Genomic DNA, 72,089 nt, shown 5'->3' with positions numbered 1-72,089 from the left:
CTGTTGCTACTATTAATACTATTATTATTACTACTATTGCTACTAGTATGATTATTATTTCTACTACTACTTCTACTAGTACTCACATAAAGAACATAACTTTTCTTTCAATTAGCTGCTACCTGTCTTTTTTTCATTATTAAATATCACCTCCACTGTGATCCTTAAAAATGTGAACCTATTGCACTTGCATTTTATCTTACTGTATTTTGAATAATGCATGCACAGGGTCTATATTACGGCACTGAAATACAGTAACAGTGAATACGAAAAAAATGATACATATTCAACAAAATCCATTTCTGAGATTTGCTGAATTCTTTCAGGGAAAAGATGCAGTTGGCCAGCTACACAATTTTGCCCTTTTCTCCACTGTAGTGCGATCTTCGAGTTGATATATTTAGTTGGGGGGGGGGGGGAACATGGGTGGTTTTTGTTTCAGGTAAAAATTAGTTTTGTTGCATTGCAAGGCAAGTATTTGTTTGCCCAACAAGTTTTCAGTGAATAGCGGAAATAGATTTCGCTGAATACTTGTCGGTCTTTTCGTATTTGCTGTTACGACGTTTCAGTGTCATAATATAGGCACCAATCACATGCTATTTTCCTGTATTTTAGCTCTACCTCAGTGTATGATAGACACTGATGATGATACAAAATATGCTGGATCTAAATTTTCAGTATCTTTGTATTATGACCTTCTGTTATTTTATTGTGTGGTGTTTTATAACTGTACTGAGCCTGAAATGTGTCCATCTGAGATCAGTGCTCTAACATGTTAACAAATTTAACTAAACATAAAATAAAATAAACAAAAATGGTGGCTTAAGTTAGGATTAAGTATAAATGGTGATATGAGGTAACAAATGGTGGGTTAATGGTGAGTTAAGTTTAAAAGGTGATATGAGGTAATCTAAAACCATATCTGAGTGAGTATTTAGTTAAGAGGCATGAAGAGGAATCAATTAAAGATAGCGTTAAAATAGTCTTCTAAACTGTGAGAGTTAATCTGGATAGTTTTTCCAATTCTTCAAGCCTGGATGAGTGTAAGACTTTGCAGGACATGGAGGTTTGGTAGAAGTTCTGAAAGTGAATGATTTGTATAGCTTCCTATGGGGAAATGAATGAGAAGTAGTGCATTTGGAACAAATATCAAACTCATAATTCGTTTACTGTTTGTCTTGCTTTTCGCTGCAGTTTTCAGGATGGACTCGATCCTGGGCCATTTTTTTTATATTTGTCTGAAAGAACAGACAGGGCCTAACCAGTGCAGAAACAATTATGTCTAAACTAGGGAGAGGGGAACTGAACTGGGTTCAGCTGTATCCTGTAGTGGAATGATGATTAAGGAAGCTAGCAGATCTGGCATTTTAATTTTGCATTTGGGAGAGGAATGATTTGGCACTTTTACATAAGTGACGACTGATTTCTTACTGCCTAGAGACCTTACATTGGAAAAGAAAGGATTTTCTGACATTTTAATAATTTGTTTGTGACAACAAGCAGACGATTAAGAAAGAATACTGTCACCATTATAGAGATGGAGAAGGTGATAAATTATATCAACAGAATGATTGGCTAAAAGACCCAAATATTGCTGATTCTGAGTCGAAGGCTATGGCATAATGTAGGCCTGACTAAGTGCTTTATTTAACTTGCATGCTGGCCTGCTGCTGCTGCAGGAGGTAAGAGGAGATAGTCATTTCAAAAATATATGCAATTATGCATAATTCAGGGATCAGGGTATGATAGGGGGCAATTGGACATGAGCAACTAACAGGGGCAAAGAGAAATGTGCCTCCATTCATACAAATGTTGACAATGTGGTCTAGTGGGTGTTAGAATAAAGGCAGGCTTTTGAGGTAAGGACTAGGCACTCCATATGCTCTTCTATAGTGCTTGGGTCCAGCCTAATTCAATCCCTTTTGAGGGCTGTATGATTTCATTGGAAGCTGATGCCTTCTAAGGTTGGGTTGTGGATAACACTTCTCCTTTGACCTTCCTTTCATCAATAATGACTTAAATTGATAAAGTAAATACTAAAATGTAAGTGGTGACTGAAATATGACTTGCAATTTAAATAATGAGATGGTCCAAATTTATGTTTATGAGAAATGAGGAATCTTTGCTCTCTAACTGGTTTCTGATTCAGTATGTTTATCAGCATCACAATGTTTTTAGTTTGAAAAGTAATTTTTCCTTTATGTGTTTATTCAGTTTTTTAATGACAATTTTTGTGTTTTAGTAAGAGGTAGATGGTGTTGGATATCAGAAGGATTTAACAATAAACACATCTTTGTGACTTGTTTGATAATACTGAAAATAATGAGAAGCCTAGGGATGAATACGTACATATAATCCCCTCAGCTTCCATGTCTTGTAATCTTCATGCAGCAGTCTGTATGATAAATATCCATATCATTATACAGTTCTAGCTTCAGTATGTTGTCATGTGACTCTTATATTAGCAAAATCTCAATTTAAACATTATGGATGCATTTCTTGCTTTAATGGAGCGATGTATATTTACCTTTTTTAAGTTCTGTAAGTCTTTTGGGTTTCTAATGCCATGACAGGGAATGACCCCATTCCTAAGTCAAAGTACGATTAATGTTCATGAAATTAGTATTGTTTCACTCTTTGATGTCAGCCAAAAGTGCTCTTCGCAGCACCCGCAGTGTGCCCGGTAATGACTCCTTCTGCAATTTGTATGGTGTTACATGAACTGGTAACATATCTAAATACGATTGTAATTTTTTTTTTATAAGACCCATTGCTCATACTACTATTGGAACTGTCTGGGTATCTTTCTTCCACATGGCTCTCATTTCTGTCTGCAGATCCACGTATTTTCTGACTTTGTGTCTCTCTGTACGCACAACACTGTAGTCACTGTTCGTGGTGATTTCAATGATAAATGTTACTTTTGTCTTTTTTTTCTTGGACCACTATATCCAGTTTTCTAGCATCTATCCTTTGAACTGTTGTTACTGGGTGATCCCATGTGATATAAACTTCACCATGTTCTATGATTCTTTCTGGCTCATGTTTCCAGTATTTTTCAGCCACTTTGATACCATGTTTGCACAATCTCCAGTGTAATAGTCTCGCCACATTATTATGCCTTTCAGTATACAGTCCCTCTGCCATTAGTGCATCGCAACCAGCAACAAGGTGTGTGACTGTTTCCAATTTGGTTTTACAAAACCTACATATGTCTGTTTCTCACACATGTTCAATGGACTTTGTAAACCAGCGTGTATGTAGCCCACTATCTTGGGCTGCCAATATTAACCTTTCATTTCTTGGTTTGAATTTGCCTCTCCTTAACCATTCTTGTGTTCGTTCTTGATCAACATGAGGCTGTTCCAGAAGTTTTCTATGCTTGCAACTATATTTATGTTTGTTCCACATTTCTTGCTTTCTCATCTGGTCTTTCACCTTATATTCTTTCTTTTGTTTTTTTTTTGGCACATTCAGTTGCTGCCTGGTTTTTATCTACTTCTGGTTTGATTTCCATTCCTACTTGATGTCGATGTGCTTCTGCTAAATTAAGCAGAGACGTCATCTTAGATTTATTCTCCTCATGTTTCAAAACTTTCACTACATTTGGATCTTGTGAGGTCAGTAGGTATGTGTGGAGTCCCATGATTGCAGATCTTTACATGTAATCAATTTCAAGGAGGTCCATCCCTCCTTCGGAACAGGAAGTATATAATCTTAGTATACACTGATTTTTATAAATCACTTGGTGAACATGAAGCATCCTTCTTGTTTTAATATCCAATCTATACAACACTTTTTGGGACCAGTGAATCACTCCTAAACTATAAGCTAAGTCAGGAAGAGCAAATGTATTTATAGCTTGGATCTTGTTCCTAGATGTCATTGCTGTTCTCGGGATTAATTTAAATCTTCTAAAGTATTCCTTACTGAGTTTTATTCACATTTGTTCATGTTTTATTGCTGATCCTTCATCAGTTCCTTAAGTATTTATATACTCTCTCTTACTCACGTTCTTTTATATCACATTCTTGTCCCAAACTGATGTTTTCCTGGTGCTGCAGTTTTCCTTTTTTAAAGGTTGCATTTGCACATTTAGCAAGACCAAATGACATTCCAATATCATCTGAAAAAGTTTTGACAACCTGCAGCTGTGCTTTCAATTCCTCATCTGATGAGCTATACAGTTATAAATCGACAAAGAGAAGCTGAAAAGTCATTAGACTTTGTTGTTTTCTAGAAGCCAAATTGTAGCCATGGCATTAGCTGTTAAGTAAACAGCTTAATGGATTAATGGCAAGGCAAAATAGCAATGGTGACAGAGAGTCACCCTGGAATATTACCTTTTCTGTGGGGAGCATGTCATGTCATGTCATGTAATGTCATGTAATGTCACTGAAGTTAATTTTGGAAAATGCATAAAGAGTGAATGCTGTTCACCAAAATTGCTTTCACTGACAGTTGAGTTTCCTTTTTCTCCACTGTCATGTGATCTTTGAGTTAGTATGTATAAGTTGGGGTATGAGAGTGTTCCCAAACATGGGCAGTGTAGGGGGGCTTGCCACCTTGCAAAAACAAAATTGTCAAGTTATTCAGTGAATGCAGTTTTGGCAAGCAGTTTTAATTTTTTTTTCCATTCAACGAAATTACCTTCAATGACTCAATAGGAATCATCTTCTGTGCATTCCATAGTGGCTGAGGAGATGCAGTCCTTTACTTAATGTTTTATATACATTAATATTTAAATCTATAACCTGAATCTGTGGATCAGAGGGAGGGAGCCCTAACAGCAACCCAGCTGACCAGAGTTTAATTAGCAGCCCAGGCAATCAAGAAAACAGGCAGGGAAAATGAGGGCTGAAGAGCCCTATCCACTTATCTCAATAGAGTTGGAGGAATTTACACAGTGATTCATAGACCACTTGTGCCAGTGTGATTTCTCTGGTGGAGACTGGAAAGAACACCGTCCATGAACAAGGATAAGGACACATCTGCTTACTGGTAATGCCCCTTGCAGAAGTGAGGGGGTATAAGTATAATCAGACCATTGCATGCCCCTTCCCATTTGATCTAAACATGCATACAGGATGCAAGAGCATAACAAAAAAAAGCTGGTAAACCATCCCTAATGGCTGCCTAAATAACAGCCTCTCCAAGCTAATACTCACATCCAGTAAAGGCAAATGAATGGACCAACTAGCTGTGAGGGTCTGGTGATCAGCAGACAATGAGGGCAAGAAAAAAAACTTGAAAAATAAAACATTCAGAGCCATAAAAAAGGTTCTGTAACACACCTAATAAAATATACATTTTACATGTATTGACACCATATGCTACTGAACATTTGATTGTAATTGCTGGAGTGACAGGTTTTAAGTAGCATGCAAAGCATTACATTTATAAATATATCATGAGGAATTGAAACCACTCAGCCTTTGCTTCATCTTATTCTAAGTAAAATAATATCTGAAGTCTACTTTTCCTGTTTTTCCTGCAGAAGTAATACTTAAAGACATGATCAGCAAAATAAGAATATGAGGAAGTGGAAAAGAAGAAGAAAACAAACCCATTCATTCACATACACATACACACACACACACACACACACACACACACACACACACACACACACACACATACACACACATAGAACTACACACACAAACCCATTCATTCACATACACACATAGAACTACACACACAAACCCATTCATTCACATACACACACACACATACACACACATAGAACTACACACACAAACCCATTCATTCACATACACACACACACACACACACACACACACACACACACACACACACACACACACACACACACACACACACACATAGAACTACACACACAAACCCATTCATTCACATACACACACATAGAACTACACACACAAACCCATTCATTCACATACACATACACACATACACACACATAGAACTACACACACAAACCCATTCATTCACATACACACATACACACACATAGAACTACACACACAAACCCATTCATTCACATACACACATACACACACATAGAACTACACACACAAACCCATTCATTCACATACACACATACACACACATAAGACTACACACAAAACCCATTCAGTCACATAAACACACAGACATACACACACATAGAACTACACACACAAAGCCATTCATTCACATACACACACACACACACACACACACACACATAGAACTACACACACAAACCCATTCATTCACATACACATACACACACATAGAACTACACACACAAACCCATTCATTCACATATACACACACACACACATACACACACATAGAACCGCACACACAACCCCATTCATTCACATACACATACGCACACATAGAACTACACACACAAACCCATTCATTAACATACACATACAGATACACACATACACTCACATAGAACTACACACACAAACCCATTCATTCACACACACACACACACACACACACACACACACACACACACACACACACACACACACAGAGAACTACACACACAAGCCCATTCATTCACATACACACATAGAACTACACACAGAAACCGATTCATTCACATACACACACACACATACGCACACAGAACTACACACACACACACACACACACACACACACACACACACACATACACACACACACACACACACACATAGAACTACACACACAAGCTCATTCATTAACATGCACACACATAGAACCACACACAGGGGACTTCACTGCATTGTCAAACTTCATTTCATAACTTATGTACAGCTCCTTCACATACACATACACACATACACACACATAGAGCCACAAACAGGAGGACGGCACTGCATTCTCAGACTTCATTTCATGACTTATGTACAGCTCATTCACATACACATACACACACATAGAACCACACACAGGAAGACTTCACTGCATTGTCAAACTTCATTTCATAACTTATGAGCAGATCATTCACATACATATACACACATACACACACATAGAACCACACACAGGAGGACTTCCCGGCATTGTCAAACTTCACTTCATAACTTATGTACAGCTCATACACATGCACACATACACACACATAGAACCACACACAGGAGGACTTCACTGCATTGTCAAACTTCACTTCATAACTTATGTACAGCTCATTCACATACACATACACACATACACACACATAGAACTATACACAGGAGGGTTTCACTGCATTGTCAAACTTCATTTCATAACTTATGTACAGCTGGTTGAATGCATAGAAGCAAAACAGTAAGTTCTCAAATTTAAAAAAAATGCAGTTCAAAAGAGATTTAAATTAAAACATGTCCTACATCCAAATGGTAATGACATGGAGTGTATAACATACTGCATTGGTTGTTTTATGGAAATAGTCTGAATTTTGACTCAGCATTGTAAAATACTGTAGCACATTCCTGTCACTTTTTGATTCAAATAATCCAAATGGTTAACTTTTTGATTCGTCTAAGTGAAGTAACAGTACTGAAGAAGTCTTAATGAACTACGGGTAGTGATTTTGTAGAGAAAGGTATCATCACCATGTAGGTGAATAAATAAATAAGTTGACTTGTTCAGATGCCTCCCCCCCATATGTATGCAAACATTCACCAAGATATTTGTAATAGTAAAAATAAGGGAGAAATATATTTTTTAGAATGTATTACTACGTAAATACCGGCTCTAATGTATTACTATGTAAATACTGGCTCTATACGATAGACACTGCTGATGTGATTACCTGAACTCTTGGAGAAAAGGGAAAAGGAGTTGGTGATGGATGAATAACTATAGAATCCTAAAGATTTGACACTAATCTATGCAATTAGTAGAAAGCTGTTAATCTTCTTCTTCTTTCGACTTTTCCCAGTTAGGGGTCACCACAGTGGATCACCTGTCCGCTCATGATTGGCAGTGGAGTTTTACAGTGTCAAGTTGCCAGCCTGGCAGCCAACCGATGTAAAAATAACTTTGAAAGTATGTCATCAACCCTAAATGGCAGTCACTGAGGATACAATTTTGAAGTTTAGTTACAAGAAACAGTGTGCTTACAATGGGCTAAACATCTCTTTAAATGTGCGGATAAAGTTAGTATGCCAACTGCAGAAAAACAAAGGATTATTAAATAGTGAGTGTTTGTATTAAGAAAGGACTATTGCGCTTATTTGTTTTGCATACTGACATATTCTAAACTTATTTATTTTACAGTTGCTGTGTTTCAATAGCAATATTTCTGAAAACTGCAATCACTGGTTTGTTATTAACCACTAATATAGATGATGTCTATCTATATTTGAAAGCATAACAAAAATCACATTACTTTTTGCTCTGCAAAACAAAGTTTCATTTCTGCAATAGTTTCTACTCTAAATGTTGGGGATGGTAACAATTTATATAACTTCATAGTACACGTTATTATACCGTTATCAAAATTATTTATAAGATGTAGCTTTAAGGCCACTAAACCATTGCATTTTTATCTTGTCCAAGTGTCATCACATGAAATTATATGTATGATTAATATTTGCCAGGAAGGTAGACATGGATTTCAGTTTCAAAATGATTGTTGAGAAGTTGTGAAGTAGAAAATAATATACCCACCATAGATAATGCCTTCTACAGAGAGTGCTTGCAGGATTTCAGAAAGAAAGTCTATAGAATGTGTCAGCACATTGTGAAACTGTAGTAGAAATTATATGAAATAATCAACATAGCAAGCATCCTTTATTAATTAGCTGTACAGAGTGTACTATTGAAGCAAAACCTTAACATTGTGTTTGAGTCATTTGGCCACATTCTCAGATAGATTTCATGCTGCCTAGCACAGGCAGTTTAGAGACTAACTAATCTGCTCTATTGTTCGTCATGTCATTATCAAACAATTTACTTTTGTCATTGCAACTCAGGGTAATCACAGATGACTTTGTATAGCATGCTGATGCTTTGTTCAGTCTTAACCATGCCAGTAGAATAATTGAGTTTTCCAACTGGGACTCAATGGGCAAGGAAGCCACAAAGCAGGACACATGACACAGAAGTCTACATATTCTACAGATTTACAAAACAATAAATGCAAGGCCAGTAGACCACATCATAGGAAAGGTACATAATGCACAGTGAAGCATATTGTATAATAATGAAGATACACAGTGCTATGAGCACTAGATCAGCACTATATGCTAATGGAAGAGCAGAACATAATCTACCCTACAGCTATATAAAACCATAAACAATATGTCACCACTATATGTCATAAGAAGGACACAATATACTGAACAGAACACACTCTGTACTCTGCAGAAAAAAGCACAAAGCCACAGGCATGTGATCCTAATGGCAAGAAACATAAACTAGAGTTGACTGGGTGATTTACAAACACATAAAACAATTTGTGCTGGACCAGCACATAGCACGACATACTGTGTAGTCTACAGACGTGTTATGTGAGGGACACACAGTCTGCAACAGGACACACAGCAGGGCATAATGTGAGACCTACAGACATGCAGCATCATGCTGTGAGGAAAGGTTAGTTTATTTTTGCTTTTTTGTATTAGGTGTTGCTTTATTGCCGCCTTCTATTTTGTATATTGTGATTTATTTTCTTTACATGGCGTTTTAATTGTATCCTACTTTTTATTGCATATTTAAACCAGGAAAGAGACCCCAGCTGTGTCACTTGTGAGTCACACAGAAATTAAGTTGTTCCTCACCCTTTCACCCTGGTGTTATGTTTTTAAACTCAGCTGTCTTTCTAGATGACTGCCCCTTATGTTAATTTGACCACATATCTCCTTCCCTCTCCCCTTTCACTGGTTCTTGCGAGTAAGCACAAAATTATCATTTTGTAAAATTACTTCACTTCATCTATTTAAATGTATTGGCCATTCCACTGTATTCCATAGAACCAGAATACAAGCCCACTCTCTTCCAATTTATCTTGCTCTTTTAAAATTAGTGACTCTCCACCTACATAGCAAAATTTTAAGTTACCCCATGTTTGATATCTAACTGCTTAGTTCACAGATAAACTTTGCAACATCCACTCCAAGACCACCTATTATTGGAGAGCCCACATTCTGCCTCTCAGTAATCATACTGGGATTGCTACTTCTATTTTGCTTCAGGTGAGAGAAGGACCATAGGGACATTATTTCTTGGAGCCTGATGATCACTGGAAAGCCTATTAACTGCCAGCTTGGAATTTCTGGTTATATTTTGCTCCTGGTGAGAGAAGAAGCAGAGTGCATTGATTTCTGACTGCTTCAGGTTGGGCAGTAAGTCTTTGTGTTTGTCCTTCCTGATTGGTCTGGTTACTATTTAAGGTATCTACCAGGAAAAGGCTATAACAAACCTACAGACCCTTGCATTATCTGGGACAAGACTACGGATCACCAAATGTGCTGTGGCCTGCTTCTCATCTTGAGAATGATGCTAATGTTTTGCTTCTGTTGAGAGAAGAAGCAAAGGAGCATTGTATCCCAGCAGAGTGAAGCTGTGGTGAGACCAGTGCTAGTAGTAGCCAGACAGTAGCCATTCAGGCAACTCCTCTATTTTCATTATTCTTGACAAGCTAATTATTTATTTTCAGCAAGTACATCTTGATTTGCTTCTAACTTCAGAATATCTGCCAAAATACTTTATCCATAAATTGTCAGGGTCTACTTATTAGTTTCCCCTCAAGTGTTTGGCAGTGCCCCATATAGAAGCAGACACCTTGAGTTGACATTTTTCCTGTAAAAGCACCATTGATATTTCATGAATACCTCAATGCACACAGGACAACTAGTTTGAAGTGACAAGCACTGTCCCCAGAGCTATAAACTGGATACTCCTGACATTACATTATATGTTCACTCCAACTGTCTAATCAATAAAAAAGGGTCTGTTGACATGTATATGAAATTTCCCCACTATCTCTGTTACCAGCTAGGTGGAGATGGGCATCCTGAGGCAATGTAGAAACTGAATCATGTTTACTGACAACCAGTTAATTCTTAAACAAATTGATATGGTATGTGAGAGCTGTAGTTACATAAAACTGCTGGAGGAAAAATTCTCATATAATAGCACTCCTAATGTCAAAAAGGTTGTCAGTAGTACACAAGTGAGATCCATCACACACAATTCAAAGCAGACACATAGATCCACATATGCTCAGGCACTTAAATGGAACTTTCCTAAACCCCAAAATGCTCTTAGATGAGTTACACATAAAAATTAACCTCACCAGCTTTAAATGTACTCTTCCAGAACAATGCCAACATTAACACATACAGCTACATTTCATGGAGCCTCTACTTCTAAGTCCATAAGGCAAGCCTTCACACAGTTCAACATTCTGGTCATGGGAGACCCCATTGTAAGATACACTGATGTCACTCTCACCAGGCTGAGTAAAAAGAAAGTCACAGTCAGTTGCTTATCAGGAGCCAGGATCCACCACATTTTGCGCACATCGAGGTCATTAGACCACAAGTACCAGTATGACTCAGTCATAGTCCATGTAGGTGCAAATTACTTGAGACACACCTCCCTTCACTATATGAAGAGAGACATGATGGAGCTCTTGGAATATGTGTCCCAGGCTGGTATAAGTCTAGCACTGAGCAGCATTTTGTCTTCTCTAAGGATGATGTCACAACACAAATGAAAGATGACTGACTTTAATAAGTGGCTTAGTTTCTGGTGTCATTTTAAGGGGATGCAATATTTGTCAGCATGGAAGGTGATGGTCAACACACCATGCTGCTTTGCCAGGAATGGTCTACACCTCTTCCCTCTAGCCTTTCAAATATTAGCTAAAACATTTTCCTCCCCTATAGTGCCTTTTTAGGCAATGCCAAGCTGAAAGTACTTCTGGCTTGGCCAACAGAAACCAAGACCATCTAAAGGTGTTACTGCTCAATGCTAGGAATCTAAACAAAACACTCCACTCCCTAGAAGCTCTCTTCACCCTAAAGAATGCTGATGTGTCTGTGGTCACTGAGGTATGGTTTAAAGCCATGGAGAGCACACCAGCAATGTACCATTATGTCTTCCACATACTTAGACCAGCACAGACAGGGACTAAACATGGAGGTGTCTAGATTTACATCAGAAATAAATATACCTCAGAGGTGGTCAAACAGGACAATGCACTTGAGGTTCTCCATATTCAAATCACCATAGACAAAATCCAGTACCACATCCTTGCAAGCTAACAGGTCCCCTCTATGACTCAGGAAACCCACACCATGTATTTCAGCTTATTGGAAACAGTCGCCATCCAACCAATATCATATTCATGGGCAATTTTAATTAACCCACTATTAACTGGGGGTCATATACAACACCAAATGTACAGGCACAGAGATTACTTGATTTTCTAAACACAAGCTCCCTGGACCAGATTTTCAATACACCAACCAGGGGTGCTACCATTCTGGACCTAGTCTTCACTAATATGGGAGAGTGCTGCAGACTCCCCAGTGTAATGTATTCTCTGGTAAGGTAAGACCACAAACTGGTCTTCTTTGAAGTAAAAATAAAACATGGTACCCAGCTAACTGTGGAATATTCAGGAACTACTCTAAGACTAACTTCCTAATAACCTGGTAAAATTTTAAGGCCCCATAAACCCTGGCAACACTGCTGCCTACAAGGAATTGTTCATAGAAACCTTATACAGGCATGTTAATAGCTGATAAAGAGACTGCTGAACCCACCAGGAAGAAGTACAGAATTAACTCAAAAAACAAGCCACCCTGGTGGAATCATCTCATCAATAGGCTGTATAACAGAAGGAAGAAAATCATGGCAAAAATTAGGAGGTACATCACCCAGCAAGATAAAAAAAACTCAAATCAAAATAAGCAAATGACTCAGAGGCAAAAAAAGTATACCAAAGGCAAATTTGAGGACAATTTGGCCTTCCAGGCCAAGGACAACCACCAGGCAGTCTTTAGCTATGTCCACAACCTCAAAGGCAATACACAGTTGTGTGCAGAGCTGATTGTTAATGGAGCCATCTATACTGGGCCAGAAGATATAGCAAACCTATTGGCTGACAAATTCAGCTCTAAATGTACCCCTCTCTCTCCATCAACCTTCCCTCAGGAAATACCATCAAATATAACTCCCCCTGCAATCACTAGGGAACAGGTCCTTAATGGTGTCTCTAAGGCCAAGAACACTGCATCAATGGGCCCAGACAATGTCCCAGGATACTTTCTAAACAGCATAAAACATGAACTATCAGGCCCTCTGGAATTTCTATTTAACTGTAGCCTCCAAATAGGCTTCATGCCTCATGAATGTAAAACAGTAACAGTCAACCCTCTGCACAAAGGTGAGACATCTAGAGACCCTGGAAACTACAGACCCATAAGTCTCACTGGTCTCATATGCAAAGCCACGGAAAGAATGATCTTGAAAATGATCAATAATGTCATAGGAAACCTCCAGACACCGAACTCAACCCAATATGGTTTCACCAAGAGCAGATCATGCCTTCTCAAGCTCAGGTATTGTTAACAAACTAAAAAGGTTAGGTACAAACCCTTATGTCAACCAGTGGATAGCCAGCTGGCTCATTGACAGGACCTGGGAAGGTATAATTGTGGAGTCCACCTCTACAAGGAGACTAGTCAGTGATGATTTCCAGATGGATTGATTGAGCTTTTGCTTCTTTTGCTTTAGTCAAGGTCTAAGTCAAGTTCAAGTGTCTGGCTGACTGAATTTGCAAATGATTGCAAATAACAAGCTGTCATTGAATCCTCCACTGACAGAAATATTCTGCAGGAAGAGCTGACACAGACAAACAACTAGTGTCAGAGCCGTAGGCTAAAATTAATGCCAATAATGCATTTCAGTATTCTTTAGGAAGTCATCAACCTCTGGTAACTATCTTAGTGGCAGCGCACCCATAAAAGTTGACCCACTAATCAGGGACTTGGGGAGACACATAGACAGTAATTCTATGTTCTGCAAATTATAAACAAAGGTATGGCATCTAAGTCCAAGGAAGTAATTGTTCCACTGTATTTGACATTTATCAGATCTGTCATCAAGTACAATGCCCCATTTGGTATGTACCTAAACCAGGCATATCCAACAACTGGAGCATCCACAGAGGTTCCTCACTAAAAGAATACAGGGTGGTGTGAGTAAAATGTGCTATGCAGACCTCCTCAAGGCCCTATCCCTGTATTCTGTCTCCTTCAGAATGTTGAGAGGAGATCTATGCCTGACATTGTCAGACTCCACCCTGATGGACCTTCTGCATATCCGCAGAACAAACTGCACCAGAATTACCCTGTCTATAGACTTAAATCTTGCCTATGATATAAATAGGACCTGCTGGAGAGGCAAGTATGTATCCCAAAAACTGCCCCTCTCTGGAACAGGCTCACCATCCATGTGAAGCAGAGATCCTCGCTAACGCAATTCAAGTTTAACTTAGATATTTGAGTGGGTAACAGGAAATGTATCCCTGGTTGGGTACCTATGTCTCTAATGGACATAGTCAGCTTGTAAATGTTTCATGTCCCAAGCTCCTGCTTATACTTATCAAGGGTACCAAAACTTGTCAGATATTTGAGAAGCATGGTTAGGCGTAGAAAGGTCCTTGTGGTCATTAGCCTAGGGAATACCTATGACCCTATGTAGCTGTGAGTATGAGGGCTGCACTTCAGGTTATATGAGGAGTATACAGCACACAGTAGAGTACACTGTGTAATCTACAGGTACACAGCATCATAAACATGAGGACAGTACTACATGTTATACAAGGGGCACATAGCAGGGCACACTGTGTAACCTACAGACATACAGCATCAGAGACATGAAGACAGCACTACATGTTATACAAGGGGCACACAGCAGGGTACACTATGTAACCTACAGACACACAGCATCATAGACATGAAGACAGCACTATATGTTTTACAAGGGTCAGACAGCACACAGCAGGGAATACTGTGAGCTCCACAGTATCATGTGCATGAGGACAGAACTACATGTTCTATGAGGGGTACAATGCAGGGCACACAGTGTAATCTACAGACATACAGCATCATGAGCATGAGGACAGAAGTACATGTTATACAAGGGGCACACAGCAGGGCACACTGTGCGACCTACAGACGTAGCATCATGAGGTTGAGAACAGAACAAGATGTTATCCAAGGGGAACACATCGCAAAGAAGGGCACACTGTGTACTCTACTGCATCTTGAACATGAGAAGAGGACTGTATGTTATAAAAGGGGCACGCATCACACATCACACAACAGGTAATATGCCAACTAATAAGCTGTTTACAAGTGGGTTCCAAAATCACACCATCATTTGCCAATTTCATTATGTGCAGCAATTCATTTTTCACACATTTACTTTTTTGGAGATATATTGTGATTTTTTTCCTTACATCAGTTTCTGATATTTATGGAATAACCTTAACAGTAGTACTGCCTATCTAATGTTCACATTAAGTGATATTGGTGATGCAGTTCATTTTTAGATCTAGCTATCTCTTTGGATAAATTCAGTAAGTGTTTTCAGAGTAACATCTTTAGGAAAAAGACTTTTCTAAATAATTATTTACATTTTAGTCATCAGCATCATTATCATATGAAGTGGAATGTATTCAGACAGCAATTTATTAGACTGAGTAGAGTAGTTAGCAATAATGATAACTTTTTAGATGAAGTGTTGACTTTAAAGCAATTATTTCTAAACAGTGGGTATTTTATTGATAAATTACACAAGATTATAATTAGTCAGTTTTAAAGTAATTTTAATTCAGGATTTTAAAAAAGATTAAATTAACTTTGACCAATAGGAATTCTATGTGTAAAGATGTCCCCTTTCCCGATGTACATAAAAATGCATAGATATGCAGCTTATCAAAAAATTAGACTTTCTCCTTTTATTGTATTTGTGTCTCTTCCTACTTTATTAATTTATTTTGCTGTTGCTGCTTGTTCTTAAAAGTGATCAATTGCACTTATTCTGCTGCATTTATTACTGCTTGTTAGTAGCTTGATTAAATTGTAATTGTTATTCTAAGCCTCTTAGTTTTGGTTTAAGGATGTCGGCTTCAGGCCAGTCATTTTATATTTAGTTTTGTGGTCTACACTCTTGTGAGAGGAGAGGGTAGCCTTTGCCCTTCAGAGCTGGGAATTGCTTGGTGAAGGCTTATTGTGTGTTTGCTCCAATTTAAGCACGTGGGTTCCAAACCAGTTATTTTACATTAGGAAGATTTGTGGTCTAAACTCTTGTAGCAGGACAGGCTACCCTACACCCTTCTAAGCTGGGAATTGTTGGACAAAGGCTCATTGTGTGTGTTATTCTGAAAGTGTCTTAGTTCTGGTATAAGCATTTGGGCTCCAAACCCAAACCTATTGTGCCTGTTGCTCTAAGTGTCTTTCTTCCAGTTGGGAGCCAGTTATTTGACATTAGGAAGTGTTGTGGTCTAAACTCTTGTGGCAGAAGGTGATAGTCTACACACTTCTAAGCTGGGAATTCCTGGTTGAAGGCTCATTGTATCTGTTATTCTGAAAGTGTCTTATTTCTAGTTTAAGCACTTGTGATCCAAACCAGTTATTTTACGTTAGGAGAGTTGAGGTCTAGACACTTGTGGCAGAACAGTGTGGCCTACACCATTTTAAACTGGGAATTGCCCTGTTATTCTAAGTGTCTTTATTTGTGTTTAAGCACCTGGGTCCAAACCAGTTACTTTACATTAGGAAGATTTGTGGTCTAAACTCTTGTGGCTGGAGAGAATAGCCTACACCCTTCTAAGGTGGAAATTGCTGGTTGAAGGACTATTGTGTGTGTTATTCTGAAGTGCCTTAGTTCTGACTTAAGCACTTGGGCTCCAAAACTAGTAATTCTCAGTAGGGCGGTTTGTGGTCTAGACACTAGTGGAGGGAGAGTGTGTCCTACACCCTTCAAAGCTGGGAATTGCTGGTGAATTGCTGATTTACTTAAGCTGTTTTTTTTGCAGTTGTGATTGTGATTTTATACTCTTTGAATTTTTAGTACTTCTGAATTTTATAGCATATATCATATTCAGACTTGCTGAATCTAGACTGTTTCGTATCACTTGAACATTAAAACCAGCTTTTCAATGAAATACCAAAAGATCTGAGGCATCCATTGCTTCCAACTAACTATAAGTACCTGTTTTTGCTCCTATATTGCATTTTTCATTTGTATTTACATTCTGCTGTCTGAATTGTCTGAACTGTTTTTGCCACATTTTACTGTGTACTGTACTAGTTCAGCTGTAGCATAGCTTAGTTCCAGGTTTGCTGCTTCTGGGTCTGTTTTGTAATTTCTGAGCATTAAATTTAAGCCATCCTTGTTGGTGAAGATCCTTCTCCTTCCTTGTGGGAGGAGAGTGCTGTCTGAGTCCCATCTAATCTGGTGTGACTAAACTAGAGATCAGGGAGAGCATCCTTATTGGCTAGTTTGAGTTAAAAGGGTTATTTTATGTTTTATTTAAGCCCCTCATGTATGCTTGTTTGCATGTAGCACACCATTTTGCGCTGCCAATTAGCAGTGGTTAGCGCTGGTGGTTATAGACGCAATTATTTTGCTTGTTATATTTTCCCTTAGAACTTTGCTTGTGGTCCTCCACATTTTTTTTCTGGTCCTGCTCTACTGTCAGGTGGAACACTAAGTCTAGCGTCAGATGTACCAGCACACCTCTCATCCACTAGCTGTTCCTAAGTGTGACCTCTTTTCCTAACCATATTCATTTACCTAACATTACATATGGACAATTTCCCACAGTTTCTCCAGCCAGCTTGGTCAACATGGGCATCCTGAGGCAGTGTAACAACTGCCTCATTTTCACCAACAACCCTCTACTCCTAGACCACACAAACACAAATGTGAGAGATGCAGCTATATTAAGAAACATGAGTCCATGTTCTCTCACACACCAGTCAGTACATATGACACTGAGTGGGTTGTCAACATGCAAACCTCACCTACTACTCCACTCAAACATATATCATACATGCCTACATATGTGGAGGTCCTCTTCAGAAACATACCTAAACCAGAGACCTCCCAAACACAAACACAAGCATGTCACACATAATATTTCCTCTACAGTACACAATACACATAATAGCTCATGCACCAGTGTCTCACCTGTCAAGCCCTAAGGCAAAACACAAAACCAAACAAATTAGTCATAGGTGATTCCATTGTGAGACACACAGATGTCCCTCTTACCAGGCTGGATAAGGAAAAAGTCATGGTCAGCTGTCTGTCAGGTGCTAGGATCTGCCATATCACACATGCACTCAGGTCTCTCAACAACAGGTACTGCTATTACTCCATCATAGTCTATGTTGATGTGAATGACTTGAGATGTACCTCTCTGGAGTATATGAAGAGAGACATGACTGAACTCGCAGATTATGTGTCTCAGGCAGGTATGTCCCTAGCTTTAAGCAACATTTACCTTCAGGTAGGATGATATCTCACTGCAAACAGAAAATGATTGACTTCAATAATTGGCTTAGTTACTAATGTCCTTCTAAAAGGATCCAGTATCTGTCAGCCTGGGATGACATGATTGAAAGACATCAGTGGTTTGCTAGAGATGGTGTTCATCTGTCTCTCCAGGGATTTTGTCTACAAGCTAAGGCTCCTGCCACCCTGCATAGTGTATTTTTTAGGTAGTGTCTCAAGGACAAAATTCCTGATGTAAAAACTCCATCTAAAAACAACCTTAGGGTTATGCTGCTAAGTGTTAGGAGTTTTAACATGAAACTGCACTCACTGGGTGCAGTCCTCACCTTTGAAGTTGCAGACATTTGTACAATCACGAAGACCTGGTACAAGGCTGTGGAGAGTGCCCCAGCCATATCAGGTTACACTTCCTTCCACATGTTCAGACCACAAACTGAAGGCATGAAAACTAAAGGAGGTGGTGTATCAATATTCATTAAAGATAAATACACCTCCAGATTGGCTAAGCAGTATGATTCCCTGGAGATACTTCAGGTGCAATTAACTGTTGGTAGGACACCTATTTGAGTCATTACCAGCTACAGGACCCCCTCCATGAATCAAGACACCCATTCTACCTATTTGTTTCTACTTGAGTCTATCAAGATACATCCAAACACCTTGGTTTTGGTTGACTTTAACTACCCATCCATTGACTGGGTAAATTACTCGTGCTTAAACTCAATTGCCCAAATGTTCCTTGACTTCATTAACTCCAATGCTCTGGACCAGATGGTTGACACCCCCACAAGGGGTACCAACATCCTGGATTTGGTGATTACCAGTATGGGGGACCACTGTAGCACCCCCACTGTGAGGTGTTCCCTGGTGAGATCTGACCACAAATCAATATCATTCTAAGTAACTCTTACACCTGACTTCCCCAGCAGCAACTAAACTAAAAACTTCTCCAAAGCAGATTATAACCTCTTACAGGATGGTATAAATAGCTTCATTGCACCCCAACCCAATGGAATTGACAACATTGATGACTGGATGGGAGAAAGGAAAGTCACCCCAGGGATCACGTCAGTCGCCCTGCTAGACAGGAGTACAGGGAAGTAAATCGTGTGGGATGAAATAGCCAGAGAATTGTTATGGCTACCCTTTTATAAGCTCTAGGGCCGATAGCCCAGTACCAACCTATGAACCTATATGCTGAGTTCTAAACCAATGCTTTACACAAACACCTGTATAACTGCATTGACTCAGCCATACCTGATATGACCAAAACAAGCTCCTCAAGGAGGAGCAAACCTGCCTGGTGGACAACTGCTATTAATAGGTTTTACAATAAGATGAAGAAATTGCTGTTTAAGAGTAAGAGGGAGTGAGCCCTAAACTGGAAACACTCCCTCCTCAGGTTAAACAAGCAAATAAGACTTTTTGTGAAGTCCTCCACAGCAAATTATGAATCCAAATTAGCTTCCTTAACTAAGGACAACCATAAGGCATTCTTTAGTTACATCTGTAACCTAAAAGGAAAGGCCCAGATTTGTGCTGAACTGGTAGTTAATGATAGCACATAAACTGGAGCCTGTGGACATAGCTAACCTGCTGGCAGACTTTCTTTGAAAACTTCACCCCCTTGTTCCTGTCACATGTACCCCATGACATCCCTCCTGCCTGTCCCCTACCTTGTATCTCTAAAGAGCAGGTCATAAACACCCTCTCTAAGGTCAAAAACACAGCATCTATGGGAAATGATAACATCCCAGGCTGCATTCTACATGGGCTCCAACAAGAATTAGCAACACCATTGGGTACTCTTTTCAATCATAGTCTAAGCACCAGCGTCATCCCTGCTGAATGGAAAACAGCCACCATTATTACCCTGTACAATGTTGTTGCTTCCACTGACCCCTGAAACTATAGACCTATTAGCCTGACTAGCCTTATCTTCAAGGCCATGAAGCGAATCATCATGACCTCATCAACAAAGATGTAAGAAATTTCTAACCACTTGACCCTACTCAGTTTAGATTTGTCAAAGGGAGATCATGCCTGTTAAACCTGGTGGACTTCTTCGAGACAGTCACTGAGGCCCTGAATGAGGGGAAATCTATGCATACAACTGACCTAGACTTATTCAAGGCTTTTGACAGTATTCCCCACTTAGGCATCATTGAAAAACTCACCCAGCTAGGTATCAACCTTTATATCATTAGATGGGTTGCTAACTGGCTCACTGATAGAACACATATAGTCAAAATAGGGAAGTCCACCTCCAACAACAGACCTGTAACCAGTGGTGTTCCACAGGGATCAGTCCTGGGACCTCTACTGTTTGGAATTATTTTACAGAAGTACAAGCAAAAACTAAAGGTCTGTGGCTGACAAAGCTTGCTGATGACTGTAAATTGGGAGTGGTCATAGAATCTCCAAATTATGTTAACATCCTACAAGAGGGTCTTACACAAACAAATGATTGATGCCAAAGTCATGACCTTAAATTTAAATAAAAAATGTATTATCATCATCTCTTTCAGTAAGAACAATATTCCTGCTAACCACCACATCAATAGCAACACCCTAAGTATGCACTCAGTAGTGAGAGACCTGGGAACATGGATTGACAGCAATCTTACCTCTGACCATCATGTGTCCATTGTGGTAAGAAGGGTATTCTATATTGCTCATCTCATAAGTAAGGAAATTGCTTCCAGAAAAAAGAATTGATAACCTCCGTGTACTCTTCCCTCATCAGGCCAATAACTGAGTACAATGCTCCTTTTGGTATGTAACTTTCCAAGCACCTGCAGCAATTGGAGAAATCACAAAAGGTTCCTCACAAGGAAAATACAAGGTCTTCATCATCTGTCCTATATGGATCTTCTGAAATCAATGTCACTTTATTTTGTTTCATACAGACTACTCAGAGGTGATTTCCACCTTACATATAAAGCAGTCTCTGACCCTGCTTTATTGAAAATGCTGCATATTCACAAGTCAAATGGTACATGGGTTACTCACTCTAAATACTTTAAACTGGCATGTGACATTAATAGAAACTGCTAGAGGGGCAAGTTTGTCTCCCAGAGGTTACCACACCTTTGGAACAGACTCCCATTTCATGTCAAACAGAGCATCTCCTTGGCCCTCTTCAAATACAATCTGGTTAATTGGATGGGTAACCAGAAATTCACCCCGGGGGCTCCCATCTGTGTCCCTCTTGGGCATGGGCATTAGGTGCTGATTGTGGAAAGAATGATAGACTTTTGCTAGGCTTGTAAAGGCCCTAGGGCCATTAGCCTAGTAACTTCTTATGATGCTATGATCCTATATTAAAATATTTTAAGTAACAATTGGAAAATAATTAGTAATCAAAAGTCATTCACTGTAATAGGTGAGGAACTTAAGTTCACCTATAAAAGGAACTATTCCCCTTGTAAAGTACACTTTGTCATCATCATTATGGTGTACTTCTACTGTCCTGTAGTTTTCTGAAGAAGTCTGTATAACTGGGGAAGAAAACACAGTTGTTTCAAGAGCATTCATGTGGATTTTTTTTGGATTCTATGTGATTTGACCATGTTTACATTAAAGGATTTGGCTCTGGGGTCCTGTCCCATCTGTAGTGTTACTTTTAGAGTTTTTAGGTTGTACTTTGAATACTCTATTCCTCATTTTGCGGATTTTGTGGTTCACCTAGAAAAGACCATTTAATTTTTAAAAAGCTCATTGAAAGGAAATGTTTTAGTACTGACAGTTCTTCTAAAGGAACTTATGGTACATATCCTTATCATTATCATTATAGTAAATATTGTAGATTCATAAATGTAGGGTACAGTGCAGTTTTAAAGCACAATGGAGTAAAAATCAATGTGAAATGTAGTTATTCCTATATATCTGAGAGTGTGGTTTATTTGGCCACTTGCACTACTGGTGAAAGCTTCTAGTTGGGTAAAACCACTGAAATGCACTTAGGAGAATGTATGAACATATTAATCATTAAAATAAAGATATTAGCAATGCATTAGCTAAGTACACCTTAATTTGCAAAATTTTAAGATGTTTTTGTTCTTTGTCATTTACCAAGTAAAACATAATTTATTGGAGATTGTAATAATAATAATAATAATAATAATAATACACTTAAAAGTAAAGAAGTCAAATGATAGATTGTTTTAGCTGCAGATAAGCTGCCAGGACTGAATGAGTTATTAAAATAAAATGTGTTTTAAAAGCACAAGCAATTTAATTGTACCTATTTAATTATTTTTAAAAATAGTAAATTATTTTTATATTGGCATTTGTAAACATTCAGATACATGCTTGTTATTTAATATGGTTTAATTTAGTTTTGCAATGTCAGGTGATATGTTCTGTTGAGTCATGTGGATTATTGTTAGGTGTTTAACAGAGTGGCATAGTGGAGATGATGAGTGCTGATATAGCTCTCTTGGAATATTATAGATTCATAGGTTGGTACTAGGTTATCTGCTCGATGGCATTTATAAGCCTAGCCAGAATGTGTTGGCTTTCACCGCCCCCTTAGATTAGTTCCCTGTGCCTCTGTCCAGCAGAGCCACTGAAGTGATCCCCGAGGTAAACTTTCTGTTTCCCATCCACTTGTCAAGGTTTCTTTTGAAGAGTGTTAGCTAGGAGCTCTGCCTAATGTAGATTGGGATCTTGTTCCAAAGCATGGGAAGTCTCTTTAGGTGGAGCATGTCCATCAATTCTGGGTTGGACATGGCCTTGTATGACAGGCAGAGATCACGTCTGAGTAAGCGGTATGCAACTGAGTACAACTGGAGTTTCTTCAGTTGAGCTGCATAGGGCATTTGTTTGAGGCCAGTGATCCTCTTGGTGAGGTACTTCTGTGGTCTTTCCAGCTGTTGCAGGTGACTTGTAAGGTACATCCCAAATGGGGCGTTGTACTCTATGATGGGTCTGATGAGTGATGAGTAGAGGGGCACAATGACCTCTTTTGATCTGGATGCAAACCCTTTTGTGATTAGGTGGGCCACGTAGAAGGATTTTTTAACCACTTTGGCATTGTAATTATCAAAGGTAAGATTACTATCTACTTCGGTCCCCAGATCCCTTATTACGTCTTCCGTTTTTAGGGGACTACCACCTATGTGACAATCTGTGGGTACTTTGTTTTTCCAAAGGGGATGACTATGCACTTTTTGGCATTTAGCTTGAGACCATGATTTTGACACCAGGTATCTGTCTCAGTGACACCCTTTTGGAGGATGTCTGCATCAGCTGGAGAGTCAATTATAGCCCCTAGTTTGCAGTCGTCTGCAAACTTGGTCAGCCATATTCCTCCAGGTCTATATCAAAACATCGAAGTATTAAAACTTCAAATATTCTGATAACGAACACTATTCAGCGAACGCTAAGAATAGCAAAGCTGCAGAACAGAAAATTCTTTCCTCGGGAAAGAATTCGGTTGGCCGTTTCTGTGGCTTCGCTATTCCTAGTGCTGTGGTGGAAGGTTACGGGTTGGGTTCAGGTAAGTGTGCAATTGTTTGTATGTTAGGGTTAGGGGCGGGTTAAGTGAGTTAGAGTTAGGATGCAGTTTAGGTGTGTGTGCGATAGTGACAGACTTTAGGGTTAGGGACGGTTTAAGTGAGTTAGGGTTAGGGCGCAGGTTAGGTGAGTGTGTGATAGTGATGGATCTTAGGGTTAGGGTTTGGGTTAAGGTAAGTGTGTCGATAGTAGTGTATGTTTAGTTTAGTGTAGCGTTAGATGTAGGAATTTAGGTGTATGTGTGTGGTTGCTGTTTGTTTGATGTGCTTGTGTTGTGTGTATGTGTTTCAGAGCAGCAAATTTTTTCCATAGGAAAAAATTTGCTGTTCTGAGTTTCCGATATTTTAGTGTTTAGATGTTTTGGGGCCGATGAAATAGTGTTTGCTATTTTCATCTTTTGATAATGTGATATAAACACTAGTCCTCCTGTGCTTGCCTGTACCTCTGAGAAGTACATGCTGGAACATGATGGGTCCTAGGACTGAGCTCTGGGGAACTCCACTTGTAACCGGTTTAGAGTCAGACCTAGCTCCCGCAACTCTCACCATGTGGGTTATGTCCATGAACCAGTTGGCAACCCATCTTGTGACGTAGGGTTTTATGTTCAGGCTGGTGAGTTTGTCTATAATACCAGAATGGGGAATGGTGTTGAAGGCCTTAGCGATGTCTAGGTAGGCTGTTTGTACCACCTTTCCCTTGTCTATAGTCTTGGTAACTGTCTTAAAGAAGTCCACCAGGTTTAGGAGTTTTATTAAAGAAGAAAGCACCTAACTAGAGAAGTTTGACTCTGGCTTATTCCATTTTAGTTTCCTTTTGAAAGGCTATATCTCTGCCAAAATTTGAGGTTTGATTATAAAACACTCAGGTAATAACAATAACGAGATCTTCTGTAACAAATGCACCTAAGACTACAATTATAACCTCAGATCTTCCAGTGCAGCATACCTCTGAATCTGACCACACACCTTTAGCTGCATAAAAGCATGGTTTTGTTGTAATGACATTACAATGATATACTGACAACTGAGAAAAAAGTATTTATGCCATAATCCCAGTGAGTCTACTGAGCATAAATTCACCACAGCACCCAAAATGAAAACTGAGTATAATGCAAAATGTCAGGCAGTACCAGTAAAGGCAAGTAAACTAAAGCCACTGGGGATAATCTTTGAATGAATGGCTATATCTCTACTCCCTTAAGATTCCATTAGGAAACTCTCAAGTAATAATAATATGGATGTTCTCCTACAAAACATGCCCAAGGCTGTAATTCTAGCCTCAAAGTCTATAGTATAGCATACTTCTAAATGTTACCCCACAGCTTAAGTTGGTTGAAAGAGTTGCACTATAGAAATTACATGTTACAATGGAAAATGCCTATTTGCTGGTTAAATATAGAGGGGTTTTCTTCTGATATACTGACAGCTAAATAAAGTAAGCATATTGAGCAGAATGTTATCATAGCAGCCAAAATGAAAACTGAGTGTAATGCAAAATGTCACACCGTGGCAGTAGAAGCACATGAAATAAAGCTACTGGGGCTAGTCTTTGAAAGGCTACATCTTTGCATCTTTGAGATATCAATCCACAACTTTCAATGAATAATAATAAGGTAATCAGCTGAAAAACAAATCTAAGACTGCAATTCTATCCTCAGAGTGTTTAATGTAATATACCTCTGAAATTAATTCCAAAGCTTTGGTTCACTTAGAAGCATAACATTGGAGTTGTAGCCCATTACATATGAAAAATATATTTTTCTGGTAAAATATATAATTTTTAACATCTGATGTAATGACAGCTCAGTTAAATGCATTTAATCCATAAATGTACTCAGCATTCTGCATAGAAATTCTCCATAAATCCCACAATGAAAACCAAGCATTTAAGGCACATGAACAAAACCTCTTGTGCCTGCCCCGCAAGTTTACATGCCTGTTCCACTTTACAATATCAATACAACAATATTTATGTGATGGTAACAGAGTATTCTGCTATGAAGCATTGCTATGACTGTATTCTGACCTCAGGCCTTCCATAGCAGCATGCATCTGAATTTGACCCAAAGCTTTATTCAGTTGAAACAAGGCATTATAACCCTGGCATGTTGCAGATGAAAAAAAATATTTTAGGTAAAACATATAGTATTTTTAGTTCTGATTTATTGACAACTCAGTACAAAAAGTATTTTAGGCCATTATTGGTCTCATTGAAAAGAGAAAATGTTTACCATAGACCCCACAATGAAAGCAAAGTAGAATGCAAAATGTCATACTGTGGCAGGACTTGCCTTTGAAATGGTATATCTCTGTCCTTCTTTGAGATTTCATACAAATCTTTCATATAATAACATCATCCAAAAAAGATTCCTAGACAGGATGTGCCAACACTTTACTTAAACCAAAAACACACATTGACATCAAGAGATCATCGCATTTTTACTTTAACTTTGTTAATTGCTTTTGTTCCATCTTTGAAATAGGAAATTCATTAGAGTATTCACTTGGAAAGCAAAAGTAATATTTCAGTTCAAAACAAAGAGTTTCCACTGTAGCATATCTCTAAATTTGATCACACAGCTTGTAAACATGGCAAGACAGCCAAGACATGTTGCAAATGAATAAATATTTTCAGGTGAAATATAGTAGATTTGTATTTCTGTTGTACATTTGAACTCAATAAAAATGTTTTAGGCCACTATTTTCTCATCAAATTGTTAATTTGATGTTCACCACAAAGCAAACATGAAAACTGTGTATAATGCAATATGTCAGCCAATGGAAGTAAAGGCACATGGACAAAAGCTATTGAGGATAGCCTTTAACATACTTTAACATTGTTATCATTTAATATTTAGTTACAAAATGTTTGGGTAATAACATCAGGGTAGTTAGCTATGAAATATACCTAAAACTACAAAAAACTACAATTCTAACTTCTGAGCTTCTTTTGCAGCAAAATTTGACCACACAGCTTTGGCCACTCAAAAGCATGATAGTGTATACACAGCATATTACAAATGAAAAAAAAAAATTTTTTTTCTAGTAAAACATATAGGATTTTTCTTCTGACACAATGAGCGCTTAGTACACACAATTTCTTAGAATTTACTTTACCAGACTTTTGTACATAGTTCAAAAATAGTAAAACATAGCACCAGACTATGACATAAAAAGCCCAGTGAAACTTTATATAAGAGGTCATACATCAGCTCCCTGAAGGCAGTCCACAATAAATAATTTTCAGACATTTAATAATTAATAGCATACAAAACACACATATATTGTCACAGTAGAATGTTTGCCTTATAAAATGCTTCAGAAGCTTTCACTGTGAAGGAATCATGTTGCTCTAGGACATATACTTTGCACTAACAAATTATTCAAAAGCAGTCTTGTGGGGCTATTTGGCTTTTATATATTTCTTGTTTACAAATAAAAATTGACACCCATAGTATGTATATTTATTATGTCTCATTGAGTAGAAAACAAAAACCATAATGGCCACAGAAGCACATTCCAACTTGCTAGCATTGCTCACATACTCTAATCCCCCACAAAAGCGCTTTTTCTTGTACAAACTGATCCAAATGTCCTTGGGGAAGGTATATCAGACCAAATATATGCATCAGTATAGGAAGAGCAAGCTGATTACAGCTTGTATTTTATGCCCGGATGGCATAGAAGTTTTCAATATTTGCTTTAGTCTTTGAAAATGTATCTCACTAAACATGTTTCTCATTTTTTAATACTTTACAATTGACCCTTCATCATTTCCCTGGTATTTGTATACTCCCTCACGTTCAAGTTATTTTGTAGCTCAAAAACAGCAGACAATTATGAAGTGCAACAGAAAACTCTATATACATCCACGGATCTTTAGCAGACGTTGACCTTCACAAAGGAATGTGCAGGTATAATCCAGTATAACTTTAACAAAAAACTGGTGCACACAAACAAACACAAACATGTTTTCCCATAAGATTCGTCAAGTAAGTTTACAGAACAATTACTCCCCCTTCATTTAAAGTTATGAATTTTTCACCTGTCACCTGATTTTTCATTAAAGCATTATAGTAAATAAATTAAACAAACGTATCAACAATAAATAACACAAACTATGTATTATTTACATTATAAAATCCATATTAGGCCAAGATGAGAGCAACAACTGGTAAAAACTATGTGACTGAATACTTTTCTCTGACAGAAAGTGCAATCACAAAATTGAAATTTGAAGATACTTGTTAGCTATTATTTTCATTAATAGCCATAGAAATGATTATACTTCAAGTTCTTCAAAAGCTGTAGTTTTCTTCTGTCAGAATTTCATCTGTTTGGTTAAGAGAGAAGAGACTTCGACATGAGTCACTTAAAAAACCAAACTCAGGATTCTTGCATTAAAAACAACATCCAGTCAATACTATTTAGTATACAGGATGTTTTACTTAAAATAGACAAACTGGATACAAAACTAGAAAGTTTCAAAGAAGAGACCAGAAAAATAATGGAGCATGTTGAAATTCTTATGAAACAGCATGGGGCACAAATCAGCAGTATGGAAGAGACTTTGAATAACCATGAAGGCAGAATATCTGAAGGTGAATCTCAGACTGAATTTATTTTAAAACAAAATAACTGGCACATAGCAAAACTCAATGACTTAGAACATAGACTGAGATGAAATATTGGAATTTATGGTATAGCTGAAAAGTATGAGCGAGACAATATAATAAACGTCTTAACTACCTGGCTTCATAAAACATTAAATCTACCTGAAGCTTTATCATTTGGAAGTGAAAGAGCACATAGATCCCTGAGACCACATTCTAAGGAGGAAAACTCATCAACAGGCTCAATTATAGTTAAGTTCTCATCAAGCTTAAAAATTATCAAATATTAAAAACAGCATGGTCAGCCCACCTATTAAAATAGTGAACACAGAGTCAGATTTGACAATGACTATTTTAGCAAAGTCATGAGTAAAAGAAAATCTTGATTACCACTAATTAAAAAAAAAGAACAATATTAAATTTACTTTGGTGTTTCCTGCAAAAAATAAATTCCTTTCTGAAGAAGTAAAACTATTTAACATGCTGAAGGATGCATCCACTTTTGTTAACAGCAATAAAATCCTTACTAATATTGAAGAAATTGAGTAGAACAGTATATCCCTGAAGAGACAGAGTAAGCTGAATTCTTGGAAACCCACTTCCAAAACTAAAAAGCCTAAAAACAAGTGACTCTTTATCCAATTACAGGATTATTATTATCTGAAACAATAGATTTGCCTTTTAAGTAAAATATTTGTACTGGACTTTAAACCTCAGAACATATGTAAGTATGTATTTATATTTTAAGCTAAAACTTGTTTTCATGATGAGGAATATAAATGGTTAGTTTTACTGTTTTACTATATTTACAGTGAAATACTTCATATATTTCATGAAACTAAACCTATAAGTCTGTTTCTAAATATTAAACAAATACATCCTGTAAGCAAATGTCATTAATTATAAGCAATAGAATTAGTAACTTTAACACTATATACATTAAGAATTTTATTTTATTTGTTCAACATTGCTTAGTATGTGTATTGCTGGGTTAACTGAATGCCAGATCTACATAATATGCTAATTAGAAGTGTTAAAATGCTGGTGATTTTGTTTCTGTGTTTCTGTGTAACACATTCCTTTTACGGGTCATTTATGACAGACATCTAGAAAGAAAGCTTGAGAACAAAAGAATTTTCCATCTCTTCAGATTGCAGGATTTTTCTGCCTTGAGCTGTCCTGAAGTAAATCTAGGTCAAAGTTCATCACTGATGCCAGTGAAAGAAGAAAAATAACTTTCTCAGCAAGATTTGATAAAGCCTACATGGTCCATTTATACCACGTGTGCATCACACAGCTGCATGCACATGGTAGCACACAATTTTGGATTCAGTAAGTGGCTCTACACATGCACATATGTGCAAACAAGGTAAACATTGCAGCATGCTAATTACAGCATAAGCAGCTGAATTGTATGCAAATAAACCAATCCAAGATGGAGGAGCTATTTGCCAAGCTATAAAGCAACAGTGTAGACTCAGTGCTGCTTTTCCCTGCAAATTCCAAAACCTATTGGAATACATCCATACAAAGGAGTCTACACACAAACAATGTTAGGGGCTACTGTTGCTTTAGTTCGTTTGTATGTGCAACAGCATGAAGCCTATGCTGCTACTGCTGCTGCTAATAGTACCATGACCAAGAAGTAGAAGAGTTTTCAGACCCCGGGTAACTTATCACAGCCAATATGATATAGAAATTGTAAAGCACTACAGGGTGGATAGGGACACACTACAGGAAGCCTCCAACCTCTGTTGTCCTCAACTCTGAGCCAGGGCAAACCAAGGAGAACTCATACCAGTAGAGACAGAGGTAAGTGTAACACTTAGAATCAGAGATACAGGTACTTTTCAGAGACCAACAGGGGACATACTGGGGGTGTCACAGGCATTAGCATCTAGGATCCTCCATCAATTCTTGAATACTATGCTCCATCATGCTAGTGATCACATATACTTCCCCTTTACTGCTGAGGATAGGGCCAGAAATATGCAGGAGTTCTACCCTGTAGCACACTACCCAGAGCTACTGGGTGCCATAGATTGCACACATGTAGAAATTAAAGCACCAGATAAGGAACAAGAAAGGGCTTCCATTCTATTAACTGCCAAGCTGTGTGTAATGCCAAGGGAATCATCTTGAACATGTGCGCTGGCAACCCTGTTAGTTACCATGACTAACATATCTGGCACACTTCCCAAATATATCAGATGTTTTCTAGGTGAGATATCCCACAGGGTCATTTACTTGGGATGCAGGTTACGCACTGGACCCATGGCTGATAACACCCATCATAAATACACACACACCTGCTGAAGAATGCCATAATGAGGCACACGCTCAAACCAGAAATATCATACAGAATGTGTTTGGACTGCTGATGTTCCAGTTCCAGTGCCTAGATACATCTGGGAGAGCCCTACAGTACAATCCATGGAGATGTACTGAAATATTCACAGTATGTGCCATGCTACACAACATCATCCTGAGAAAGCAGCTTCAGCAGGATCAACAAGGGGAAGTAGCATACACCCCACCACCAATGCTAAGGTCATCACAGCCAGACATAGGTGAGGAGTCATAGGGAGAACCAACACCTGCTGTGGGTGTAGGCAGATATAGTCATGCTCAATATGCCCATGCATTGGCTAAGAGACAATGCATAGCACACTCACTCACCACCTATGAGTCTAAAACCTTTCTGCTATGCACATACATATAGTAGCAGGGATGCCAGACAAGTCTCATAAACTTTACCTCCCTGTGTATTGGCTGTGTACTTCTTGCATATGACAGAGTCAACCCTGAACTAAAATTGTAGCAAGTGCTGGATTTACAAGGTAAGTGTTGAACCTGGAGCATATTGTGTAATAACATGAATGACTGGCATAACTTTGCATTTTGTTACTTGGTTGTGTAAGCAAGTAAAAGGTGGAAGATATGTACAGAAAATGACCTTAACATGTGACTGCAGAGAATTATTTGACTTATATGTGTCCATTATTAAGAAGTAGGCCTCAGGTATCAAAGATTCAGACAGTCATACCTCTCAAAACTAGTGATGGTCACTGCATGCCCTCAGTTTAGAACCACACATTTGTACTGGAAAATCATTAAAGATAGAAGTTAGAAAGTAATGATATGCATTGCAGTTTCAGACTTCAAAACCCTTACAAGATCATTCACAATAAAGTTGGAAAATGTTGATACTATCAACTGTCTAATTTTCTAAGATCAATATAAGGCAAAGATGCAATTACCAGTTCAACACCACAAATGCAGATATATTAAGCACTAAGTCAGCTATGCACCCTAAGCCTCACACACAAAGATTATGTATCCCTGAATCCAAAAGATATACAACAGGGATATTGCATAGTTATAATCACTTGCACAGGGTGTTGGGGGGCAGAAAGCCTAGGCTGACACAAAAGGTTGGTGAGTGTGTATGAGTAACAAGGGAAGCAGGAAGATATCTGGATGAACCAACAAATGGCCAGTGAGACAAAATGAGTTTTAAGCTGCATGGTTGAACCATGTAACGGTTGTGCATGGGTCTGTGAGAGCTCTACAGGTGAAACTGGTGTTTGAGTGTCTGCATCAACACAGCCAAGCTCTCTGCTAGCTCTACTTCTTTTATGCTAAACAAATCTTTGAAATACTAAAAGTGCTGTCAAATGAACTGTCCCTGAAACATGACTATAGATGTAACACAGAGAATTCCATTTTAAGTTATTGCCAACCATGTATATGTGTGAAATGCCCTCACAAACATACCCATGGCATCAGTACAGTCTAACTAATGCATACAGATAAAAGTGTAAAAATCTTTGCTAATCAAAATATTAAACCATTATTCAGATTTTTCTTAATTCCATTCCAGCAGATGTAATATGCAGCTGACAAAATGCAAGCATACCTTCTCAAGTTCAGTAATCCTCTGTGCAGATATATCCCAAAGTAGTAGCCTCTTTTCTGTGTTCTTCACATAAACAAGTCTCCTCACCTTCAGTTTCCCTAGCTACATGGTTGTCTTTTTGTGGTGTAAATTCAGGGCTGTCAACACAATGAATATGCAAATCAGGTGTGAACTCATTCGAACTGCTGATTCCCAAATACTTGCCTCCATGTATAAGATGTAAAAATAGTGCAGACACTCCCTCAGTGTTTATTTTTAATGGATTTCAACTGTGAATTATTACTGCTTGGGAGAAGGAAAACACAACAACACTGCAGAATTCGTTCCCTAGGAAAAAAATTGGTTATCTGTTGTTTCACTATTTTCAGCATTCGCTGAATAGGGGTCAATGTTAGACCATTCAAAATAATGAAATTTCGAAGTTCTAATATAGACCCATGATTCCTTACTATGTCTGAACAGCACTTATTCTGTGGCAAAGAAGGAAGGTCAATACTGTGAAAGAAAATGTTTTGGCCCTTATGGCTAGGTTTGAATCCCACACTATAAAAGTAAATTTTCCTCAGCTCAGTGTATAAAGACAAAAAAGTTAGGACATTACATTTATGCTCCCAGTGCATGTCAGCAAACTTAACTCTCTAACAGTTACCTTCCAAATACCAATATTTATTTCCAAAGGCTACCTCAGTACACACCCTTCAAACTAATGCCAACTGTTAAATTATTCTTCTGACTTCGATTATTTAATTCCTCCCTGCTTGGCACTGCTGCCATCTGCTTAACATTGTGCAATCATAGATGGCATCATTGCTCAGGCTTGAGCACTAACAGTAAATGTGATAACTGGAATTATCTGAAAAGCATTAGCTTCCCTTACTCTAGTTTGTCTGGTAGACATGGCTGGCATTGCAGAGGAAGGTCCCAAGTTTAGGGCACTGGGGTTGGGTGTCTAGAAGTCCTGGATATTTACTGGACTCCTGGTGAGGCACCACAGCCAAAGACTTCTGCAGGAGACTATTCTGGATCCCGTACAATTCTGAAGTATGAAATAGTTTGGTCTAGGTTGTATCCAGTGCTACTGGTATCCCACGGACTGGAGAGCGATGTATGCATCATTTTAATGACCCACACAGGAGAAAAAGGGATACTCTCAAATCATTGGTTGCAGGAATTTGAGACTGCAGACATCCCTCAAATGTGTAAGTATGACAATAAGAGAGTACTTGTAAGACTTAGAAAGCTAAATACAGACAGGACTGGTATGCATAAGGCTCTTCTGTTCTTTTCTGTTCTTTCTACAGCTCCCAGCAAACATGGATTCAATCAGCAGGCTCATTTTCCTCAACTGGAGAGACTGAGGGAAGCAAGTGGTATGTATGCAGCAGAAGAAAAGTGTTATTATAGCATTAAAAGTTAAAAATACATTTTTGGATCTTTTCTAGAGTTGCATCAAATTGATAATGCATATCCCAACTGTAAATGCAAGTATGCATGTATTAGTCTGTAGCACAAAAACATTATAAGAGTCCCATATTAGACTGATTCACAACTATACAATACTGTTATTTTCAATAATATTTACATTAAATTATAAACTCTATACCAGTGGCACAAATGCCCTGGTGTGAACTGTAATCTGTATAACAGGAACTTGAATATGTGCAATATATGCACATTTCAAGAATTACTTTCAGCAATCTGTAGTATAGTGTGTATCTATTAGGACATATACTTAAAGTCTTACGTCAGATAAAACAGTTGTATAACTGTGTTAATGCATTGCATGTCACATATGATGGTACTAATGTTATCTCTTTTTTCTCTCACCCCAACCCTTATCTATTTTTTTATTTTCTATTATGTTTCATCAAAATGTCTCCATGTCATCAATGTGTACCACATCACTAAATGCTACACACCACAGTGAGGTAAGCTAGTCCCAGTGGATCAGCCTGCCCCCCTCCACTGGCTCCAGCACTAATGCCCAGCATGTCTGGGAGCCAACCTTGCAGCACTACTTCTGCTGCTCCTGCACTACCAGTGCCCTCAGGTATTACTGCCCTGGAAGCTGGTGCAATGGTACCCTCTTGGATCAATGGTGGTGGTGGTAATTTCATCACCTGCAGTGAGTTGCCAGGGATGGTGCATATGGTCATGCATCACACCATTGGTGTACACCTACACTCGATGGAGAGATTGCTCTCCCTGATGGTCTGTAGGAGGATGAGATGACAAGCACTCCAGCCCCCAGTGGAGTAAGGGAACAGTGATGACAGTCTAGTGGGTGAGGACTCTATTCTCACTTTTTCCAAGATTGATGTCCATGAGCCTGTGTTGTTCCCTCCCTCACCCCAGTCATGGTGTCCCCAACTTGTTGTGCCCATTATCCATGTCTCTTGCCTTGTTTGTCTTGTCTGTTTCCATTTGCTTCCAAACCAATCCCAACTTATCTGACTCAGACATACCCGCATACCTTATCCAGCATTCCTTTCTTACTGAATTAAAAAAACTGGGCACCAGTCCAACAAAAAAAAAAATCATCCCATACATAGCTCTCCATTTTACACATGTGTCTTCTTGACAAACATGATTCGGTCCAATTGGCTCTACAACATGATTACATTGTTGTCACCCCTCTTTGTGGAGGTGACAGTCAAAATTCAGTTAATATTTTGCACACATTTTCAGTTTACACTGTTGAAGAAATTAATAACTATGGTTCTTTCCTCCCTCCCTCCTGCACATTTCTGCATTGCCTTCCCCTTGTTCTTCCACCTGCTTGCTCCCCATTTCACCACTTTTCTATCTACCCCATTTAACACCTATAATCTGGTGAAAAACAGAATCACACATAAAAATGCATTTGTAGCAGAAAAAGCATGGCTCCCTTCACTTTTGGGGCTCTATGTTTGCACAGAACTTTGCATTGTGCATCAATATGCAGACACAGTGAGCAGTAGTACAATGCTATGGTTATCTATGCACAAAGTTGTTTAACCACACTGCACTATGCCAACACACAGCAACATGTGTACTATAAAGAATTAATGTCATTGCATTATCACTGTTTATTTAAAAGTCTTTAAAAGTATTAGATACACCTAGATTTGAATCCAATATCATCTGGGCTCAAAACAAAATGTGTCAATACATTTACAACTGCTGCCATAGAGTCAGTTAAGCAGTAGGTGTGTTTCAAAGACTCAGTACTATCTCTCAGACTTTTCACAATGGCGATCATGTTTGTGCATTGCTTAACTATGTGCAAACATGGAAAATATTGAAAAAGTGTATCTCACATGTGCAAACACTTTGGCAATCATCAGTAAAACCCACAGCTTGCTGCTCTATGGAAAAGTAAATATTATTATGTATTACTGCTGTTTACTGTCCATTTCCTGTCTATGACATGAAATTATATGTGGAAGCATAACAAATTGAAGGCCTCTATCTAACATGTCACATATTTACAATACAGCAACATGTTGCCTCCTCTCAATGCTTTTTCCACACATATATCGCCTACACTACAGACATTAATATCAAATGCATGTGATATGCAATGCACATCGATCTGCTAATTTGCAGAACTCAAACTACTGACTGATAATCATAAAAAAGCCTTATCTGCAACACTAGTGAAAGGATCAGCATGGACCTTATCCACAGAGGCATAGGAGACCTTCAACACACTTGACCCAAGCTATTTTGGTTTTGTCAACTGTAGATCTTGCTTATTAAACATTGTAGATGTTTTTTTATAATGACCCCAAAGACCTGGATGAAGGATAACAGAACATACTCCTATGATGATTTAATTAAGGTCTTTGACACTATCTCCCATTCAGGTATCACAGAGAGAATCAGCCATCTGGGGATTATTCATACATTACTAGATGGATAGACAACTGGCTCACTGACCGAATGGATATTGTCACAGTTGGGGCTACACCTACACCATTAGACCACTTACCAGTGGAATATGACAAAGATCTGTGTTGGGCCCTCAACTGTTTGGAAACTATTTCTCTGAAGTCCAGGCAGAGGTAGATGGCCTGTGGCTTACCAAGTTTGCAGATGACTGTCAACTGGACACAGTCATATAGAGTCCCCCAACTATGTTAACATATTACAGAAGGGGCTGACACAGCAAATGATTAGTGTCAAACTCAGACTTAATCTTAAAGCAAAAAATGCCTCATTGTCTCCTTTGGCAATGAAGGTGCATGCTAATTATGATATACATAGCACCCCTCTAAGTATTAAAACAGTATTGCAAGACTTAGGAACACATCCTGATAGCAATCAACACTTCAATCACTGTGTCCATAGTGATGAGACACAGTCTACATTGTGCACTTCATAAGAAAGGCCATCACTTCCAAGACCAGGGAGGCCATCACTCTGCTCTACTCTACACTTATCAGACCACTAAGTGAGTACAATGCTCCTTTCTGTCTGCACCTCATCAGACACCTGCAGTAAATGAGGAAAACATAGTGGTTTGTAACTGAGATAATCCATGACTTCTAAAACATGACAAACAAGGAAAGAGTGAAAACCTGTCACTGTACTCAGTATCATGCAGGCTGCTGACAGGTGACTATTCTTGGCATACAGAGCAGTCTCAGACCCTGCCTCATGGGAAATGGTGGTCATCTGCTCTGCAAATCAAATGAAACAAGAATAAATAACTTAATCCAGGGATCTCAACCTAGCCTGTGATATAATCAGAACATGCTGGAGAGACATATATTGCTCCCAGTGATTGCCACTCATCTATAATAGGCTCCCACTACATGTGAAGCAGTGCTTCTCAATGACCCTATTCAAGCTCAACCTTGACAACTGGATGGGTGATTGTAAATTCACCCCTGGGGTGGCACCTATGTCCCTCATGTGCAGGGCCAGTCAGTTATGATCACAAAATCTCTCTGCTAACAATGACCATCTAACTATGCTCAGTATGGGTACTTGTGTTTTTACGTGGCAAGGCTTCTAAATACCCAAGGGCCATTAGGGTAGTAACCTCCTATGAATCTATGAAGCTATGAACTTATGTAGGCCTACCAATATCTTTTCTCCAACATGCCCTGCTGATGTCATCCACTATAATTTGGCCTACAGTCTTGTAAAAGTCAGACTTGTGATGTGGCAGTTGCATAAAGTACTGAGTTATGTAGTTTGTGTACTTTGGATAGGTAGGGGTTCCTTGCTCAATGCAGTCAACTGTGTGTGTGTGTGTGTGTGTGTGTGTGTGTGTGTGTGTGTGTGTGTGTGTGTGTGTGTGTGTGTGTGTGTGTGTGTGTGTGTTTATTTTGAAGAGCAGTTACCACACCAATCTCATGGATTTACATCATTTTGATAGTTGCACATACCTACACATCCATTTCATGCAGGCCTCCCAACATTTTCTCTCCAACATGCCCCGCTGATGTCATGCACCAAAAGTTGATCTGCAGTCATGTAAAAGTCAGACTTGTGCTGAGGAGTTTGCATAAAGTACTAAATTTTGTCAGCATGTTCTGTTTATAGTGGTGACAGGGTTAAGGTCCCTAGAGAGCTCTCAGAGGAGTTAAGGATTTTTTTATTAGCATGAGCATGTCCAATGGCTTGGGTTTGACATAGCTTTGTAGATGGAGGCAGCTTCTAGTCCCCTGATATATGCTGGGAGTAAAGCTGCTTAATTTGAGAGGCGGTGCATGCATGGCATATGTTTGGGAGCCAGTAATCTTCTTTGGTGAGGTATTTCTGTAGTTCCAGTTGTTGTAGATGTCTTGTGAGTACAATACCAAAGGGGTTGTATGCTCTAATTGGTCTAATGGTGATGATGAGTATAGAGGGAACTGGCCTTTTTTTTTATGAGATCCTTTCCTTTGTGATGAGATGAGCCGTAGAGAAGGATTTCCTGACCCTGTGGCAATGTGATTATCAAGGGAGAGACTACTGTCCATGTGATTTTAAAGGTCTTTCTTATGCACATTTTTTTGGTATTAAGTAGACACAGCTATTCATAGTGTTCTGAAGTACAGAAGGTTTTACCAAAGGGGGACTTTTTGGCATTGAGGCATTGCTTCCTTTGCCACTTTGTTGACACCAGTATCGGGAGGCATTAGAGGCCCTTTTGTTTTGATCGTTTGTCGTTAGGGTTTAGATTAGTCATCTATGGCTTTGGTGACTGCTTCAAAGAAGTCAATCAGGTTTAGGAGACATGATCTGCATTTACAAATCCAAACTGTGTGTAGGGTCAGAGTTACCAATGTCTGTTATGAGTTGAAGCCTGGTAATGCAGGGTGCTCTCTGGAGCTTTGAACCATGTCTCTGTCTGCACAGATGATCAATGTTTCCCATTTTTTAGGGAGTGAGGTGAGTGAGTGCATTTTTGAGGTTTAGACTCTAGCATTGAGTAGCGTACCCTCAGATTTTGCTTGCTTGTACCTGATTTACAGTGGTGAATTTGTCATTTGAAACCTTGCCTAAAAAGGCACACTAGGGGGTGCAAGAGTCTTATCCAGTATCCGAATACTTATGGTGACAGGTGCAGGCCATCTCTGGCAAAGCATCGTGGGTCCCACATCATGTCGTCCCAGGCAGACAAATCCCGGATCCAGAATGACACCAGAAGCCAATTGTTAGTCAAAAAGTGTTGTCCTTGTACTTGTGCTGTGATCTGGGTGATGGTGGATGCAGATGCTACTCCAGGGTCATACCTGGCTCCTCCATGTCTCTTTTCATGTAGTCCAGGGAGGTACGTCATTCATCATTCACACCATGGACAGTGCTTACAATGAGTTCTGAACAAGTGCTGAGATCAAAAGAAAACAGATTTGAGTGCTGAAACTAGAAAACTGGTTAGTCTGTGTACTTAAATAGGTAGGGGTTCTGTGCTCACTGCAGTCATGTGTGTGTGTGTGTGTGTGTGTGTGTGTGTGTGTGTGTGTGTGTGTGTGTGTGTGTGTGTGTGTGTGTTTGTCTAGCCTGAACAGCAGAAGTGCGTATCCTACAGTTACTGCTCCAATCCCATGGACTTACAACCTTTTTATAGTTTCACATACCTACACCTCCATTTCATGCAGGTCTCCCAAAATATTCTCTCCAGCATGCCCTACTAATGTCATTCACTATAAGTTGACCTGCAGTCTTGTAAAAATGAGACTTGTGCTGTGGTGCTTGCTTAAAGTACTGAGTTCTGTAGTTTGCGTACCTTAGATAAGTAGAGGTTCTGTTCTCACTGCAGTCATCTGTGTGTGTGTGTGTGTGTGTGTGTGTGTGTGTGTGTGTGTGTGTGTGTGTGTGTGTGTGTGTGTGTGTGTGTGTCTAGCCCAAAGAGCAGAAGTATGTATCCTACAGTTACCACTCCAATCCCATGGATTGATAGTATTTTGATAGTTGCACATGCCTACACATCCATTTCATGCTGGCCTCCCAACGTCTTCTCTCCAATGTGCTCTGCTGATGTCATCCTCTATAAGCTGACCTGTGGGGTTACAAAAGTCAGACTTGTGTGTGGTGCTTTCATAAACTATTGAGTTCTGTAGTCTGTGTACTTAGGCATGAGTTCTGTTCTCACTGCAGTCAACTGGAATTGTGTGTATCTGTATTTTGCTTGACAGCATAGAGAGCCTTTTATACCAGCATGTGGGCACTGTTATTACCATATTTTCCACAACAGCCACTGCTGATGTCATCAGCTATAAAGTGTTGTCTGAGACACTCCAAGTCAAACTTGAGCTGAGGCACCTGCCTTAAGTATTTTTTTTAGTTAGTTAGTTATTGACATTTGTTAACAAGGTTATTCCAGCTGGGTAAGAAACCCATTTTCAGAGGAGACCCGAGGAGAAAAACTCCAGTTACAGACAATTAAACAATACATAAAATGTAAAGCCCATGATACAGAAATAACTAAGGTGCATCAGGTTGGAGATATATACATAATAGTAAAATATTTTTTTGTTAGGATATGTACAACAATACAGCTTTCAAAGCCATCTATACAAGTAATGAAGTGGTGGAGAAGTATGTGTGATGCAGTATTTCAGAAAAACTACATGTGTAAGGTGTAAGAAGTGAAACTGCATGTGTGAGGTAGAAAGGTATAGGAGGAGGTGGGGTATGATTCCTAAAGAGAGGAGGGTTAATGGAAAGGAATGTAGGATAGAGTAAGGGGTGAAAGTGTAGTGGAGTTAGGTAAGGTCATGACAGGTACAATTCTTGGTGTTTAGAATGTGGATTCTCAGTTCTTTTTTAAAGTGTATATGGTGGGTAATGGAGTGGTTGAGTGTTGGAAGCTTATTCCAAGCTTGGACAACTGAGGATTTATATAGTAGTTTACCAACAGTTTTCTTAGGATGGTAAATCTCTAGGAGTTGCTGGTTTGAGGTGTGGAGGGTACGAGTGAGAGTATAAGAGGTACTAGGGAGGAGACAGCAGGGTAGGATGATGGTTTGTATAGTGTGGGAGTTTGATTTGAAATTATGATAGTAGGAGTTGTAGTGGAAGTTCTAACTATTGGAGAGAGTTGAGTACAAATCAATGGTGTGAGTTATAAGGAGAGTTTGTGACAAATCTTGCTATTTTGTGGTATATTTATTGGGGTTTGGTCAGGGTTATGGACTGAATGTTAATTAGGACTGGGGTGGTGTAGAGAAGGGAAAGGAGGAGAAATGCCTGAGCCAGGGAGAGTCTAGAATTAGAGGTTAGGAATTTTCTGTGATAAAACATGCCCTGTTTCTGGTGGGTTTCTTTATACTTTGAAAGATGTGTAAGTTAAATCTAACTTCATCATCTATGATGGCACCAAGGAGCTTTGTGTGGGAATCTGGTTTTATGTTGGTGTTATTGGCGGATGTGATGACAAAGGAGGATTTATGGTGGGAGAGAGAATGAGGGAGTAAAAGCAAGAGTTTGTTTTTTGGGAGTTTAGGATGAATTGGTTATCAAATAGCCACTTTTCTATTGATAGAAATGCTTATTCCGTAAGAGTATTGAGGTCAGAGATATTGGTGGAAGTGGAGATGAGAGTGGAGATGTCAGTGTATTGAATTCGGGCAGATTGTTTTCAGGATGTATGAAGGTCATTTATGAAAATGTTGAACAGAAGGGTCCCAAGATAGAGCCTTGGGGTACACCAATTGTGACAGGAAGATAGGGAGAGCAGGAGGAGAGCCATCAGATGGCTTGTTGCTTCTGGGAGAGGTAGCTAGAGAAAAAGGTTAGGGCAGTAGCAGATAGATTGAGGTTGGTGAGTTTAGATAGAAGAATAGGGTGAGAGACAATGTTGAAAGCTTTGAACAGGTCAAGGAAAAGACAGGATATGAGTTGGTTGTTATCACAGGCCTCAGCGACAGTATGTGTAAATGACAGGAGGGCAGTAGCTGTGCTGTGGTTAGGCCGGAAGTCATGTTGAGTGGGTGTGAGAAGGTTTTCCTGGAGGAGATAGTTAAGAAGCTGTGTATGAATACATTTTTCAAGTATTTTTAAGAGAGGGGAGAGGTTGGCAATTGGTTGGAAGTTATATGGGTCAGTTTAGTTCCCTCCTTTGTGCAGTAGGATAGTAAAGAAATATTTCCTAATGGCTGGTACTGTTGCTTCCTGAATAGATCTATTGATTAACAGGGATACTGGATAGAGTATGAATTTGGCAGCTAATTTGAGGAAGGTAGATGGGAGATTGTCAGAGGAGGGTGAACATGGTTTAAGCTTCAGAAGAAGTGATTTATTGTAGGAAGTAGGAACATGTTGAAAGGTGAAGAGGTTGTTTTTCAGATGATTGGGAGGGGTTGCAGGGTTGTTTGTGTTGGAGTTAGAGGGTGTAAGTTTCTGGACTGTGTCAATGAAGTGTCTATTGAGGAGGGTAGCAGTTTCCAGAGAGGTGTTATTTGGGTAAGGGGAGAGGTTTGAAGGGCAAACTGGACACAGAATTTTATTTAGGGTAGTCCAGAATGTACGTGGATTGGATTTACTATTAATTTGGGGAGAGTTATAGTAGGATTTCTTATCTTTATTGATACATTTTTGATGAGATTCCAAAGTTCTTTTTAGTTTTGCAATGGGGAGGAGTCTTTGGTTTTAGTCCAGGCTTTCCAAACCCTGTCATGTTTATGCATGAGTGATCTTGTGTCTTTAGTTAGCCAGGGGGCAAAGTTAGATTTGATACTAATTTTCCAGGGAGTGGCAAGGGAGTTTAGGGTGTCTAGGAAAATTTGATTAAATTTAAGAACTGCTTCATTGAAAGGGATGTGTTTAAGGATGGACCAGTCAGTACTAGACAGAATTGAATTGAATTGAATCGGGTGGTGTTGAAGTTGGATAATTTATGACAGTCTCTGGATGAGTGTGTTTTGTGTAGTTGAGTAGAGTGTTGTAGAATGGTGGTAGGAAGATGGTCACTTATGGAGTTTGGCGAGGTAGCTGGACTGTGGTAAATGTCAGGTGAGTTAGTGCATATCCAATCAATAGTAGAGTCAGAGGAAGAAGCATTGTGCAGGTGGGTGGGGGAAGTTGTCAGTTGGTAGAAACCCTGTAGGTTGATAAGTTGTGGAGAGTCACTTGCCATTTTGGACCAGTTAACATTGACATCACCCATGATGAGGGTTTCATATGGTATACTATGGGAGAACCAGGATAAGATAGATTCCAGATTTGTAATATACTTCCCTGGGGAAATGTATATGGAGGCAATGACAAATTTCTTGTGAGGGTTAAGACAGAAATTTAGGATTATTAGTTCAGCTGGGTGGAAGGCTGGAATGGGGATGGTGATAGATGACAGGTTCAGACTATCAGAGTAAAGGATGGTGATGCCACCTCCCTTTTTAGAGATTCTATCATAGTGGTAGATATTGAAACCAGATGGGAGTATTTCATTATTTGAGATGTGTGGTTTTAGCCAGGTTTCATATAAGGTTAAGATGTGAAGGGAGGTATGGGCTATCCAGGTATGAAGCTCAGTAATTTTGTTAGTGAGGCTTTGGATATTTAGGGAATAGATAGCTAGGTGTTTGTGAGATGAAGTCTGGTAATATTGGAGATGGGGAGTGTGTGACAGATGTAAAGAGGGGGAGGTAGAGGAAGGTTTGTGGAGTGAATGGCTATGGGTAAGGGAGATGGGTCCAGGACTGGGGTGGATGTTGCCAGCTAGAAGTATATTACTAGGAAAAGAAGAAAGAGGATATAGGAATATGAGTTGGTAGTGTACTTTTGGTTTGGATTTACAAGAGAGATGGGAGAGCTGTAATATAGTTCATAGGTTCATAGGTTCATACTAGGCTATCTGCCCGAGGGCATTTATAAGCCTAGCCCATAGTTTTGTGGCTTACGCCACCCCTTTAGTTTGGAGAAACTATGCCCATTATTTTGTTGTGCCTCTGTCTAGCAGTGACACTGAGGTAATCCCTGGGGTATATCTGCAATCTCCCATCCATTGGTCAAGATTCCTCTTGAACAAGGCCAGCGAGGTGCTCTGTCTCACATATACCAGGATTTTGTTCCACAGCATAGGGAGTCTTTGGGTGATGAATCTATCCCTCCAGCACGTCCTATTACTAACCGTGTCGAGGTTTAAGTCTCCCGCCCTTGTGGCTCTGAGGGATCTAGATTTTTTGAGGTGAAGCATGTTCATCAAATCTGGGTTTGACATGGCCTTGTATGTCAGGCACAGGTCACCTCTGAGCAAGCGGTTACTGAATAGAGCTGGAGTTCTTTCAGTCGGGCAGCATAAGACAGATTTTTGAGACCCTTTATCCTTTTGGTGAGGAACTTTTGTGGCCTCTCCAGCTGCTGCAAGTGTCGGGTCAGATACATTCTGCATGGGGCATTGTACTCAATCATTGGTCTGATGAGTGATGAGTATAGGGAGACTATGACCTCCCTTGATCTAGATGTGAATCCCTTCATGATCAGGTGGGCAATGTAGAAGGTCTTCCTAACTACTTTAGCAATATGAGTGTCGAATGAAAGGCTACTGTCAACCTGGGTCCCCAGGTCCCTGATAACTTCTTCTGTGCTCAGTGGATTGCCACCTATATGGTAGCTAGGCGTAACCTTGTTTTTCCCGAAGGGTATGACTATGCATTTCTTGGCATTTAACTTTAGGCCATGGCTCTGGCACCAGTTATCCGTTTCTGTGAGACCCTTCTGAAGGATATCTGTGTCAGATGTGTTTTCCAGTTTGCAGTCATCTGCAAACTTTGTCAGCCATAACCCTCCTGTGTTTGCTTGTACTTTGGAAAAGTAGATGCCAAACAAGAGTGGGCCCAGGACTGAGCCCTGTGGGACACCACTTGTGACAGGCTTTGAGTCTGACATGGCGCCAGCAACTCTGACCCTGTGGGTTCTGTCACTCAGCCAGTTTGCAACCCATCTTGTGATGTATGGGTTTACATTTAAGCTAATGAGTTTTTCAATGATACCCGAGTGGGTATTGTATCAGGCCTTTGCCAGGTCGAGGTAGGCTGTATGGACTGCCTTTCCCTCATCAATGGCCTTGGTGACTGTTTCAAAGTCAACCAAGTTTAAAAGGCATGATCTGCCTTTGACAAAGCCAAACTGGGTTGGATCCAAAGTCTGCAAATTCTATGTCTTTATTTATGAGATCCATTATGATCCTCTCCATGGCTTTGCAGATATGGCTTGTCAAGCTAATGGGACAGTAATTTCCAGGGTCGGTGGAGGCACCGCCGTGGGACCACAGTCACTGTGCCTCCCGTATCCGGAGGTGAGACTAAGATTAAACAGCTGTCCTAACTGCGGGTTTAATTCCTCGTTGAGTTCGTGGAGCACACAGCCGGGGACACCATCAGGTCCCATGGATGCTGTGTTTCTTGCCTTGTACAGAGCAGTTCTCACCTGGGCGTTAGAGATGTTTGGGGGCTACAATCGTTTGGTATAGATATCTCTCCTTTTGGGGAGTTTGCACTGAACCTGTCAGCCAGTATGTTGGCAATGTCTGTAGGATCAGTAATCTTCACATCATTTTGAACTAATTCTGAGCATATCTGGGAGTTTCCTCCCAGGTTTCTAACATAGCTAAAGAAGGCCTTATGATTGTCTTTTGAGTCCTTAGCTATTTTTCTCTCAAAATTTGCTTTGGACGATTTTATGAGAGCTCTTAGCTTTTTACTTATAGTGATCAAAGGTGTCTTACCTTTTAAGGATTTTGCTCTATCTTGTAGTAGCTTCCTCCTTTTGTTGTAGAGTTTGTTTATGGCTGGGGTCCACCAGACTGGACGTTTGCCTTTGGTACAAAGAGTCTTTGTTTTGCTTGGGATTGCCTGATCCATGCAGTCCAGCAGGAGCTGGTAGAAGGCATTTGTAAGTGATTCAGCGGCTTGAGTAATGTTTACCGGCTCGGGGCCTTAAAGGAGACCACACTAGTCTTTAGAAGTGTGAAGTCGCCGAGAAGTTCTTTACTGTGGTCTTTTTTATTTCAGGTGGGGGCGGGATGAGGACCTCCAGCAAGTTTAGTTTGTGATCTGATCTCACCAGTGAGGGGTATACTTCCGGTGTTGAACATTGTGCTTCCATGTTCGTGATGATGAGATCAAGTATGTTTTCTCCTCTTGTGGGGATGGTGACTAGTTGTTCCATGACATTTGAGTTTATGAATTCCAGGAACTTTTGGGCTAGAGTGTTTGGGCTTGAGTAGTGTTCCCAGTCTATATTAGGGTAATTGAAGTCACCTAGTATGATGGTGTTCGGAGATACATTTATGCCCTCCAGTGTTTTCAGGAAAGCCATGTGAGGTTCCTGAGTTTGCGAGGGTGGCCTGTAACATGCTACAAATTGCAGAGCAGTCTTGCCTATGGTTAATTGCACCTGGATGGTCTCCGATGCATCGACCAATCTTGAGGTGTGGGTGTCCTTGATGAATATGGATACCCTCCTTTCTTGGTATTGTCCAGATTTTGGGGATGATATGAGGTAAAACCTGATAGTGCTGGGGTGCTCTCAGGAGCCTTGAACCAGGTTTCTGTCACAGCACAGACATCAATGTTCTCCATACTGAGAAGGGCCTCGAGTGTGTGCATTTTGAGATTGAGACTTCTGGCATTGAGCAGCATTACCCTTAGTTTTTTTCCTTTATTGTGTTCTAGGGTGGTAGGTTTAGAATTTGAGCCTTGCCTAAAAAAGGCACTATGGGGGTGGCAAGAGCTTTTGCCAATATCCGGAATCCCAGGGGTGACAGGTGCAAGCCGCAGCGTGGCTTGTCCAGCATGTCATCCCAGGCAGACAGACATCGGATCCCCTTTGAATGACACCAGAGTTTAAGCCAATTGTTAAAGCTGATCATCTTATCTCTGTATTGTGGCATCATTCTTGGTGAAGGTAGGATACTGCTCAAGGTCAGGGTCATACCTGCCTGGGCTACATAATCAGAGAGCTCCTCAATGTCTCTTTTCATGTAGTCCAAGGAGGTACGTCTCAGGTCATTTACACCAGTGTGGACAATGACTGAGTCATGCTTGTACCTGCTGTTGAGAGACCTGAGTGCTTGCGTTATGTGGCGGATTCTAGCGCCCGTCAGGCAGCTTACTGTGACCTTCTCCTTACTCAGTCTGGTGAGCGGGACGTCAGTGTGTCTGACTATTGAGTCACCTATGACGAGTATGTTTGGCATTGTGTTTGTCCTTAAGGGCTGTGACTGTTTGACACTCTGACTGGATGGTCTATGTGTTGCAGGTGTTGTGTTCTGAGGTGGTAGTTGTTTGGGTGTCTGCTTTGGTGGCCTCTGCTGTTTTGGTAGATTTTTGATCAGAGCCTCCGAGTATGTCTTTGTGTGTTTATGTGTATGATTTGAGGTTGTGATGGTACTATGTGGGACTGGGTCTATAGTGTGTGTGGTTACCTTCTCCTCCTGTCTGGTCTTGCCAGTCCTATGTTGAGAGAGCTCAGCCTCCAGTTTGGCCGTATAGTTGCATCTCTCGCATGTATTTGTGTTTTGTGGGAGGAGGAGAGGGTTGTCTGTGTACATGAGGCAATTGTAACATTGCCTCAATATTCCCAAGTTCACCAGCTGAGCAGGAGAGGAGACTAGCAACTGATCCCTCGACATGCTAGAAGGAATAGACAAAAAAAAACTTAAAAAAAAGATTCCGGGGGATGTGGGTGACCGAGAAATAGGGTTAGCCTTTTTGGGGTACTATCTATAACAAGAGTGCTGTATCAAGGTGATAAGTACTGTAGGAGCAAGTGCTAGGCTTTACAGATAGAGAATAGTCTACTTTGGAGTCAAGTAGAGATGAACGTTTTAGTTATAGGATACGGTGATTAGATCAGTAGTATAGTTCGAGGAAGGTAGTTTTAAGGGAAAATTTGAAGAGTGGACTTTACGTATAGTTTAAACGATTACACCACTGCCCTAGTGTGCAACGGTGGTAACTCAGCTAAAGCGCATAGCAGGGGGCTGGAAAACAGGAAATGACCCAAAATGGCCAATGAATTACTAGTTTCTGTCTCTAACCACTCCTTTGAGGACAAACAGGCAGCTCAGTACTCCCTACTCCCACTAGTGAGTAAAGAAACTACCCTCTGGCCACACAAGAAAATTGAGGAATACAGGAACCAAATACAAAGCCCAGGGATCAGCAAAATCTGATCTCTGGAACAACTAGCTAGGAAGTTTAGGAAAGAAGAAGTATTTTTTTTTTTTTCTTTTTTTGCAAACAGACAGAAAAAATACAGTAAATGCTTTGGTATTCAACTAAATTGTTATCAAAGGCTGGTACACTAGAGAGTATTAGCCTGTTTGTTACTTTTAAGCAAAACTTTAGCCAACAAGTGCAATCAACAATTTAAGCACAGAAAAACAGGAAAAACAGGTAATAACACAGTAATATAGGCACAAACAGTAGTCGAAAAGCTCAAAAGATCGAAAAATGCAATAAAAAAAGCTGAAAAATACTTATAATCAAGAAAGTTGCTTTTTCTGCTCTCTGCTGGCTTAGGAACTCTGCAGGGGACCACGAGGAGCTATGCCAAGTTCTCTAATGCCAGAAAAGCCTGCCAAAGCGCGCTTTATAGCAGGGGGCTGGAAAAAACAGGAAATGACCCAAAATGGCCAATGAATTACTAGTTTCTGTCTCTAACCACTCCTTTGAGGACAAACAGGCAGCTCAGTACTCCCTACTCCCACTAGTGAGTAAAGAAACTACCCTCTGGCCACACAAGAAAATGGAGGAATACAGGAACCAAATACAAAGCCCAGGGATCAGCAAAATCTGATCTCTGGAACAACTAGCTAGGAAGTTTAGGAAAGAAGAAGTATTTTTTTTTTTTCTTTTTTTGCAAACAGACAGAAAAATACAGTAAATGCTTTGGTATTCAACTAAATTGTTATCAAAGGCTGGTACACTAGAGTGTATTAGCCTGTTTGTTACTTTTAAGCAAAACTTTAGCCAACAAGTGCAATCAACAATTTAAGCACAGAAAAACAGGAAAAACAGGTAATAATACAGTAATATAGGCACAAACAGTAGTCGAAAAGTTCAAAAGATCGAAAAATGCAATAAAAAAAGCTGAAAAATACTTATAATCAAGAAAGTTGCTTTTTCTGCTCTCTGCTGGCTTAGGAACTCTGCAGGGGACCACGAGGAGCTATGCCAAGTTCTCTAATGCCAGAAAAGCCCACCAAAGCGCTTTATAGCAGGGGGCTGGAAAAAACAGGATATGACCCAAAATGGCCAATGAATTACTAGTTTCTGTCTCTAACCACTCCTTTGAGGACAAACAGGCAGCTCAGTATTCCCTACTCCCACTAGTGAGTAAAGAAACTACCCTCTGGCCACACAAGAAAATGGAGGAATACAGGAACCAAATACATAGCCCAGGGATCAGCAAAATCTGATCTCTGGAACAACTAGCTAGGAAGTTTAGGAAAGAAGTATTTTTTTTGTTTTTTTTTTCTTTTTTTGCAAACAGACAGAAAAAATACAGTAAATGCTTTGGTATTCGACTAAATTGCTAGTAAGCTTGTGAAAGCAGTTATTGGAGAAGTTGAAGAGCGATGGGGAAATTATGAAGGAGTGGGGGGAGTTTAGGGGTGCATGAGGTAGGAGAGTATGTGTTTGGGTGGGAAAGGTTGGTGTGATAGGAGGTTAGAGCAGAAAGAAATATTAGAAGTGGAGAGGTAAAGTTAGAAGTTGCACCTTAGTGTGAAGAGTGTTAGGAGTGGGGTGTGTGGATAAAGAACTTTTAAGACTAGGAAGTGATGTAGTTTAAAATTGATAGAGTAAGGGTGTAGGTGGTTTTAGTCAGGAAGTGGTGTGTGAGTGGTTGAATTGGCAGGAAGGGGAGGGAATGGAGAGTATAAATGTAATTGAGGTGGGGTGGGAGGGAATGGGGTAGGGTAGGGGACCAAAGTGATCCCGAGCAGAAAAAGGGCGAATGGAGCAGGGCTACACCTGCAGAGAACTCAAGAGTTTCCAAGAAAGACAATCAGTGAAACAGATAAGTTTGGCAGCAGTGAAAGCAGGAGAGGCAGGGGGAGTAGAGCAGGGCACAGAGATGTTCTGAAAAGTCAGTAGGGAAGGAGGTATCAGGACAGAGTAAAGGAGCTAGCACAGGTCAACAGGATAGGGTAGTTCAGAAGGTTCAAACTACAGCATAATAGTCAGGGATGGGAGCACAGTAGACAGGGATATCAAGAAAAAGAGTAGCTGTAGTAAGGCAGGACAGGGGGAGAGCAGAGTAGATGGCAGGATAGGGAGTGACCGGAGGTGTGCAATAAGCAGCAATCAGGTGAGCAGCAGTACAGGGAAAAGCTTAACAAGTAACTTTTAACTGGACATACTTTATTTACACACAGAAATGGATGGAGGCAATCTTCGAGGGGGCTAGGCAGCAGGTAGAATTCAATGGTTCCTATTACCTGATCAAACGTTTAGATTAGCGAATACCTAAACATCGATCTGGTAATAGTGAAAGCAAAACTGTGAACAGCAGATTTAACGCAGGGAAAGAATTCCTTTGGCTGTTATATGGATTTTGCCCCTTTACCCACTGTAGAGCGATCTCAGAGTTGGTATATTTAGTTAGGGTGGTGTGGGGGGCAAAGCCCTCCACTTCATTTTGGTTTAATTTTTTTTTTTTTTTTTTTTTGTGGCCGAGGGAATTCATTCCCTACGTTAAATCGGCCTTCACTGTTTTAATTTGTCGATATTACCAGTTCAACGGTTAGGTATTTGATAACCTAAATGTTTGATCGGGTAATATAGACATGAATCCAGGCAGGGTAGGTCTGTGGGCTTCAATGGGTGGTTACAGTTTAACCTGAGAAGTAGCATAAATTCTCAACTGTTCTTTGGTGGCTCCTGGTGGGGGAATAATCCTATTAAAAAGGCCTGCTCTGAAGCGTGGAGTTGGAACCACTAGGGTTTTTCTAGCCAGCAGTATTATAAGCCTGCTTCCCTCCAGGGGCTTGTCTGGGTTCACCTTAACCTCTCTCACGTTGCTGAATACTTCAAGACCTTTAATATAATCACACACTTGGTATGCATCCTTAAAATTAGATATCTGGTGATAAACTGGTTTGAGAAAATTTGCCAAGTTATGCTCCTCAATATAGTCCCAAACCTTCTGACAAATATCTGACTTGGTTACAATGTATGTTCTAAGTTCACAATTTCAAATTGAAGTAAGTACAGAGATCTGTAGTTTGTGTCATTAGATAAGTAGGGGTTCTATTCTCACTACTGCCAGCTAGGTGTGTGTGTGTGTGTGTGTGTGTGTGTGTGTGTGTGTGTGTGTGTGTGTGTGTGTGTGTGTGTGTGTGTTTGTGCCCTTGCTTGACATTAAAGAGCCTTTTACACCAGCATATGGGACGCTGTTATTACCATGTTCTCCTCAACAGAGACAGCTGATGTCATCAGCAACATCTGATTTGTGTATATGCACTATCCCCACCTGGACAGGGTCAGAGAATGGCCTGGAGGCCAGGCTGAAGTCACCTCATCTTGTGTGATTCAGATTACAGTCACATGGTTTTCAGTCTATCCGCGTGCATCATGGAAGGGTCTTTAGGCCCTGTGTTTTCTTGATGAGAAACCTCTGTAGTCCCTCCAACTGCTGCATGTGTCTGGTGAGATACATGAAAAAGAGAGCATTTTATTGTTTGCTATCTGCATGTGTTTCCAGTGTTTGCATCACTGGGTTTCAGCATAGCAGGACTTTTGTAATTGCTGTAATTAGCTTGTAATTACATTTTTCAGAAGGAGAAAATAAAGACACATTTCTGCAATTATTTGTAGACTGTGTGGCTTTGTCACCAGTCAGTTGTCTGTGTTAGCCCCTCCTGTAGTATGTTATCACTGGGTCTATATTATATGTTCGAAAACACTTATCATCGAACACCTCTTCAGCGACCTTTAAAGAGCGAACTGCCATTACAGCAAAAGCCTGAATCAGCATTTTTTTTTTCCCCTGGGAAAAAATTGCTTGCCCCATACAAAACGGAATATAACGTCTGACATTAAAAAGTTGGGGGGCTTTGTGCCCCACACCCCCAATGTGGGGGGTGCCTCCCACAACCCTCTAACTAAATATACCAACTCCGGGATCGCACCACAGTGGGGAAAAGGGCAAACTCACTAGGACAGCCAAGCAATTTCTTTCCCAGGGTAAAAAATTACTGATACGAGTTTTCTCTGAAATGCATGTTCACTCTTTAAGGGTTGCTGAAGAGGTGTTCGATGCTAAGTGTTTTCAAACATATGATATAGGCCTGTTATTATCATAGGTGGACTAAATGATTGCAACCAGTATGCAAGTATCAGCAAATGCAGCAACACAACAGCCATACACTTTAGATTCAAAACAGTAAAGGGGCAAGCACAGATCCCTAGGGTACACCAATAGTGACAGCTCTACTGTTACAAGTTGATTCACCAACTTTCACAGTTTGTGTTCTGTCAGTCAGCCAATTTGTTAGCCATCTAGTGACAAGAGGTTTAAGCTTCATCTAGAAGAGTCTCTCAGTGATACCTGCATGGAGGATTGTGTTCAAACCTTATGCCAGTTGAGGATAGCCAGTATGTACTGTTTTATCTACATCCAGGCCTATCACACAGAATGAATGAGTGATGACATCACAGGTCATCTGTCACATGGCTTATCACATACACATTTCTGACACAATTTAATACACACTTCAATGCACCCTCCCACAGACTAAGTTGCTGTAGAAGTGAGTTTTCAACATGCATCTGTGTGAGTTGGAAGGGCAGCACCTAATGCAGCATGTATATACACATCCTGACACTCCTCATCTGTGAGGTAGACCAGCATGTCATCATGGACCTTTTCTAAATGAACATTAGTGATATCCAGGCTGTGTACAATAGATCTGTGTGAGTTGTTAATACTACATCATGTCTGTTACATCAGTTAGATGTCCTCAAAGAGATCATCGAAGGCATGCATGATGACAGCACTACCATCTTTTTTGATCTTGACAAGCCCAAGGCATTTGGCACAAATCCACACTGAGATATTCACTCGACAGTGTCAGGTGTGGCCATATACACCTATATCACCAAGTGGGTAGACCAGTGTATCACATACATGGCATCTAAATATGTTGACGTGTGAAGTGATCTATATCTCAGGTCCAGTGATCAGGTCCATACATCAAGGCTATCTGCTAGTAATGGACAGTAATGGACATCACAGATGACATACACATCATGTGTCCAAACAGCTGCCTGAAGTGCTACATATTGTGGGCAATCATTGACTAAAACTGTGATATTAATATAATGCAAACAGTATCAACACACACCAAAGATTGCTGCCACAGCCATAAAAACACCTGCAATGATAAGAAAACATGGGGGGATTTGTTACATCAGGAAAACAGACACACAACCTAAGTATAATGTGGACTTCACACCATATAAGCAGACCAGTAGGGATGTGACCTGTGTCCCAGAGTAGATGGCAAATGGAACATCCACCAGCATGTGGTCACAGTGCTGACTGCTCCCTTGTATGTAACTCAAATACTGAGTATGTGAAGGACATCCACATCAGAAGCTATAATAGCTTGATAGGTCCCATCCTTCATCATACCAATAACTGAGTATAACTCACCCTTCTTTATGTACCTCCCTACACATTTTTCATTAATATGTAACTGAAGTGTACCACCTTTGTTATAGTGAGATGTCACACAGCTTATTGGCCATACCTAGGTATTCTTTTTGTGGCATAAACATTATTGTCTGATGGTGTAGAACCCTCATCAAGTTGTTACATCAGATGTATGTGTGATACCTGTTCTGGTGAAGCACACAGTACATACATAGGTGTTTGACAATATTAATGGCATATATAACATTTGTGAGAGTTTGGATTGTGCTATACACACACACACATATATCTATCTATATCTATATATATAGCTATATCTATATATATATATATATATATATATATATATATATATATATATATATATATATATATATATATATATATAATCTACCTATCTCTCTCTCTGTATATGTATATATATATATATATATATATATATATATATATATATATATATATATATATATATATGTATATATGCCATGCACACCATTCAACTAGCCTATATTGATTATAATGTTGCATAAAGGTATAGCAGTGTCCCTTCTAACACCTCCAGCAATTATTACAGTGCCAGGACAGTGTGTGTGATTACCCTCATAGAGTGTGGACATGTCATAATAGTTGTACAAATGGGTTTGTACAGAATCATCTCTGGTCACTCTAAATCATATATATTATGTCAGAAGCATGGCATTAATGGTGGTATTTTTCTGATATTGTCCGTGAATGCAGTTGCTTCTTTAATGTTGTCCATGATCCTTTATCTGCATCCCACTTGCTGGAGACCTCTGCTGAGATTATACTCATATTCAGGCAAATCAGTTTGCACAGCTTCACAATATGCATCCTAACCCAATTGTACATCAGATCCCTGAAAGATTTCCTTTGCATTATTCATGTAAGGATGATAATCTCACACAGACATCCTCCCCATTGTTATGTTACCTCGTGTGACAGTCACATAATACACATTTTCACTGTGCAATCCCTACTTTACCATATTGATATGTGATTGCTGTTGCTGCTACAATTGTCTTCCATTGACATGCCCTCATCTGCTATACATTAGGTTGCATCACCTGCCCTATTTCCCTGTGTTCCCTGGGTTCATTCCTACAATTCATCTGTGTGTCCTTATTCAATGCACACACTTCCCCAGAGTGTTTATTTTACGTGGCAGTCCATGTACCCTTACAAATCATTTACACAGTGTCAATATAGAATGCCAGAAATGGGATTTCACAATACTCTGCACTGTAGACAGCCAGTTCTGTACTGTGTTTGGACCATATACTTAACATTCTTACCTCTCAACTGTCCAGATTTTCACAGAATGTCCATATGTGTCCATTATCAAATTTGTGATTTTCTGGCATATCACCGGGATGATCATAGGACTGATGTCACTCAATAATTACATACATTTGTGTTTCAGACTTCAAATCCTGAAGAATATATATCTTAACACAAAACTTCTGGTTATTCTAGCATATTTTTATAAGGCAAGCATGTCAAATATGTCCCTATTTCTGGGTCATTGTCCCCCAATTATGTTGGTCTTTGTCCAGATGTCTTGGACTAAGAGATTGAGAGCAATCTGCGAAGCCCTAGTGATAATTGTGGTATTCCAGACAAAGCCAGACCTTCAGTGCTCTAATTTAAACAGGAGTGCTATCCATGTTCGCTTACATGGTTTACTGTCTGGCAACACTGTTGCCAGCCACAGAACCTCAGTTATTTACATTTAAAGGTGGTGCATGGTATGACTATGTAATGAGTATGGCTGCACACTGAGCATCACCATGCACACAAATAAACTCCATGTAGGCCACGCACGAAGGCTACATGGAGATTATTGAATCCCATTATCTATTTTTTTTTTTCTTTTCTCAGGTATGTATGTGAGAAATCTACTCAAAATAACATCTCTTCTCTTTTCTTAGAAGATTTGGTAGGGCAAAACCTACAGTAGTGTTTAATGTTGCAACATATAATTTGCTTACATTTTACATGTTAATAGCTTATGCTGTACTGTTATTAACTTTAACTGTACACATTAACTGTACATATTAATTGAAAAAAGTAAAGTTAGATGTTTATTACTGATTAGAACAGCATAAAAGAACTATGAAGAATGAGAAACTAAAAACTTAGAGAGGAAATTAGCTGCTTCTGTGTGCTGTGAGTTGTCATTTTCAAATGTTGTACCCATATTTTCTGATGTCAGCATTTAAAGCTTAGACCAGAACAGTAGTTTGCAATGGCTAAAAACACACATTCAAATTAAAAAAAGCAGGAGCTCTTTTGTATATAGTCAAGACTGCTTGTAATACTAAAATTAATAAGAGTAAGCATTTTATGAATAATATGCATATATACAAGGAATGCAATATCTATTATGTCGGATTAATAAAAGAGCAGTAAATTAAGGAATAGGTACACTTATTATAGTCTCTAACAGGGAGCTGATGATGAAATAGCTCTTTGATGGGAGATTTTAGAAATGCAATCTATATGGAATAAGTTAAAATACTAGTGGGAAAATAAGACAGAAAAATATATTTAAATAACCAACTGCTTTTAAGAAAGATGTCTATTACATATACCTGCATATAGCAGAAATGTGAAAGTACAAGAGCTCATAAAATTTACATAGAAAATCATATAAATATTTCAAAATGATATGGAAGCTGAAATTTAGAGCTTGGTCATGTGAACTCTGAAGCTGTTTTGTTGTGTTTTGTTAGATTCACTTAAGACTACCTGAAATAACTCATTTTATAAGTCAAAAATGAAACTTGAATGTTTTATTTCTGAATCAGTAAATCCATTCTGATATAAAGTAAAGTAGATTTTTCAATATATTTGAATCCATGAAAACAGAATGGTGTTTGAGTTGAACACTTTGTAACTTTTGAATACAATATAGATTGTAATTTTTTTTGACTCCATAAAAACAAAAAAAAATAGGCTCCATGTCCTTAGGCAGTGCGCCATGCATATTAATTGTGTTGCGTGCCTAAGAGAGGTCAGAACAAAATGGATATTGAATCTGTGTAAGACTGATGGCACACCCACATACCTTTTGCCCTGTTAACCTTGACCAAAAGGTCTACAAGATATTTTTATTTCAGTAAGTTGGATTTATTTTAATTTTTTTTTACCTTTATGTGCTTGTTTGCATGATGTACTGCATTAGTTAGCTATGCTTAGCTCTGCACAACCAAACATCAGGCATGTGCCAGACATCTAAAAATAGAAACCGGATGTGTTCAATTTCTATTTTTTTATTTTATGTGCTTTTATGTGCTTGTTTGCTCAATGTGCCTTGCGCTGTGTACTTATGCATTAGCATATGCTAGACAGCTAAAATAGAAATGGATGCACTTAATTTGCACAGTTCTGCAGTGCTTAGCAATGTGCAAACCCATGCAGCAATGATTTGAATCCTAGGTAGCAATACCTTTTACATATACAGCTGTGAAATGTGTCAGGTGACTGAAACTACAGTTGACTTTAAATTCAATAACAGTTACATTTTGAAAAGGTGTGTGATGCTAAGCATCACTTAAAATGGTCAATGGTCTTTTCATGTTTGTGGATTGCTAACCTTTCTTTAAGCATTGGTTGTGCTAGTTTGTGCAATGCTAATTGACACTGCAAGTTTTTGAAAGTTACAGTATGATGTGCAATGCTGGGAATGCAACTAATTAAAAGGGAAATAGGTGGGAATTTCACATTATTCCTTGGAGTCTGACCTTGACCGTGAGTATGGCTGTTGTCAAGAGGGAAGGTGTGTGCTTTAGGGCACAGCCTTGGGGTGTGCAGGAGTCCAGGGTTTTATTGAACTCCTGGTAGACCGCTATGGACCCCAGCTGCTGCAGGGTTACTATCAGGGCTCAAAGTGTAAGTCTGAGGCCTGGGATAGTTTGGACAAGGATTTGACTAGTGCAACTGGTATTCCCCACACTGGTGAGCAGTGTTGTCACCATTCTGATGACCTGTATTGAAGGAAGAGGGGGACCTTTGATACCTGGATCCAAGAAAAGCACAGGATGGGTGCACCCCACAGATATGTAAGTAGGTTTTCTAGTAATTTATAAATATACAAATTGAATCTGTGCGAAACTGGTTTGCATACTGGTTTCCTTCTCCTACCACAGCTGCAGAAGTGATGGCCTGCAATGTCCAGTCCCATGGAAGGCATTTGGCCAGCATGAGGCAAGCATGTGGTATGTAACAAAATCAATAAAGTAATAACTTAAAACATAACGTAATAATAAATTAAATACAGATATTGCAGTCTTAACAGTCATGTACGAAATACCTGGGACATCATATACTTTCATTAATATGTCAGTGCACAAATGAACTAGTAAAACAAGTTAAAGCAAGTAAGCATGCAGTACTGTATAGCATAGCTTCCAACCATTAGTTAATGTTGTGGTTTACCCAGACTGAGTGAATGTTGTGGTCTGCTCAGTGTCTGAAATATGCTGTAGATTGCAGTCAATAAATGAATAGGTTAAATGTGTAAGTTAGCAGGAGTCCTAGATAATTATCCATGTGTGTAAATGCAAGATTTGAAACAACATGAATCAAAAAGTGTAGCAGGAGACTGTTCTCTGATAATTTATTTTTTTCAAATAAAATGTTCAGTATTCCTGTAGTCACTCTTGTGGGTTCTAATCCCACACCAGACAATTAAGAAATTTTGCAGTATGCAATACTGTTTTAGCATGTCATAAATAAAACATAACCATGCTTGCATGGGAAGGGCACACCCACAGACCTGTGCCATGTCTGTCCAGCTCTCAAGTGCAATCAGTGTACATGGACATACCTCTCAATTGTCATGATTTTTGGAGAATGCACTGAATGTTGCTCCATATGTCTGGTCTGTTTGGTATATGATCTTGTTTTACTGGCGAGCCTCTGCCACATTGCTGCAGATCAATGTCAGAAAAAAAGTCAGTCCTCTGATTTACAGATATATGACATCACTTGAAATGCAATTTAATGGCAAATCTGTTATCAGATTATCTTGCTACTATTGTAAGAGCCACTATGTAAGAATGTTCTCTGTCGTTGTGCCTTTGTAATACCATTACGCATGGTTTGACCCATAATGTCCTGCCTGTGCTAAGAGGTTGAGAGATATGTACGTGGAACATTTTATATATATATGGGTCCATATCACTTGGTCGACAGTTCATATGATCAACAGTTCATTTTGTCGACAGTTCATTTGATTGACAAGCATTTTAGGTGGGGGGCTTTGCCCCCCACACCCCCACTAACTATATATATCAACTCCAGGGTCGCACAACATTGGGGAAGGGGGCAAATGCTTGTCGATCAAATGAACAGTCAACCAAATGAACTGTCGATCATATGTTTGCTGGATGCAATATGATCTTTACTATAGTGTATGTGTAAGGAAAAGGGTAACATTTCAAATAATAAACAGCATAGCAGTGAGTGGTCTCACTAGTGAAATCTAACATATCTAGAAGTATGTAGTTGTAGCATGTTTAGTTATATTATCTGTGAAGTTACTAATGTTCTTCTTTTGTCTCTCACTCCACCCCTTCTCTTCTTTTATTTATTTAATCAATAAATGTATTATTCTCATTTGAGATTATCATATTATTTGTTATTAGGTCTTATGTTGGCTTTATGTATAATTTAATATTGCTTTGTCGTAAAAAAAAGTTCATTTACATTATGTATTGTTCTGTTCCTCATTGCATTCTTTACAGTTTGTTTCCATTACTCGTTATTCTTTTCTCTTATGTTATTAATTATATTCGTTTAGGTTATGTTTATTTTTCCTTTATGTTTACATTTTACTTACCACAGTGCAACAAGGTAGGCCATTTCCCAGTGATCCACCTACCTTGGCTCCCACAGCAGAGGAACTAGGGTCCAGTAAATCTGGGCTGCAGCCTGGTGGCACCCCCACTGCTGCTGCTGCACTACCTGCTTCATCAAGTAGTTCTGCCACACAGGCTGGGAGTATGCCCCCTCTGTGTGTGGAGGTGGAGGGGATGCATTCATCAGTAAGATCAACTGCCAGACATAGTGCTTAGGGTTGTCTGCCAAACTGTTGGTGCACCCCCTATGCTGGATGGAGAGCATGCTGTCCATCCTGGTGGAGCATGTCCCCAGGTGCCAGCGTCAGCCACTCCCTCCACAGGAGCAGTAAAGATGCAGACAGTCCATGGGTGAGGACTTGAGTCATACTGCTACTGTGTCTGATGCCCATGGGACCACAACCCCACAAAACCTTCCCCAACCAAGGTGTTCATCCCACTCTTGTGTCCCACACCAACCCTGTCTGCTGTCTTGTCTGTCTGCAAATGCTTCCTCACCTTCTCAACTTACCTTCCCCAGACATACCTATTTCCCTTCCCCAGCATTCCACTCTTTCCTTAAAAAAAAAAAAGTGCACTGGTACCAAAAAACAATTTCCCCATAGATAGCTCTCCATTTTGCACACGCATCCAGTGGAAACAATTTGGTCCAATTGGCTTGGCCATGCACTTATGTTGTCATCACCCCTCTCTCTTTTCAAGTGCACAGTTGTTGTTGAAGAAATGGATAGCTATGGTTCTTTTCTACACCCTTCCTTCACATACCTACCTGCTTTTCATTATTTTTCCCCCTGCTTGCTCCCTATTTCACTAGTGTCCAATCTCACCAATTTTCTTTTCTTTAAAGAATCAGCATGTTTACATGATGTTGCACATCTTGTAACAACACGCAGCAAATCTGTAAATGATTAATGGAGAAATAAGAATTTAACTGAGACTATGGTAGAGAAATACATCAATATAAAGCCATGCACATATTATTAGATATGAGGTATGTAACAGCAGGTAACTGTGCAATTATATCTACAACATGTAAAAATATACATGCTATATAAATGGATCTGTAGCTCTGTAGCTCAATCTGTTAAAAATTTTGAATTTATTTTTTGGTCCCCTGGGCCCTGGGTTCAAATAAAGTGGCATCTGGCATTTAAATACATTACATCACCATTCACACTTATTAATCACTCCTAATCACCTATTTATCCACTACAACACTAATGGAAATTTAAATTCAAGTGAATAAATAATTGAAGGATTAGGCCTATGATATAACTACATTTTTTAACTAGAAAGTGTACAGAATTTTAGAATGAATATTCTGCAGTGTCTCTGTCTATGCCTAGTGCCTGAAGCATGCAGCAGCAACTTCATCCTGTAGCACACACATCTGTATGTAAAAAGTAGCTGCTACAAACACTCTCTCTGTGCTGATTTAGCATCTTTAGTCCAGTAATTTCCACCCCAACATATCAGAAAGGGGATGGAATCCACATTGATGCCATGGATCTTGTTGAGTAGTTGCACTGGATTGGTTGATTATACTGTAAATCAGCTGTGTATGCTGTATGTAGCATTTCTGAACCACAGATTGGTTCAGAGGCAAGCACCTCCAATTGAGAACCATCTTAAAAGGCCAGCTTGTAGCTAGGGGAACCAGTGAGCGTGTGAGTTAGTTTATATGGTTAACTCATTGACACAGTACTTACATAACAGTATCTTTCAGCAGAGGAGTACTGTACTTGATCAGGTATGTAACCATTTTGTTTCCAACGTGATGCATATGCTTGAATATACTTAGGAAGAATGGGGATTGCATCAGTAAGCCTTTGTTAGAACTGTACTGATGACATGGCATTGATCTCCAGCAGTATTATATGTACAGAGGATGTAGAGTGCAGCAAGGGTATAATGCTGTGTGATAACTAGGTATATAGGGCTCCTGGATACTTCCTTTGATAGCAGTTGTAATAGTACACTGCTGTTTTGTTGGCACTGTTGTTTATACATATTATATGGGGGGGGTCTTGCTATGGGGCTCACTACAATGGACTCCTGTGTTGGGTGTGTGATCATACGTGAGTATCTGTCATGGCACAAACAGGAATAGGTCACTCTTGCTACTAGCCTAGTTATGTCCACACCCCTTGTATGTTTGGCACACTATTAAATATGAGATGTGTAATCAAGCAGTGAATACTGATAGCTTTCCTTTACTGCTGTATGTATACATAGTTTACTCTTATGTATGTGATCCTTATATGTGTTCTCATGTCTTTGTACTTCAGTAAACATTATGCATGCACGTCACAGGCCACCATTTTCTGATGGGGAAAATTACCTCATCATTGAGACTTTGCGACATTACCAGGTCATGCTTTGCCGAGGGGGGGCAAATAGGTCTGAACGTGCAGCCCTGTGGGATGAACTGGTGCATCAATGCCATGGGTCACAAAATTGTAACTATGTGCAGGTGTGACACTGTGTCACAGATATGATAAATTCTTCAAGGAGATGTGCAGCTGACATGGCCAGGGACTGTCAGGTCACTGGTGTTGGGCCTGCAGTAGAAGCTCCTCTCACAGCCACAGAAGAATTCCTAGCAAATCTTACTACACAGGGCAGCTCCCAGACATCCATCAGCCAAATGTTGTGGACATGGGTGCCATCCATTCCTCTCAAAAGGAGCATCCATGTATGCTTAGTTCGATCAGCAGTAGAATACTGTTGCAGTCAGCGTGTCATGGTGTATATAGTTTTACATGGGTATCAGGTGTTTGTTTGGGGGGGTTAGTTAACTACAGTTTTAAGCTCATGTAGGGACTGGTCACCCACATACCTTTTAACAGCAGTTACTATAAATGTCAGATTTTTGGCTATATTACCCATTATACTTTAACATGTGGTGTCGTTGCCATTATCTCGCCCTCAGATTTTTTTAGGACCCTCAGGAATTGGAATTAGCCATGTTGCTACTGCTGGTAAGCAGAACATTGATTTGTTAGTGATGTAGATATATTTCACTTTATTAGCTAATGTGTCATTCCAGGCCTGCTGGATTGATATACTGTCTACATGACTGTGAACTGTACAGATATTTTCTGAATGTCAATACATTAGACCTATACCTCTGCCTTGTAGGTATGGCCATAGTGATTGATTTGAAAGCATTGTCAGGACATTATTGATTGCTGTAACTGTTAACTGTGTAGATTTCTTTTCCAATATCTACAGTGTATATAATTTATTTTTGCTCATAAGATTCTTGTTTACTGAATATTTATTTCCAAATAATTACAGACTGGAGTTAGAAAATAAGGACCACATATCTTACTCTGTGAGGTTGGGTGGTATTCTTGTCTGTAATAGTGACAGCAGTGTATACAGCTTAACATATATTGCATCTTAGTACTTCAGAGTATAGTAGTGCAGGTATTAATGTATTGTTTTTTCCTTTTTATCACAGATGACCAGGGAGGTTGGTCTTTGTCCCTTACACCACCTCATGTTAGTGTCTCTTCAGACTCTGATGATGATGGTGGCCAAATTGAGGCACAACTAGTGGTTGCAGGGGCTGAATCAGACATAAAATATGCCTATGCATATCCAGTCCCTGAGACCACAGATATTGAACAGTTGGATGATGGGGACATTGAACAGGGAAGTGTGGCTACTGTGGCTGCAGTGATTGTTGACATTGACCATAGCCAAACTGTTGGCAAGCTTCCACACAGGCAGACTGATAGGAATGCTCATAGGATGCCTGCTGCCCCTCCACCACCTGTTGCAGGTGTCTCATCATGTGTCATTCAGAGTATGTGTAGGGCCATCATGGAGGCACAGGCACATTTCAAAAAGAACCCCTAATGAATGCTCAAGTTTATGGATGCAGCACAGTCTGACATCCGTGATTGCCTCCACCATCTTGGTGATACCATGGACTGGTTGACTGACACAGTGGAAAGAGGTGGGTCTGAGACAGATTGCACAGTATCTTAGAACGTACATTGTCTGTGATGGAACGTCTGACTGAAGTTGAGCGTCGGCCTTGTGGGTGTAAGTCAGCAACTACATCTACTGAGAGCCAATGTGGGCAGTACATCCAGCGCTCCAGTGGGGAGTGTGCTGTCCACACCAAGACATAGAAGGCCATGGGATCATGGTCCTGGGCATTCCTGTGGAGGATACATGCCCAGCAGATATCAATCTCCTTCATGTAGTAGCACAACATCTGACCCTGGACATGGAGGTGTCAGTGCAACTGCTGGCAGAGCCAGTTCTCATGTTTGGGGGTAGAGAGGATGCACTGTTAGCTCTACCATGCATAGCTCACAGCTGTCCAACATACAGACACATAGTGCTAGCACTGAGCTTGGCTGTGTTTATGCAGGCACTCACACATCACTGTCACACTGAGGGCACCTATAGACACACACACACATTTCCATGGTCCATCTTGCCTGCTTCCCTTCCTTACTCACACACATGTTTGCCAACCTATGGGTCAGCCTAGCCCTCCTGCACCCCCCACATAACTCCCTGTGCAAGTGATGATAACTGTGCCACATCCCTGTCATCTGTCTCATGGATGCAGGGCAATAAAGCTATGTGTCAGATGCACAGGGTTACTATCTACATTAGTATGAATTTCTTTCATCCATTGGTGCTGTTGAGATGCTAATTGTACTGGTCATTTACAGACAGTATACTCTGTCATTTATAATGTGGATAGAATGATAATTTATGTATGTTACAATGGATGCTGTTGTAAGGGCTGTGGAGTCACACAATGAAATGTGTCTCATGGAAATGTTTGTTTCATTTTCAGGATTGTGTAGTACACAACTGTGGGTACACATCTACAATCAACCCATCAGTGTCAGAACAAAGGACTAAATGTCAGCACTGGCAACAAATGTCATCAGAAAGGTAATACAGTATAGGTTCATGGGTTCATAGGTGTTTACTAAGCTAACAAACACAAGGGCTTCTTTAAGCCTAGCCATGCATCCCAAATCTCTGACAAGGTCTGATATCCTACATAAGTGTAAGCAGGGGTTTGGGAGATGAAACATTTACAAGTAGGGGCCTGGGGATGAACCATTTACAATTTCCTTGTTTCCATTAAATACATAGGTCCCATACCAGGGAAGATTGCCCTGTTCCCCATCCAATTGTCTAGCTTGCACTTGATTTGCATTAGGGTGGAACTTTGCTTCACATGGATGGGGAGCTTGTTCCATATAAGTTGTAGTCTCTGGAATACATACCTGTCTCTCCAGCACACGCTATTTACCTATTTATACCACAGGCAAGGTATAGGTCTGTAGAATGGATAATTCTGGTGCTAGTTGTTTTGTGGATATGCAGGAGGTCCACAGCGGGATCTGACAATGCCCCATGTGACAGGCATGCATCTCACCTCCAAAGGCTGTAGGACACAGAATACAGGGATAGGGCCTTGATGTGGTCTGCATAGGACATTTTATGCATGCCCTGTATTGGTTTAGTGAGGAACCTCTGTGGATGTTCCGATTGTCGGATATGCTTAGTTAGGTACATGCCAAAGGTGGCATTGCGCTCAATGATAGGTCTATGAATGCCAAATACAGTGGAACAATCACTTCCTTGACTTACATACCATACCTTTGTTAATAAGTTGTGCAACATAGAATGATTTCCCCAATACTGTAGACATGTGACAGTCAAAGGCTAGATTACTATCTATGTGTGTCCCTAAGTCTCTGACAACTGGGTCAGCTGTTAGAGGTGTGTTGTCAATATGATAGTTACCAGGGGTGGATGACTTCTCAAAGCATAGTATTGTACATTTCTTGGCATTTAGTATTTCTGCATGGATCTGACACCAATTGTATGTCTGTGCCAGCCCCTCCTGGAGAATGTTTGTGTTAGTGTGGGATTCAACGACAGCTCCCAATTTGCAATCATCTGCAAATTTAGTCAGCCAGAGGCCACCGACAGTGGCATTGACTTCAGACAAGCAAATGCCTAAGAGGATCACTCCAAAGAATGATTCATGTGGGAGTCCACTTATGACTAGCTTGTTTGTAATCCCCATGCTAACTTCCTGGGTCCTGTCTGAGAACCACTTGGCTATCCACCGGCTGACATACTAGTATGTACCTAACCTCTTGTGTTTGTCAACAATGCCTCATGAAGGTATTGTGTCACATGCCTTTTCAGGCCATGGTAGGCAGTGTGAAGCATTTTTCCCTCATCCATTGCTTTGATTACCTTCTCAAGTACATCAAACAAGTTGGGTAGGCATGATCTGCCCTTCAAAAAACCAAACTGGGTTTGGTCCAGTGTCTGTAGGTGTACTAAATCTCTACTGATCATTTCCGTGATAACTCTTTTCATGGCTTTACATATCAGACTAGTAAGACTTATAGGTCTGCAGATGGCCCACTTTTGTGCAGAGGGATGACTGCTGCTGTTCTTCATTCATGAGGCATGAAGCCTGTTTGGTGTCTACAGTGAAATAGTAATTCCAGAGGCTCTGAAAGGTCATGTTTCATGCTATTTAGAAGGCATGTTATTATATTGTCTGGGCCCATTGATGCAGCATACTTGTTCTTAGAGAGAGCATTATGGACCTATTCCCTCATGATAGTATGGGTACTTACATTTGATGGTATTTCTGGAGGGAAGCTTGAAGGGGAGAGAGGGGTAAAGTTGGGGCTCATTTTATCAGCCAGGAGGTTTGCTCTGTCTTCTGCCTCATTATAGGTGGTTCCATTTACAATAAGATGTGCACACTATTGTGTCTTGCCTTTGAGGTTGCGGACATAGCTAAAGTATACTTTGTGGTTGTCCTTAGCCTGGCAGCCTGAACTTATATCAAATCTGGCTTTGATAGACTTCATTGGTTCTCTGACTATTTTTCTTCACTTTGATGAGAGTGTGTTTACCCTGCTGTGTACTACACCTCCTACATTTTGACATGGGTTTCTTCCTTCTGTTATACAGCCTATTGCTTCTGTGTTTCCACCGTTGTGGTTTGCTTTTCAGTTAGTTCTGTACTTCTCCCTGGTGGGTACAGTTACTACTATGAAGCTATTAACATACTCATACAGGGTTTCTGTGAACACTGCTGTATAGGCTGCAGCATTCTCAGTGTTTATGGGGACTTCAGATTTGGCCAGTTTATCACCTAATCGCTGGAGATTAGCCTTAGAGTAGTTTGAATACTCCATGTCAAGCTGAGGGTGGGGGTCCATGTTTCCTTTTTTGCTTCAAATGAGACCAATTTTTGTTTGAACCTTACCAGGGAAGACATTACAGTATGGTTTTATGCATGTCTCACCCATATTGGTGAGGACCAGATACAGTATGGTCGTACCCCTGTTTGGTGTACTGGCTATCTGGTCCAGGGAGTTTGTGTTTACAAAAGCAAAGAATCTCTGTGACTGTATGTTTGTTGTCATACAGGATTTCCAGGTAAGAGTGGGATAATGGAAGTCACCTGTGCATATGGTATTGGATTGGATGGGTAGTGTTTCTAGTAAGTTTATATACATGGTATGGGTGCCCTGGGTCAGAGAGAGGGGCCTACAGTTTGCATGGAAGTAGTATTGGATTTTGCCTATTGTGAATTGAATCTGGAGCAGATCCAGAGCATTGTTCTATTTGACCAGCTTTGAAGTATCTTTAGTTCTGATATACATAGATACACCTCCACCTTTAGTCCCTGCCTGTGAATTAGCTGGTTTAAATGAGTAGAAGGCATAATAATCTTGCACCGTTGGTGAGCTCTTCATTTCATTAAGTCATGTATTACTGACCACCCAGATGTCTTCTGAGAGCTCAGCTAAGTATTTCTATATATAGTCTAGGGAGGTGTGTCACAGATCACGTACTCCCACATGGACTGTGACTGAGTCATATCATAGGAGGTTACTAGACTAATGACCTTGGGACTCTAGCCAAATTCTACCCTTATTTCCACAATCAGCACCAATTGCCCTAGTCCAAGAGGGACACAGGTGGAACCCCCTGGTGTGAATTTACGGTTACACATCTAATCATCCTCATTGTGTTTGAAGAGGGCCAATGAGGTCAATGTTTAACATTAAGTGGGAGTCCATTCCAAGGGTCTGGTAACCTCTGGGAGTCAAATCTGGCCCTCCAGCATGTTCTATAACTGTCACATACTAGGTTATGGTCTTTATAGTGAGTAACCTGTGTACTGTTTGATTGGTGGATATGCAGCATTTCAAATAAAGCATGGTCAAAGATCACCTATGAGTAGTTTGTATGAAACAGAATAAAGTGAGAGTGATCTCAGATGATCCATATAGGACAGATGCTGAAGACTTTGAATTATGCTTATTGGAACCTTCATGGTCACTCCAATTGCTGCAGGTGTTTGCAAAGATGCATACCAAAAGGTCCATCGTATTCCATTATTGTCCTGATGAGTAGAGAGTACAGAGAGGCTATAACTTTTTTTCATTTTCTGGATAAAGTGGCCTTACATATGAGATGAACAGTACAGAATGCCCTGTTTACCACTGCGGAGACATGCTGATCAAAGGTAGGTTACTGTCAACCTGTGTGACCAGGTCTCTCATTAGTGAGTGCATATTTAGGGTTTTGTTATTGATGTGGCAATTAGCAGGAGCAATGCATCTACTGAGAGGGATGATAATACATTTTTTTTTGCACTGAGGTTAAGGCCATGACTTTGCATCAGTCATTTGTGTGCGTAAAACCCTCTTGTAGGATGTTGACATTGTGTGGAGATTCTATGACTGCTCTCAGTTTGCAGTCATCAGCAAACTTTGTCAGCCACAGACTTTTAGTTTTGGGTTCTTATTAAATGATCAAAAATGCATTCTTTTGAATGCATCCTGATCTAACTTGAAAGCGCAAAAAGGCAAAATAGCGAAACAGCATATAAGTGAATTATTCACCTGGGAAAGAAATCGCTTGGCCACTTCTGTTACTTTGCCATTTTCATGAGTGTAGTGCAATCTCAGAGTTGCTATATTTAAATAAGGGGGTTGTGGAGGGCACCCCCTCACATCAGGAGGTGTGGGGGTGAAGCGGCCCACTTTATGTAATGGTTTACAATTTTTTTTTTTTTTTGCATTCAAGATTGTAAGCTTTCTCTTACATGGGTTTGATAAATCACCATTCGCTTGTTTAAGCATTCAATGACTTAACATAGACCCTTTAGTTTTTGCTTGCACTTTGGAGAAACAGATTCCAAACAGTAGAGGTCCCAGGACTGATTCCTGTGGAACATCACTGTTTACAGTTCTGCTGTTGGAGGTGGATTTGCCTATTTTGACTATGTGGGTTCCATCAGTGAACCAGTTAGAGACCCATATAATGATATAAAGGTTGATAACTTGCTGAGTGAGTTTGTCAATGATGCCTGAGTGAGGATAGTGTCAAACACCTTAGCTAAGACTAAGTAGGCGGTACACACAGATTTCCCCTCATACAGGGTCTTGGTGACTGTCTCAAAGAAGTTCACAGTGTTTCACAGACATTATCTCCCTTTGACAAATCCAAACTGAGTAGGAGCAAGTGTTTGGAGCTTACCTATATCTTTGTTGATATTATCCATGATGATTTGTTCCATGCCATTGAAGTTAAGGCTAGTCAGGCTAATAGGTCTATAGTTCCTGGGGCCAGTGGAAGCATCACCTTTGTGTGGGTAAATAGTGGTGGCCATTTTTCATTAATCTGGGATGAAGCCTGAACTTAGACAATGATTGAAAAGATTTCCCAATGTTGTTACTAGTTCTTGTTGGAGCCCATGTAGGACACAGTTTGGAATGTTATCAGGTCCCATAGATGCTGCGTTTTGGACTTAGAGAGGGCATTTATGACTTGCTCTTTAGAGATACTAGGTAGTGGAAGGTAGTAGGGCTGTCATGGAGTATATGTGGCAGGGACAAGGGAGTGAAGTTTTCACAGAACCTGTTGGCTAACAGGTTAGCTATGTCCACAGACTCAGTATATGTGGTATCATTAACTACCAGTTTGGCACAAATCTGGACCTGTCCTTTTAGGAATGGAATATGTAACTAAAGAATGCCTTATGGTTGTCCTTAGTTGAGGAATCTAATTTGGATTCATAGCTTGCCTTTGAGGACCTCACAAGCAATCTTATTGGCTTGTTTAAGCTAAGGAGGGAGTGTTCCCAGTTTAGGGCTCCCTCCCTCTTACACTTAGACAGGAATTTCTTCCTCTTATTGTAAAGCTTGTTAATGGCAGTTGTCTACCAGGCAGGTTTGCTCTTTCTTGTGGAGCCTGTTTTAGTCCTATCAGGTACGGCTGAGTCAATGCAGTTAAACAGCTGTTTGCATAAAGCACTGGTGTAGAACTCAGCATAGTTGCCAGTTCCATCTGAGGGGGGAGGTGCAGCACAGCTATTTATACCATCCAGTAAGAGGTAATAATGTGCTTTGGAGAAGTGTTTTAGTTTCCTTGCTGTTGGGGGGGGGGGGTGATAGTTACTTTGAATGGGACCATTTTGTGGTCAGATATCACTAGGAAGACCTCACAGTGGTAGTGCAGGAGTGGCCCATCATATTGTTAAGCACCAGATCCAGGATGTTGGCACCCCATGTTTGGAGTTAACAAAATCGAGGAACCTTTGGGAAACTGAGTTACAGCATGAGTAATTTACCCAGTTAATGGATGGTTAGTTGAAGTCGCCAAAGCCAGGGTGTTCAGATGAATCTTGATAGACTCAAGTAGATCCAGATACACAGAGTAGGTGTCCTGATTCACAGACAGGGTCATGTAGCTGGCAATGACTTGAATAGGTGTTTTACCAACAGTTAATTGCCCCTGAAGTATTTCCAGGGAATCCTACTGGAGGTGCATTTATCTCTAATGAATATCGATACACTGCCTCCTTTAGTTTTCACGCCTTCAGTTTGTCATCCGAATGTGTGGAGGGAGGTGTAGCCTGATATGGTTGGAGTGCTCTCTACAGCCATGAACCAAGTCTCCATGACTGCACAAGTGTGTAAGTCTTCTAAGGGGAGGACTGCTTCCAGTGAGTGCAGTTTCATGTTAAGAATGTTTAACAGCATAACCTAGAGTTATGTTTTATATATGGGGTTTTTACTTCTGGAATTTTGTCCTTGAGACACTGCCTAAAAAGGGCACTATGGGGGGTGTCAAGAGCCTTGGTAAGTAGCCAAAATCCCAGGGGTGACATATGAAGACCATCTCTGGGAAAGCATCCAGGTCTGTCGATCATGTCATTCCAGGCTGACAGATACTGTGTCCACTTAGAATAACACCAGAAACTAAGCTAATTATTGAAGTCAATCATTTTCTGTTTGAGTTGAGGCATCACCCTAGGTGATGGTAAAATGCTGCATAAGGCTAGGGACATACCTGCCTCAGAGACATATTCAAATAATTCAGTCATGTCTCTCTTCATATAGACAACAGAGGTATGTTTCAAGTCATTCACACCAACATGGAATATGACAGTCACAACAATACCTGTTTTTGAGATATGTGAGTGCATATGTGATATGGCAGATCCTGGCACCTGAAAGACAGCTGACTGTGACCTTTGCCTTACCCAACCTGGTGAGAGGGACATCTGTGTGTCTCACAGTCAAATTTATCGACTAATATGTTTCTTTTAGTGTTTACCTTAAGGGCTTGACAGGTGAGACACTGTTGTGAGATCTTAGGTTCATAGGTTCATAGGTTTATACTAGGCTATCTGCCCTAAGGCATTTATAAGCCTAGCCCAGAGTTTTTGTGGCTTACGCCACCCCTTATGTTAAAAAATACTGTGCCATTAGTTTGTTGTGCCTCTGTCCAGCAGTGACACAGAGATGATTCCCGGGGTAAACCTACGATCTCCCATCCACCGGTCAAGATTTCTCTTGAACAGAGCCAGCGAGGTGCTCTGCCTCAAATGGACCGGGATTTTATTCCACAACATAAGGAGTCTCTGGGTGACAAATCTATCCCTCCAGCATGTCCTATTTATATCCGTGCTAAGGTTTAAGTCGCTTGCTCTAGTGGATCTAGTAGATTTGGATTTTTTGAGGTGGAGCATTTCCATTAATTCCGGGTTGGACATGGCCTTGTATGTCAGGCACAGGTCACCTCTGAGCAGACGGTATGCGACTGAATAGAGCTGGAGTTTCTTCAGTCTGGCAGCATATGACAGATTTTGGAGTCCCTTTATCCTTTTGGTGAGGAACTTTTGGGGTCTCTCCAATTGCTGCAGGTGTCGGGTGAGATACATCCCGAATGGGGCATTGTACTCGATCATTGGTGTGACTTTATTATTAATGTGACAGAAGAGCTTTATATTTGCATACATTGACACACTGAACTGCTTTATTCACATATACTGGGAAAGATAGAATCAATTAAAACAATTTAAGTGTTGATCATCAACAGCTTTTGTTAAGTTAATCTTGGTGCCACACTGCCATACATCACTCAGTTTTCAATGAAAATTATAAGAATATCATGGCAAATCATGTCAAATTATTAAATGAATGATGCATGTCCTATGCTTGTTATATTTTCTATGACCAGTAAATGTCAGCAAG

The sequence above is a fragment of the Protopterus annectens genome, chromosome 3.part1, assembly GCF_019279795.1.
Source record: "Protopterus annectens isolate FY-2018-M chromosome 3.part1, PAN1.0, whole genome shotgun sequence".
Taxonomy (NCBI): Eukaryota; Metazoa; Chordata; order Ceratodontiformes; family Protopteridae; genus Protopterus; species Protopterus annectens.
The sequence above is the reverse complement of the archived record's forward strand: the minus strand, read 5'-3'. Positions refer to the sequence as shown.